This window comes from Corylus avellana, chromosome ca9, assembly GCF_901000735.1.
Source record: "Corylus avellana chromosome ca9, CavTom2PMs-1.0".
NCBI lineage: Eukaryota > Viridiplantae > Streptophyta > Magnoliopsida > Fagales > Betulaceae > Corylus > Corylus avellana.
In genome coordinates, this window is record NC_081549.1 from 4,877,477 (window position 1) to 4,949,565 (window position 72,089).

Here is a 72,089-nt window from a genome sequence, read left to right on the forward strand (position 1 = left end):
CTAACCCCGTCTTCTGTGTGTGTCTGAGAAAGGGAGAGGAGGGCTCTTCTGTTGTTTTCCCAAAATGTCCAAAACAAAATTCAAGTGCTTTTGCGGGTGTTTGAATAGGAATATACTTTGTACGAAACGGGTTGTTACTAAAAATACCTCGGCTTTCTGTGGAAATTGCAGGGTAATGCCATTTTCAATTTTCATCTGCTTTTTGTGGTCTGTTTCACATAAACGCCCTTTACCAGAATTTTTCAATCATGACAAGAGAGTATACAACTAACCGATTTTTTTTTTTTTTTTTTTAATTCTTTTTCAGTTTTTCCGACCAAAGACAAGTAGTAGGTCAATTTGACAATTTCATAAATAAGGCATTTTCATTTTATCAATAATGTTTTTTCTAACCAAAAAAAATGACTGGTCTTTTTTTTTTTTTTGGCAAAATGTGTTGGCAGGTTGAGTTTGGGTCAACCGATTGGATTATCTAACTCGATAGAGGTAAACCTGAATCCAAAGTTAAACGGGTCAAATCGTTAAACTCGAACAGACCCGCTTCACACATTTAATAAACGGGTTACAAACAAGCCGTTTGACCCACTTAGGCTTGAATGCGACATGTTTTACTCGTTTCAACATATATTTATTATATAAAAATATACATAATTTTATAAACGTGTCGATTTGGTCAACCCATATATGACATTTTTATTAAACGAGCCATGCAGGTCAATCCGTTTATGCCAAATTATAACCCAATAATTTTGTATTGAGTTTACGGGTTGTGTCAAAAATTACTAACCCTGGATAGGAGTGGCAATTCACGTGCTCATGTTGGATTCGGGTCGTATCGAGACACATGTATAAGACTATATAGGTCAATCTTAACTCGACTTATTTAATTAAACAAATCAAACCTTTTAGCACTAATCTTCTAATTTTGTATTGAGTTCTTATCCTGTTTGCAAGTCATATAAAAAGTTTTTTGCCAATTATTTCGAATCATGTCAAAGCACATATATAAAACTCTATAGGACAACACTAATTCGATCAATTTAATTAAATGGATTAAACTCTTCAATTCCAAATCTTTAATTTTATGTTAAAATCGTATCGAATTCATGAAACGCGTAAAAAACTGTCAGCCATATAAAGTACACAAAGGCCTTTTGAGTTACTTGATAAATCAGTTTTTTTTTTTTTTACTTTCTGATCATTTATTATATGCAAATTTCAACAAAAAATTAGAAAATGAATATATTATTCCTGAATTGAGAACTTTTGTGTACAATTTTCTTAAATAATCGGTTTTTATATTCCTGCATTACTATTTTATATTTGGCATTGTTGCATACGCATGAGTGTTGCCATTTCTTTTATTTTAGTTTGTATATGCTAAATTAGACATATAAAAATGATGTTTATCATTATATATATATATATATATTTTTAACATTCAAAGTTATTGATAGATTTAGGTTGGCCAGAAGAAAGTCTATGACCCCGCCAATACATAATAGGTGAAATTGCACTGTCATTGACGATCATTATCAACCCTCAACCTACTTGTTTGAAAAAGGAATTTCTTTTGGGCAATTCATGCATATTTGCTTAAAAACCACATTAATTTACTTCACAAGGAAGAAAACTATCATGATTCAGCTTATCAGGATTCTCTTCATTTCAAGTTTTATAGCATATATTAAATTTTATAAATTTAATATTATATATGTTGTTTTATTATTTTAAATTTTTAAATAACGTAATATCATTAAGTATATATAATAAAACAAAATCTAACTATGAAATACATTATTTTCATTTCACTTAAAATAAGAAGATTCTATAACTAGTGCAGCTAGATTACAATTTATAAGCATGGAAAAGACACACACACACATATATATATATAGCAGTGATTTATATAACAATAGTGTGTATGAACAGTCATACTCGTTAGTATTGTTTAATTATAAAATATTATTTAAACAGTATATATATATATATATTATAACACTAGTGTCTATGATTGTTCATGTATGCTAATATTATATATATTATATAAATCACTGCTCATAATCAATTAATTATGAGACAGCATTGAGGGTCGGGGAAGATAAAAGAATAATATAAGCTAAAAAAAAACTATAGGACCACTCCAGGGTGTGGTCAACGTCTGTGCCGATACATTGGTTCTTTCAGTTGGCAAAAGTGGCCTGAACGTTGTTGCAGGTTCTGTACACGTGTTAGAAATTTATTGGTCTATCCATGTCCACGGAGACCTTCTAGAAGCCAGCCAAAAACTTGGTAGAGTGAGTAAATAACACCCAACTATAAAGCTTAAAATTAAACCCCGGCCGGCGGCCACTATTAAAAAAAAAAAAAACCTGTAAGGGCAATTTGATCATTTAAGCAGATATTTTAGCCCAACTACTACGAAATATACTCTCTTAGCCAGTTGGAATGTTGGATGACGTCTGTATATCGCTAGCCGTTGGATCTTAATATACCCGTAAGGCGTATTTTATTCGTAAAGCACGATTTTGCCCTTGCCTAATCAATGCATGCACTAGAGCTTTATAAGGAGGGGCATTTGCGTCCAAAAAATTAAAGAAAGGAAAAAAAAGCTCGGCAAAGGGTTTCTTCGTCATTTAGTGTAGACGAAAAAGCTGCCTCAAAAGCGCCGCCTTCGCTCTGAGGTTCGCAGTCAAACTCGGCAATTTTGACTTCGAATGCAACGTTAAGGAATCTGAGATCGCCGGTTTGCTTCCAGTGTGGTTCACTTACACGCTTTTAAAAAGCAGGTACCCGATCTAGACTCTCCGTTATATTGCGTGCTTTTGGATGTTACCGTTAAAAGAAATAAACTTTATCCATATTTTGGTAAAAAAAAAATATATATACTTCAATCTTGATTCTTTGGATTAGTAGTGTGGGTTCCATTCATCTTATGATAGGCTCTCATGTCATAAAAAAATTTGTGGGTCTAACTCATCTCATAAAATTAGTTCTATAAGAGAGAGTTGTTCATTCATTATATACGTGCCTAAGATCTTGTCCACTGGCAATGTATGATTATTTTTCAACACCCTTCCTCACGTGCGCTCAAATTGATATTTTTTTTGGTCCTTGTCACGGGATAAGTAATGTGGGCCCCATTCGTTCTGTGGTAGGTTCTGATACCATGTTAAATTACAAATTATCTCAAAAGCTTAAGTTGATAGGAATAGATAAATTTAATCAGTTAATCAATACTTTAACATGCTCAAGTAAAAAAAAACAGAATTCTGACATATGATACAAATGAATATGGCAGGATATGATATCCTAAAACTCAAGTAGAAGTATGAGTTAGAAAAAGAAAATGATTGAGATATTTATTTTTAATGCTATCTTGAAGAAAGAGGATGGCTTATGACTTATGAAGTAATTTGGCCAATAAAAAACAGAAGAGAAAAGTCGATGAAGCAGAAGTGTAAGTAAGAGCAAAAGTATTGGGGTGGCCAATTTCCAAATACATTGTTTTTAGTCAAAATTTGGCCAAAATCCATAAAAATCACTCCCACTTTGTACTCTCCATTTACAACAGTAATTTTTTTTTTTTTTTTTTTTTGGATTTTTAAGAGTATTTAGCTCACACATGTAACGAAGTCGAATAATTTTCCCATTCTTTTATTTTCTCTCTCCTTTGCAACATGAGAATAGTGTCAGTAGGTGCAATGGTAGCGGCCGTTGAGCACACTAAGACAGGTTTCTTGACTTTGCACGACGGCCTGAATTATTTGTGTTTTTTTCTACGTGATTGAGAGAAAGATATCATAAAAATAGATTAGTTAAAATAAAAAATTATTTTAATAGAGCATAAAAAGATTTAGAGAGTAGCATATATGGTATTTTTGAAAAGTATGTAATTAAAATAAAATAAAATAAAAAAGTGAATTTTTAACTTGGTAAACTTCTCGTTAGTCTAATGTAACAAAAAAAAAAAAAAAAAAAAAAAGTAGTACTTGTCTTTTACTTTTGGAACGGTTATGCAAAATTTCTCAACATAGCAGCCCTTATTAATCTCCCAAAAATAACAGTTATTAAGAGGTGGGGCTTAAAAGAATTATAAACATAGGCGGCGTCTACTCTTATATTAATTAAAAATATTTGGGATACTATAATTTTTATTATAAATTCACGTAGCAGTTCACATGAGAGTTGCGTGGTGCCACACAAGTAAAAAAAATTGACAAATAAATTTAATTGTTTAGTAACTGACATGACATGTGTTAAATAGACTACCACGTCAATATATAAAAAACTTGTAATAGAATCGGTCATACTAAACCCTAATTATCTCATTCTTATGAAGATTCCATTGTCTGAACCCTAGAAAACATGGGTTGTTCTAAAAAATATTCAATGACTTTTAATGGTCTTTCTTTTTCGAAAAGTATTAAGTCCTCCTCAAAAAAAAAAAAAAAAAAAAATTCAATTTAAGAGGATTCCAGGAATAATAGAATGTTCTGAAATTCGTTAATTTTTCAAAAGCAACAAAAAGAGATGTGTGGAAATTATAATTAATAATTATAATTGTGCTACAAATAGTCATCCATGACAACAATCAATCACAATCTTCTAGTAGATGCATCTAGAATCTGTCACGTATACAAAACCCTCACTATATCCTAAAATGGACGACAAAGCGTGCATAAACAAAGCATATAAGGACGTGCTGACAATGGAGGTTCCTTCCATATGGAAGTCAATTGACTTTATCAAAATCCTCATGATTTGTTTGTTATATATTTTCCTATTTATTGAATTGGCTGCTCTCCCAATCGAGTCAGAGATTTTTTTTTTTTTCAATTTAATTTATAAAATATTCATGTGTTGTTTAGCATGTAAAAATAATGTTTTTTCAATATATATATATATTCTTTTAATTCTGTTAGTGCTATTAAAAAAGTATGTTCTCATTTGCTCAAATAATACGTGATTATTTTATAAACTGAATTGAATGAATTTTCTTAAACTTAATTTGGAAGAAAATTTTGTTGTTAGATAAAAGGGGGCCCGACCAAAGAAAAAGAAAATAAAGAAACAAGAATTTTTTAAAAACACGAAAGAGAATAGTCCTATTTTAAAAACTATTATAAGCCATGATTTTATTTTATTTTTCTTGGGGAGGTCGGAGTAATGAAAAACATACTACTAAAACTAAAGTTTAAACGTCATATGAAAGAAAAAAAAAATTGAAATCAGATTTTTTATTTATTTTTATTTTATATCTAACCAAGTTGGATATACATATATGCAAAAAAAAAAGCTTTGGGGGTAGTTGTCATAAGTAAATAACAATAGCCAATTCAAAAAAAAAAAAAAAAAATAAAGATAATTTAATAGTATTTTCTAAATTCATGCCATTTTATTAATCCATAATATATATATTAAAAAAAAAAAAAGAAAAAAAAGAAAGTTCCTCGTTGGCTGCATGAGTGCCAAGTCAAGAATGGTATGTAGAGAATTCTTTCTCCAAGTTGTACACAGCATCATGCGTGGCGCACTTATTGACATGTTTCTCACTAAAAGAGATTGTGAAGAATGCTCAAACGTCAACGATATCGATTTCATATTCAAGGTCTCCTAGAAGGTCAAAAGGAAAATAGAGGAGAAGAGGTCTATAATTGACTCGGTCTACATGGCCGTCCCACTCACCCCATCTAGATACATATACAGCCCTTCTCTTTCCATTTATTCAATAATTATGACAAACTTTAAATTGCAAAAAATGCATTTTAAAAAAAATCACTTTTCATTAACCGTGTTTTAAAAACATGCTTGCTTCTTTTTTTTTCTTTTTTTTTTTTTTAAATAATACATTTTGAAACCGCTAAACCAAACAGAAGATTAATCCATGTTTTGGACCCAATAGAGGGGCAATCCAACTTGCATATGTTGGATCTTAATGAGCTTGGGGGGCTCTAAACGAGGTACATCTATTGCTGGTTGAGAAAACTGGCGTACACGTTGGAATTGATGTCATTGGCTTTGGCACCTTCAACTCTTGGTCATCGAATCCTCAGACTTGGATTGATTTCCCACTCTGACTCTCACCTGCTTCAACGACTCAATAGAATTTAATCCTTGACCTCGGATTTTCCACCCTCAAATTCATTAAAATGCCAAACGCCCCACTAAGATTAGAGTTGGTCTTTAAATAGTTGCAGCTAGCAACAAAGAATAAATTAAGAAATGTAACCTCAATGTTCACAGCCAAATCATATTTTCTTGGGCCCATTTCCTAGCAGCAGTATAATTCACTATTGAACATCCTCATCTGTTATACAATTTTTTTTTTCATGTACCTCATCGTTCTATACAGCCATCATACAAGTAAGCAAAACTTCCTGTACCTTTTTATCTGGAAGATTCGAGTTAGCAACATTACTATAAAACCGGACGATTTTAGGATGTGGAGAGTGAGAGGAGATATCTAATTGCAAAAGTATGCGGCTTCGATGAATTGGGATGAATTTTCCAAGGATGTTATGTATACTTGATGTCTATCTTGTCCTCTTTGTGATCTTCGGGTTTTTGCACATTCGGATACTTGATGGGGTCACCTCCACCAATTCATCCTCTTGAATGTACTCAATGCAGTCGTCCAGGCTATAATCCAATGGAGTATCAAGAACCACTGCATACAGAGAAAAACATGGAGTATTAAAATGCAATAAACCAAGCCTTGTTTTGCTGCAGATGTATGAATTTATTTAAGGTTTAATGAAAAGGGCATTAAACGAAAAGACAATACCACCACATCGTGAAATAATGTTGATTTAAGTTGATTATTGAACTCAAAGCCATTTACAAAATTTTTTTCCTTGGTCTTAAAATTATTCATTACACATCCTCTATAAACCCTTATTCATGGATTATGACATAATATATCAGTTTTTCCTTTTCGAACAGGGGGACAAAAAACAAAACAAAAATTACCGAGTATATGGTTGACAAGCACCCAAAAAGTTCTTAACTGGGGTTGCTCCATGTTTTCTTCATCGAGTATTAATTATTAAATAGCAGCACTAAAAGAAGTAGATGGAAGACCTCTCTAAGAACAAAATGATATTATTTTACTGGGAAATCAAATAATGCAGTTTCTTAAAGTCGGGTTAAATATTTTGGATCTATATGACATAGGGTCAATATGGCAATAAAAACAGCAAAAGCGTGATCTTGCATTTCGTTTTCTAAAAACATACTTGACTCAAACTTCCCAGTAAAGATTAAATGTAAAACTTGATGGAAAAATAAAAGCATCCAAATTCATTTTTTAGTGCAACATAAGGGAGAAAATATAATGAACTACATATGCTTCTGACCTGTTTGCTCCTTATTGGAGCGTATGTTTGTTGCAGCCTTTTTCTTGCACACATTAAGGGACAAGTCCCCAGGCCGCTGATGAATGCCTACAATTTGACCTTTATAAACCTCTGACCCAGGACCAATAAACATCTGCCCCCTCTCCTGTGAACTAAAAAGGGCATAAGAAGTACTGGTTCCATCCTCAAAGGCAACCTGAAAATCAATTTCATGTGATTCAGTTTGGCATTATTGACATCAAACTTCCTAAAATTCATGGGAATTCCATTGCATCACAACAAATATAAACAACGATTTTTTTTTTTGGTGATGTCGGGGAACCTCTCCAAGGCAGAGCCCCTCGGACTCACCCTTGCAGAGTAAACCCCGGTCCCGTGCACCGTACCATCGGAAGTTTTTCTATATGGAACTAGTTAAATCGCTGGCTTTTCACTAGGTGGTGTGGCCCCAAGGGATTGTTTTCACCCATGAGATGTTGAACTTTGGACCTTGAAGGAAGCAAACCCTCAAGACCAAGGCCTTCACCACTTGGGCCAACCCCTTGGGGTTAAAAGAAAAATACAAGGCATGATTATGGTTGTAATGGTCTTTTATCTTTGGACGAATTAATAATATCTCAACACAACTGTTTTGATTATTTTTCCTCAATAAAGTGGTAACATAGGATAAGCTACTGCAATAAAGTAATTACTGTTATCACTTCTGTAACTATAGCAAAAGAAAGATAACCGGAGGCTTTCACCATTAAGACCATTTCCATAGATGCAATATAAGAAACAATCTAAATTTTTTATGAAATTACCAGTGACCCCTGATCCCTGGTAGAAATGTCACCAGCCCAAGGTCCATAGCTGTCAAATATTGTGTTGAGAATTGCTGTGCCACGAGAAGCTGTTAAAATTGCATTTCGCACTCCAAGAAGGCCACGAGTTGGAATTTTATATTTAAGTAGTGTTGTTCCTTCCGACCTAGTACACAATTTTGCAGATAATTAGATCATCGTCACAAATAATCAGGTGCAAATTCAAGGAAGAACTGCCATTATTCACCACTCTGGTGATACAAGTGAAATGGGCAGCAAATTAGTACACTCTGCAGACTGTTAAAAGAGGAAAAACTCTGCACCATCAAATTTATGCTCATATTAATGAACCATCAAAAGTTAAAATCTAACATAGCAGTAACAAATAATTGAATGCCATCAATTGTGTCCACAAATGAAGTGAGGATGCATGCCTTGTTTAATATAAATCTTGATAAGTGGATACAAGTCCAATACTCTCTATGGCACATTAAGAAATTATTGAAACTGTTCCGAACAATAGCCGCTAAGCAACAAAAAGATACCAATAGCAGAATTTGTTTTTTTTTTTTTTTATAACGTAGGCGAACTTTACTCAGATTAATTGCACGTCGCAAATACATACTGTACAACAATCATCACCGTTAATCAAACTCCTACGGGTAACTGACCCCACCCGCCAGAACCAGTTACCAAGTAACCCAGGAGCTTTCACCCCTGATGGGCTAAGCAGTTTATCCTCATGCCCAGGAAGCATCAATAGCAAGATCTATTAGGGGAAGGAGATAGATATTAATATCAGTAGAGTATGGTGCTAAGGGATCTCGCTTAAGATTTACATATTATGGGCTATTCTATCCCTTACTGGTAGAGGAAGAATATGAATTCATGAATACATACACCATGACTGTGACTGAGCATAGACATGCATTTACGAAGTTATATCTCAACAATCTATTCTGATGCTACAAAGTATAAACAATCTATTCTGATGCTACAAAGTATAAACAATCTATTCTGACGCTACAAAGTATAAGCTTTCTTTCTTTCACCTCAACCCCCTTGCATAGGGACACTGGTAGTGTCTTAAAAGACAATCATGAATGCACATTATTATTATCTTCGTTTATGCCATAGCTTATAAAACTTATCCACTGAAAGATGGAAAATTAAAAGAGAAAAAAGAGAAAAAAAGAAAGAAAGAGAATTTCACATACCCAACCCCTTCCATATCAAACATCTGCCCACGCCTTTTGCCGAGAAGTTCAACCACAGCCCCCATGTGTTCTTCTGGCACCTCCACAGTGGCAATCTGCAAGCAATCCACATGTTAGGAACAAACGCTTTCAGAAGAGTGGACATGATCTTTTATCAACAGAGATTGCAAAAGTGAAACACATTGCCTCATTAGTTACCAATTATATATAAATGCTAGTACTACATGCTTTTTTCTGATTGCTATTCTCTTAACCCATGTGCAAAATGCACAGGTAGTCACTGGTATCCAGGCCAATTTTAATCAAATTTTAATCTCAAGGAAAAAGAAAAAGAACAAAAAAGGAAATTCTTCACTTCTGTTTTCTAGCAAAGCCTTCGCATACCCAAATATCAAATTGTAGAAATTTCAGACCATTACATGAGCATCAATATTTTTAAGTAGTCTATGCACATCTCAATTATTTAAAGTGGATTACAAGAAAGAAAGCACAAGCATGTTGATAAAAGAAACATTGAGTCATATTATACCTATGTCAACTACAAAGTATACACATCAATGTGTTCTTTTCCTTTTATCCCCTTAAGCAGAAATAAAGGAAACCTCTATCAGAAATTCACCTCATATGGTTCCAACAGCTTGTCATCCACCTTTTTGTTAATAACTTTAGGGGGTCCCACCATGAATTCAAATCCTTCTCTTCGCCTGAAATGCATGATCATTCATAAATATGCACACAGAAGAAATGCATGAGCAACAAAATTGCCTATACTTACATGTTTTCTATCAATATCGTGATATGTAAAGTACCACGACCACTAACAATGAATGTATCCGCTGTTTCTCCATCATCAACTTTCATAGCCAAATTACGCTCAAGCTCACGGGAGAGCCGATCACGCAAGTTTCTGCTAGTAACATACTTTCCCTGAAAAGGAACAAAGAAACTTTGAGTTATAAGGCCATCCCAACACAAAACTTCTCTAACTACATATGCTAAGCAGATCCACAACACTAACTAGAAACAGATAAAATGCAAGATCTTTGCAAAGAGATAATTGATGCCTATCAAATATCAAAATAGGATTACTTAACCACTTACAAAGGCATGCATACTTAATGCAGACAAGAGCTACTAAAGGCATGCATACTTAGCCTTGTCTTGCCTACAAGGCTCATAAAAATGCTGAGGCACTAGGAAAGAAAGCCATGTACAGTGTTTCATAGAGAAATACCTCACGCCCAACAAAAGGAGAAGTATTTATAGAGAAAGCCATTTTGACAGTTGGTTCTTCCACCCTAATTGCAGGTAAAGGCTTCCCAGACGTTTTATCAGCAATCGTCTCGCCAATCTGAGTAAAGAATTTAGATCAGTCATAAAATTCTTACCAAGATAAGGAAATAATCTATAGATGAAAAATCTTCTAATTTTTAACTAAAAATTATCTTAGAAATCAGGTGTCTGATATTATTAATGAAAAAGAAGTAAGATCAATCTTAGGATGTCAGTTGATCCGAGCAAAACAATATCCACCTGTATATCACTAATCCCACAGACAGCACAAATGTCACCAGCTTCCACAATCTCTGCCGGAACCCTACTGAATTTTTCATACACAAAAAGCTCACTAACTCTTGCAAATCTACAGGAATCTTCTGAGGTGCATACCTAATAAAATAAAAATTAAACCGTAAGTTGCAAAAAATATCTTGATAAATTTCCTGTAAAAGTATCCAATGAATATATGCAAATAGCAATTCACTTCTGTAACGTGCATTTGATTACAAGAAAAAGGAAAAGCACCAAGCCAAAAACCCAAAGATTCATAGTTGCAAATATATTTTCAGAAAATTGTAGCAACGTCTGCTGAAATGGAATTAGCTATAAAATAAATATGCAATTTAGCAATCTTTGGAGAAAAATTAAAGATACTTCCCCCACCCTTCCCCCCAACCCACCCCCACCCCAATAGGTGTAGTCAATATAAATCTAGTTTAGCAATCTTTAGAGAAAAATACTGGAGTCCAAATATTTTTACACTTTCAAATCAAAACATGTAGCCAACGCCGATTAAATGTGAGTATTCATATCAATGACAATGTTTCAATCAGTACTCCAAATAATTAGAAATCTTTTGAGGACTAGCCCTTAGTAATACACAATAAATATAAAATGCACAACAAGGCATGGACCATGTTCCTGATTCAAAGCAAACTCACCCTCACATCCATTCCTCTGCGCAGAACTCCAGCATGCAATCGTCCAATGGCTATTCGTCCTTTATGTTCATCATACTCGATATTTGTAGCCTAAAATATTTGTTTGGCAGTGTAAATAAGTTATTTATGTTGAAAATAAAAAAAATATCTATATATAAAGAAAGCAAATTGAGCAAATATAAAACAAATACAAAGCTGAGCTCCATAAGTTGAATTTCTTTATTGCTCATATTAGAGAGCTAAGATGTCAACCGATAATATAAGAATCTAATCATCTGTAATCTCTCCCCAGTTTAGCAGGGTTGTTTAAGACCTATCAACATTATTCAATTATTTTAACATCTGTGCAAGGAATTCAATTATTTTAATCACCTTTACTTGGGTCAAGAGATTAATTTTGTTTGCTTGAACATAAAGGTTTTCATGGAGGAAGAGATGGTGAGGCAAGATTGGAAGTAAGTTTTGCAATCCATCTGCAAGAATTATGATTGACGGAGAGGCTGAAATGGCCAGAGTATATTTGAAAGAGTTTATAAAAGGACTCCAAACTTTCTACGCCATTATCAGATAATGTTCTGAGCTGAAGGGCTATATTATTTCCCTATGATAGATAGTTTTGTTCTTTCTTCTTCTTTTTCTTTGTCGTTTTATTCAAGTATACAGAGGTGGGTAAACACCTTGTACATATGCTCATTCTTCCTTTTGTTAATTAAATTCAGTCCACATGCCACTACTCCAGTGACTTAAGTGAGATAGACAGCGCAGACAACTGATGGAACAACAGAGGTAGAAATTGCTTAGCTCACTCTCCACCAACTATTCATCATTGCTGATCCCTGTTAAAAATTAGTAAAGACCACAATCGCTTTGACTTGTCTTTTCCCATACTGATATAGAGGTCTAGTATACTGCATGAAACATGCATAAGCCCGTAGTCTCAAAATAATGTTCAGCATTAATCCAACAAAGAGCTGTTATGTAGTTTTGAAGCATTATAAGGTGCCATGTCAAATCCAAACAGGTAACATCAGAGAAACTAAATAAAAAGCGATAGAAAGAATAACCACTAACAAGCATTTGCAGTGCACCATCTTCAATACGTGGTCCAGGTATGCATCTGATTATAGACTCAAAAAGTGGGCCAAGATCTTCTGCCAAATTTTCAGGTGACAATCCTGCCTTTCCCTTAATACCACTTGCATATATTGCTTGGAAATCACACTGCAAGCAAAATGAAAGAGCAATTTCATTAAACCTTAGATTTAATGATAACATGGGAGCATTCATGAGCTTTAATGACAAAAGATATAACTTATGAAGAGACATTGTCTAGAACCACAGTTTTTCTTTCCTATTCACCTCCAGATTTCCAATTGGGCAAGGAAAGACTTTCTTCACCCTCATTATCCACAATAACTACCCAATAATTCCTACTACAAAAATGGACCATTGTGGTTGAAAGACCATTTTGATGTCCCAAATTTATCCGTGCAGGCATAGATGGCGCCAAAGTATGGCTTCAGGTTTGAATAACAAAAAAGTTTGAACTTAATATGAATCACATATTTCACATTCTTCACAATATAATAAAGCATTTACCTGTTCATCCGTCGCATTTAATTCAATAAAGAGTTCAAAAGTCGAATTGATGACAAAATCAGGACGTGCAGAAGGTCTATCAATCTTATTGACCACAACAACAACAGCATGGCCAAATTCTAGGGCCTTCTTTAGAACAAATCTTGTTTGAGGCATTGGACCCTCAACAGAATCTACCTACAAAAAGGGAGAAGAAAAGATAACCCGGTAAGAATATCAAAAGGTGTAGCATAACAAGGCAAGCCGATTAAAAAAAGTAACAAGCATGGAGAAAATACTCCCAAGAGATCATTTGTAAGAAGAAAAATCTATTTTGGTGTGATAATCAGTATCCATCAGTTTGAGAATCGAGCACTTCTATTCTTGTAAAAGAGAGAAAAGTATGCTTCTCAAAAGAGATGTTCAATTTCCTATGAAGAAAAACCGTATCCAAATAAAGATAACTCTTATGACGTATAATCCACAAAACTATCCATTACAAACCCCATCTTGAAGCATTGACTAATTCCTAGATTCCAGCACTTGAACACAATGGGTAGAAAGTAATTCTTTAAAAAAATATAACACGGTATAAGCACTAATCTCAGACTCCTATTTTACGAGACTAAAGTAATTTCTGTGAGGATTTGTATGCCCTTGTCTATCACCACAATTTACACAATGACTTCTTCAAGACTGAAAACCAATAAAATTAAAAATGAAGAATACCTTTTAAACCAGTAAATCTTTCTAGAGTATTGGGATATTTATAAAAAAAAATCAAACAGAAGGAAAAAAATAAAAGGCCGGCTGAAGTGGACATATATCCATAGCACATGAGTATTTTTTTCTGCTTTTTTTTTTCAACTCCTCTTCATTAATTACTTCTCATCAAATTGTTGATGAGAAATGGCCAAAGGTGCAGATGAGTGGAAGGAAAAAAATGCAAATTCCAAAACATAAACAGCACAACAAGATCCATCTGGAAAGCATTAAGCTTGTCCTAACAAAATTGATATTTGCTCTTGGAGGGTTTTTATGATAGAAATTGAGAACTACTGAAGTCCTAAGGAGAGGGGTATGGACACTGTATGACTATGAGGCCAGCAATCACAAGAACTCTCTCTCTCTCTCTCTCTCTCTCGGAGGGTATTTATGATAGAAATTGAGAACTACTGAAGTCCTAAGAGAGGGGTATGGGCATTGTATGACTATGAGGCCAGCAATCACAAGAACTCTCTCTCTCTCTCGTACTATAGTATGCATCTGGATATTGGCATTTACGGGGAAACTCAAAAGGGTAAGCCTGAATTTGTTCAAGCATTTCAAAAAATTGTGGTTCTGTCATCCTGGAAATCCGTACACTGTCTATTACTTGATTTATTTTTTATTAGCCAATGACATATAACAACCACGATGAGACAAATGTCAATATCAATCACCAGAATCATTAGTACATAGTCACAAGGTTAGAATGCATATTATTCCCAAAAAAGAAAAAAGAACGTTAAAAGAAGTACCACTAGAAGAACCCCTTCCACCATATTGAGGATGCGTTCCACTTCCCCTCCAAAGTCAGAGTGCCCTGGAGTATCTATTATATTGATCTTTGTATCTTTAAAAGTGATAGACGTATTTTTGCTTAGTATTGTAATTCCTCTTTCACGCTCTAGATCATTTGAGTCCATTATCCTTTCCTGTACAAATTGGTTGTCACGGAAAACCTGCACAGAAGAATTAGAAATGTATTTTAGTAAGATTCATCATTTTCTCCTTAGTATTTGGGAAGCGAGGCGGGGAAGTTTGATTCTCCACTTCACAATTATAAGTTACAAGTGGCTAAGTGCACTCATATTGAGTCAGTCAAAAAGCTATTTTGATTAGCCCTATAGCAAAAATTCTCAGAAAAGCTCCACATCTAGCCAAACTAACTAAAATAGCTAAAGATTTGTTGAGCTGCTATAGTGCTCCGCAAATTTGCCAAGCATTGTAACTCAACAACATAATTTATATTAATAAAAAAAAGTCTTGTTCTCTCTCTTATTTTGGAATAGTGAAAAGTGATAAGAATATTTCAAATGGAATAGTGAAAGTGAATAGCGAAAATGTTGAGCTGGATGTAGGTGCTTTGAAAAAGTGTGTAGCTAAAATAGAAAAAAGTGTTCTTTAACTAAATATTTGCTGAGCTGGATGTGAATGTCTAATAACTACAACAGTCTTTACGCAATACCATCCTACTTAGACTTATGATAAATCCATATGATTCTACTTATGTCATTCTCTAAGGTAATGCCAAAATAATTTCAAGTGATGGATTCATGCATCTTTCTGCTCTCTCTGCAGATTCATTATTTATCATTTATATGCCAGCAAAATCAGCACCTCAGAAGCTAACTAGTTGGTACCAAGCATGATATCAGAAACCAAAGTCAATGGGTACATTTATTAACAAGTTTTTTGTAACATATATCACCTGCATGATCTTACCCTGGACCGTTATATATGGTTATTCAATAAGTCACAAGGATTGGTGAATGAATCTTGCTTTGCACATTAAGATTATAATTTAAAGCCAGTCTATTGATGTAAAATGAGAGTTTGAATCTGCAATGTTGGCCATATATGTCATAACCAACCATTTGGGGCTTGCAAGATGAACCATGTGCCAACATTCTAACATGTCAAAAATCACGCTATCATGTAAACTAATTAAATCCAACACAAGTTACACAACCCTCATCTCTCCATACATAAGTTCTAACTCATGCATCTACTTCCAAAAAGGTTATACAATTCAGTACCAGCATCAACTTGAGTTGCTTAAAGAATTTACATACTGGGTACTGGGACTTGAGCGCCAAGAAGCATACATGTTTTTAAAAAAGGACATGGAGTAAAAAAAAAAAAAAAAGCAACGAAATTATAACTACAATCAGCCAGGTTTTGTTTGATATATCAACTTTAGTTGACTCAGTGGCCAGACACTTAATTTGAGAAGGCAGCTTGTGGCATTCTTCATTTACACAAGGCATAGATTATTTGCTAGGGATTACCTTTGCTTGCCTCAACATAGAATCAACCAAAGTTGTCTTTCCATGATCTACATGAGCTACAATTGCTATATTCCTTATGTCACCTCTTCTCTTCAACTGGCTTTTCTTCTCTAAGGAAGCACAAGAGAATGAGATATAAGCTACAACATATACATGAACACATGACATGACACACAAAAATTCAAAATTGTTCGTAAATGCATGCTTGGCACATACAAACATACTAAATGAAAACCTACAAACTTCAAAGCATTCCCAGTATCGAGATAAGAAGTAGCTACACATACAGGAAAAAGAAGCAAAAAAAAAAAAAAAAAATTAAAGCGAAAATGGAAGGGCAAGTGAAGTACCGGAGGAGGCGGTCTCTGTAGCTTCGGAAACGGAGCATTTGATCGGTCCGTGACAGGGAATTTTGGAACGGAGCTTGAGAGATGGTTTGGAGGCTGGAGAAGGAGATAGGCCGAGCCCGAAGAGTTGGTTAGAGAGTGAAGAAGCAAAGGGGGCTCTTCTAGCAGTAGGAGTAGGAAAGTTAGGGCTCATCGAGCCGTGGAAGAAGCTGAGCGTCATCTCCATCACTCTCTCTCTCTCTCTCTCTCTCGGAGGTCGAAGCTGCTGAAAGAGAGGGAGAGAAGGGAAGGGATTTGGGAAGTGAGGCTGGTATTGTAGTTGGAATTCACACTCCCAAAGAAACGAATGGAGTGGCTATTGTTGTTATATGCTTCGAATATTTCATTTACCGGAAGGTCCGCTTTACTCCACGTCGTCCACAGAGGCCTACAATTTCCCAATTTGGTGGGTCCATGGAGCTTGACACACGTTTAAAAATACGTTTCGTTTACGCAAGAAAAAAATAAATAAATAAATATACAGAGACACAACTAGCACATCAATTCTCTAAAAGAAGATCTTGAAGATGGAAGGCAAGTGGAAATACAGTTAGCAAAGTTGGTGGCGGCTCCTGATGAAAATTTGGAGCGATAACAAGAGAACTTAAAACTTAGCTATCAACTAACTTTGGAGGTAACCCGAAAGATTAAAAAATATTATATTTATAATAGTTGAGGATCTTCTTATAGGGCGGTGAGCTTAGAGCTCAACTAGATTAAATTTTGTTAAAGCTCAAATCTATATATGAGAAATCTAAAGGACCAAAAGGGCTATTTGAAAAATAGACTCATGGTAGCGGATGCACATGTGGTACACCCGCTAGGACAATAGTCATAAGATGAAAGAGAGTAGACAGGTAAAAATTGAGAAGAGGTCCGCCCGCAGATGATAGAAGTGGATGGATAGATGTAAATTTAACCTTCAAAACCTGATAGTAAAAGTGAGTACCACCTTAAAAATGTATGAGAGTAAAAGTGAAATAGTAGAAATATGTGCAACATTATGTATAAACAAAGCCCTAACACTAATTTACACACACACACACACACACACACACACACACAAAAAAAAAAAAAAAGGCCCTAACACTTGAGATATTTGTCAACCAATCACCGGATAAGTTCGAACCTCGACCCAATAATATACGAAGCATACCATAGTTGCTTTGCTTAACTTGCTTGCCTATTGGGATGGCCCAAAGAACACGTGCCTTGAATTTCAAATGAGCAATATGATTAAAGACAAGTATTGGGCCAGCCCACTGTGAATCAAATACCTGGGCCTTGTCATGGCGTTTTTGATTCAATCAAGAGCTATGGGCCCTTAGTTTTTGTTTTTTTTTTTTTTGTTTTGGTCACTCAATGGAGTGAGTGTCATTGTGTCAACGGTGAATTAGTTGAGTGCATAAATGTTTTTGTAACAGTTTACAACGTGCGGTTTGAAAATAACAGAAATTTTAAAACCTAGTTCATGAAAATATGTTGTAAAATTATAATTTGATGTTTAAAATTATGCGTTTTTAAAAAATGCATTTTATTGTCAGCGATTTAAAAACATGATTTTTTAAAAAATGTACTCTCAAACGGACTGCGATTTTGTTTAAAATATACTTAAATCAATCATAGATAGAAATAGAATAGTAGGCCTCCTATTAAAATAAATAAATAAGCTTGTGCCAAACATTTTGAAGTTTAACTTTGGTCCAATTTCAATTGAAACTAAATTTGTTGGGATTAAGACATGTTCTCCATATTAGACTGCATGTACAAGGGACGTGTGTCCCACTTTTAAAGAATCAAATTTCAATTAGAATTAGACCCAAGTTGAATCCAAAAGTTTTGATCTTCCACGTAAAAGTGATAAACTTATCATGTAGATTAAATGGGTGGAAGTTTAAAAAAAAAGAAAAAGAAAAAAAAGAAGGTAATTATCTTTTGCCCACATGAACTACAGTGTTTTGGCACTTTTTCCCCATGAATTACCAACTCTGACACCTGACCCCATCAAACTACCATCTTATGATAAAAAACCCTATTTCCGTCGGTCAAAAGGGTTAAAATTGATGATCAACCGTCATGTGTAAGTCATGTGCTATTTTAATTTTTTTTTCTTCCACTTTTGCCCTCATTTTAAATTTTTTTCATGTTTTGGATTAGGGTTTAGGAAGGTATAAGTGTCATTTTCTCGATCTAAAGTGAGGTCAAAAATAGAAGAAAAAAAATTTTAAATGGCACATGACTTGCACATGACCATTGGCCGTCAATTTTAACTCATTTGACTGACGGAATTGGGGTTTTTTGTCATAATATGGTAGTTTGATGGGATAGGTGTCATAGTTGGTAGTTTATAAGGAAAAAAGTGCTAATGCGCTGTACTTCATATGGGCAAAAGTTAATTACTCAACCAAAAAAAAAAAAAAAATGAATGGAAAAACAAAGACAGACAAAAAGAAAAGAGAAGTGCTTCTTTAAAAGAATCAGAGGCCTAGAAGGAGGAGATCTTTGAATATCTTCTTTTTTGCCTAACCTTTTCACTACTAGACAATGAATACCTAAATATGTAGAATCCATTTGGGTGACAATATGCCCCCATTTCAGGCTCCACCCCTTTTCTTAATTGCTAATCATGGAAGATTGCCAACACTACTAGTGAGTCACGGTCCAATTTCTTTGTTCAAAGGTGAAAATAACCATGCATTTTACTATTTGTTTCTTCTTTTACCTTTGACTTTTCCTTTTACTTTCTTCATTTTTTTTTTTGTTTTTTGTCAAGTATAAAATAATCTAATAATAGCATTCACATTCCACTACTCAAATGTTATTTTGGCATGCCAGATTGTTAAAATGGGAAAAAAATTCGTTGCATTTGAAAATAAATAAATAAATTATAGAGACGTAAAAACCGGGATTCTGGCAGGCCATTAGTAACGTTTTTTGCCATTGACACGTCACCAATTGCCAATCACTTAAAACAGATTTTTTTTTTTTTTTTTTAAATTTTTTGTAGTGGTAACATTCTCTCTCCTTAATTTCAATAAAGTATAAAGAGTGAGATGTAAGTGTTTTAAAAATTTGATAACTAAAATAAAGAGAAAATTTGCTGAGCGGGATGTGAATGTTCTAATATGCTAGCTGAACAATTAATTATCAATTGTGCCTAATTGGAGGTGGGTTATTGCAAGCCACTTTTCATGGCTTTCGGTGATTCAATTTGACTGTAATGAAGCTTTATGGATGGATCTCTTTCTTTGCCATTAACATATTGAATTCAAGAACACAATCTCTAAAATATATATATATTAATAAATTCAGAATAAAGTTCTGAAAAATCTAAATTATTTGGGTTGATTAAAAGCAAGTTTTTGATGCCGCCGTTATTTACGGATTGTAATTAGGAATTGATTGGATTCCCCTCCACTAAAACCATAGACTCCAACTTTATGAACAAGTTTTTACCTTCATCACTAGCCACGGCATGGGCCGTGCTTATATCAGTTTCAGATAAGTTTTATTTTATTTTATAATAAGTTGATATTACTATAATTTATTCAAGTTTATACAAGAGTTGAACTTATACAAACTAAATTCAATTAATAAATGAGCCTAAATTTATAGTCAAACCCGATTCATTTGTAGCCTTAACTAGATTAGAAGAACTGGAAGATCATCTTGAGTATAATCTTCATTGTTTAGATTAGATTTTTTAGATTTTATAGATTTAATGGTGTATATGTTTTTTTTTTTACATGTCCACACAAGAGGGGAAAGGGAGATTCAAACTAGTAACCTCCGCTTCATAAGGCGTGGTTTCTAGCCGATTGAGCTATCCCTTAGGGACGTGTATATGTTATTACAATTGAGAAGTTGTTAAAGCGTGTAATTAAGAAGAGCAAATCTGACACCAAGAACGTACATGTGATTTGTCATTGGGGGCTTAGCCATGGAGGGCCTATTGAAGCAATGTATATATAGCTCCATCTTTGGGAAAATATATGCACAAATATGGATCAAAATACCATTCAATCAATAGCAGATAAATGCAAAATGGAGTTTAGACAAAGCATATGGCAATTAATTAAGCACCAACTCCCTATAGCTGCCATGAAAAAGAAAGCAAAATTACTGTACAAGACCCAGAAAGTTTGTTCACCACCATCACTAACAAGCCCCTCTCAAAAATTCTAGCACACTTCAAACACTCAAAAAGGAAAACACCCAAAATCAAATTATACTTCTTTACATTTTTGGGGGGGCACAATAACTGCCCCTTCTCATATAGGGTACCCTGTGGTTCAAAAGGTAAAGGGCCCTAATTAATTTTGGGGCAGCTATTGTGCATATAAATTTCCTTTTTCTTTTTCTTTTTTTTCGGATTTAAAGGGCTCAGCTGAAGAAGGAGCGTTTTACAGGAGGCCTTCCAACAGCTCTCATCAAGTTGGCTACGTCGAGAACTCCGGCCACCTTTGTTCCTCTCCTACCCTCAGCCGATGCCCTTCTCTCTTCTGCTTTTCTGCGTGCTTTCGCCACATCATTCTGCATCTTCTCCATAGCTCTTGCTCTTTTCTCCTCTAGTTTCCTCTACACAATATTGTGAAAGTTACTAGTTATGGTCAAGAATATATATATATATATATATATATATATATAATAAGTGCTTAAATATAGAAAGAAAAGTTGAATTATCAATTTGGATGGTACATATACTCAAATCAATGCAAACAACTATTTAAAGAAGAATATGAATAATTAACTCCAATTATTTATGAAAGGAAAGTGATTGTTGTTTGGAATGACCTTTTTTGTTCTTATTTGTAATTTAAAGTACTAGAGCAATATTATTTGCCAAAGTCACAGGAAGCTGAGCCAACCACTTTTGGGTATAATTATGAGGCCAAGAAATTAATTAAGGGCAAGGAAGAACTCAAAGGCTATTGCCTCCATCTCATATGAGTACTTCAAGCTCGAATTTAGATCCTCTCCGGTTCAAACGAACAGGAGAGGAGCCGGTTCTTTATAGTTGGGAGTACTTTTGTCCCCAAAAAAAAAAAGTAAAATGACAAAAATATCCTTTAACTATAAACAACTGACTTCTCTCCTGAATGAATACGAGGAGATCATGTTCTTTCAAGCTCTTTAATGTCAAAAAAAAATGTATCCATTGAAGATGAAGCAGTTCAACTTTTACTATATTTTGCTTATGACAACTGGTTAAAGAATGATCCATCAACAAAATAAAATAAAAAATAGGACAAAAATATAGTATATAACATTTCTCATGTTTTAAACGTTCTCTTGGGGACTATAATTATATACGAGGCTGAGTCATTAACTTAGGTAACTTATTATTGGGGATTTGGGGTGAAGTCTTAAAAAGTTAAACAAATATTTTTGACAGCATGCTCAAGAGTTGAGGATATGCATGAAAACGTGGACAACCTTTTCATCTAGTCTTCGGATGCATGATCATGATCATGATCTGAAAAGTAATTGCCGTGAAAAGAAATTAACCAGTTTGATGAACAAAATCTTTACCCTGTTAAATCTTTTTTTACTGACAAAAAAACATGCACAAACAAGAGTGAAAAATGAATGAATTAATTTACGTACCTCAACTTTCTTCATCCACGATGTTGCTTTCTGAACCTGCTCGCTCTCCCAGCCGTTGATGATCGCGTCCTCCCTCTTAAACCGATTGTTGATCTTCGCAATCTTCGCGTTCTGCCACGCCGATATCTTCGACTCCACCTCCTCTTTCTTCACCCTTTGCACCGAAATCTCACTGCCACCACTTGTCGCAGCCGCCGGAGCCCCGGGTCGAGGAGATGGAACCGGGTCGAACGGGTAATTATTATCCGGGACAATAGCCAATGGGTTGATCAACTCCTCCTCCGGCATCTCGTGACCTTCTCCAATCCTGGCCAGGTTGTTTCCGTTGCTGCTTGTGCCTTCATTAGAATTGGTATTATTATCTATACCCGACCCGGCAAGCACCAAGGCACTGAACTCCCTGCTCATGCTTGTGAAGTTTTCGGTTGATGCACCTTCAATACTAGCCATGGACATGGAAGATGATCTGTGGCTGCTTGTTTCCCAAACTTCTCTTCGACGGCCACGATTCACCGGTGGTGGGTGAGGTGGGGTCAGGGCGTGGATGTCCCGGATTTGTTCCTCTTGATCCTGATCGTCTTCTTCATGGCTGGTGCTTGTAATTAGTCTCTGATCATTCAACATAGCAACAGAGCTAGGTGGAAGTGAAGTGAAGAGAAGAGTTTTTTAAGCATAGTCTAAGGCTTTTGGTGTGGAGAATGTGAGGGGGAAATAGGAGCCACACACATGCATATGAAGGAGGATTCAATATGCAGATGGGAATTGTGTTATTGCAATCATTGCAATGAGATCAAAATAAACTTTAGATTTTGAATATATTTCTACCACTTTTTTTTAAAACCCCCTTGTCTCTCTTGCCTTTTTCTTCTAGTCCCCACTTTATGTACAACCTCTTCATCTGCCCCCTTGGCATATTTATTTTGTTTTTATTTTTATTTTTATTTTTTCGAATAAGGGTTGATTTCTCCTTATATCTGATTTCATGAACGATCTTTGGGGTGAAGGTTTTGTCCTAACCTTTGGATCGAGGAGGATTAGTTTCGGTGTGAGGGTTTTGCCTTATGGCCGAGAAAATAAAAGTTGATAATAGAAGCTGCTTATATATTAGATTGAGTCTGCCTGGAATAGATCTATTCTATAACTGAAGTTCGGACATGGGTTAACGGATGTTGAAGTCATAAATAAGACTTGATTATAAAATTTTTATATTTGTCTATATGACGTTGTAATCTCATATTTTTTGCTGTGATTTATCAGAACTTTATATTCTTTTATGTAAGAGCTTTATGCTCTTGATATTTTTTCAATCAATGAATATGAAAGATTCCTCTAAAAAAACAAAAAGAAAAAACACACATTTTTATCTCATCATACTACTGACATATGAGTCTTAATTAATTTTTGAATTTTTATTATTTATTTTTACAATTAATGATTGGTTCACACTCTCAGTTTAATATTGTAGGATAATTATGAGATAAAAATATGATTTTTAGCAATTCTTATTCATAGAGTAATGCATATATAATATTTTTATTTCACAACTATTTGACGTCACATGCCTAACTATTCCCCCAAAATATTGATGTATTGGATAGGGCGAGATCCTATGGTCAAGAATTAGGATGCGTAAGAGTTGGATAAATAAATAAAAAGAAAACATCCTCTTAAATTTCCTACCAACAAACAAAAGGACATTTTAACCATCGAACACCATCCTATTTATTGTGCTATAGCGAGGTTTCAATTAACACTTATCAAAGGGTACCGGAGCTAGATTTACTTTAGGGGAATTGCAATCAAATTTGGGCACTAGATCCTATTGACTTGTCATTTCAGCATGTTCAATAAATTATGGACATGACATTTTAACATGTCAATAATTATTGACATTTCATTTTGACACGTCAATAGTTACTAACGTGTTATTTCAACATGTTAGTAACTCTTGACGTGGCATAACTCGCTACGTTTGGAATGTAATATATTTTTTTAAAAAAATGAATTTAAATTTAGCAACGTGATAATATTGACACGTTGCTATTTATTGACGTGTGGAGTTTGGCACGTCAATAATTTCTAACGTGTTAGATTCAAAACGTCAACAAAGTGGTTATTTATGTGACACAAATTAACACGTCATAAAATATTGATGTGGCAAAAATATAATTACTGTAGACACGTTAAAAAATCTCTTTATTTTTGTAGTGGAAGATTAATTAAAAATTTTAGGGATTTTATTTAAATAGAATCTGTAAAAGTAAAAAGTAAATACAAAAAAGGATGTTACAAATACAAACTCTATCTGGCATAAACAGGATTGAAAAAGTAAATAGTTTATATACCAGGAAAAAAAAAAAAAAACTAAATCAAATCAAATGATATAAGTTCTTGGTTTAATTTTAATTTATCACATGGATTAGAAAAACCAAAAAAAAAAAATTATAATATTAAAATAATAAAATAAAATGGGTGAAGAGAATCTGAAAGTATTGGGCATGTATTAAAATACAGAACATTTTGAGCTGAAAAGTGGAAATAGGTTAATATTGAGAAGCAGAAATGCAAAAATCTTCCTATTTATTTTAATTCCTAAAATATTTTATCAAGTGTCGGCCAAAGGATTTTCGCAGGAGCCCACCAATGTTAGGTAGTGCGGGTGAACCAGTCACTTCACTGCACACGCGTCGCAACATAGCAAGCCAGTTCCTGTCGATGGACAACACGTGGCAGAGACCACCACGGTGATGGCCCCATTGGAGGAGCTACGTATGTTCCCTCCATGCAAGTGCTGACGAAATACCATTAGCTTGAGGCCACGTGTACGTGTACGGTGCCACCAAGGCATCGTAATTAGGTTTTCAAGATGCCCACGTCTCAAGGGAAAAAGAAATGAATTTCCACGTCTCACGTGATGAATTAATATAATCTGCCCCTATTAATCTACAATTATCTTTCCTAATATGCTTACTTTAATGCTTTATGGTATTTAATATCTGGGTTTTTTTATCTTATTTTTTTGATAGGATTTTGCAATCCAATCAAACATCGGCGTTTGGAGTATCATTGCTTCTTGGAGCGATGTTGTGATGTAATGGAAGTATAGGATAAGAAGGGGGAATGTGTAACTGGCACCAACATTAAGTGGCGAAGTCTAGGAACACGCGTGTGACACTTATTTGGAACATGGGTTTGTATTTGTAAGAATCACCTATTGATAAATAGATTTTTTTTTAAAAAAAAATTAACGATAATAATAGGTCAATAAATTATTCATATTTGACACGTATTTTCTTACAAATTCAATAGCATTGACAATGACATGGATAGCAAATCCCTATTGATAAAAAAAAAAAAAACAAACAAAAAAATGTTAGGGGTAATGGTTATTAAGTTCCTCAAATTTAACCCTGTAATTTCCTACAAATTTATTAGCATTGACAATGACATGGATAGCAAATCGCTAAGGACATATAAGTTCGGATTTGGCTTAGGGCCTATTTTGATGTGTGTTTAAGGGACTTAAAAGTGTGTTTAACACTTAAAAAGTCTGTTTTGAATAAAAAAATATCCGTTTAGTAAAAAAAATAAAATTTGAAAGCATTTTTAAGGGTCCAAAAAGCATAAGAACCTGTTTAGGATTGCGTTTGAGAAATAAAACTTTTAAGTTAAAAAAAAAAAAAAAAAAAAAGCTTTTAGACAAAAGTTTTATCTTTAAGCTTTTGTCAAAAGTGCATTTTTGCAATTTTTAGGCCTTTTGGATTGTTAAATGCGTTTTTAATTTTTTTACCAAACGAATACATTTTTCTTCAAACGGACTTTTTTAGTGTTAAAAACACTTTTAAGTCACTCAAACACAATCTCAAACAGGCCATAAAAATTGTCAAAATGCATTTTTGACAAAAGCTTAAAAATGAAACTTTTGTCAAAAAAACACTTTTTCACTTTAAAACTTTATCAAACACAATTTTAAACATACTCTTAGATACAGTAAAAGAATTATAGTATACGTGTTTTATTTTTTCAATGGTTCAGATTTAATTTAATTTTTTTTTTTTAAATAAAAGAGTTAGAAATTAAAAATAAACCCTTGAAAAAACTACAAAGCATATGTTGTGAAAAGCTTGCAACAAATCTTTTAACACATGCATATAACAGTTGATAGTGTTTGCTGTTGTAGCTTGTCTCCATCTTCCCCTGTTTCCTGTTTTTGCTTGGTTTTATCATTATTCTCCCTATTTTGTTATTTTGTATACGTCACATTGGATGAGGCTCCCTGTTACTCAGACATTCGGGCAATTTAATAGTCGGGATCTACCTGGACATCTCTTTCAAGCGGTCTAAAATGTAAGATCTATTTGTTTGTGGCAGATGAGCTCTATAATCTACCCTCTTAAACTGTTCAAATTTATTCGGGAAATCTGGATCCCAACTCGTTACCTTAGTAAAGATTTGATTTTATGAGATTTGCAATCCAATAGGTTTATAAAATTTTCATGCATTTCTTAGTATAATTATTAAAAAATTATATGTTTTTCAGACACTTGGACAATTTTTTAAAACTTAATTTAAAGGAGATTTATGTCCAAATGAATACATTACAGTAGCCAGTATCTGTGGCATATTGGACCAGGTTGGGTCCAGTGCCGTAGGTTGTCAGAGTTTGAGGACCCAATGGAGATTTCCAAAACGATGGATGATTAACTCAAGTGGGCCACATGCCGTCGTCTAGTTATATTATTGAGTTCCACCCAGAATCCAATGGGCCTCTTCAATCTGAATATTCCAGTCCTACATTTTGGGCTCTCAAGCGAGGCTTTACACTTTGATTTTTCTCAATACTTCATACCGAAAACCACAAAATTAACAGTAAGGCATAGACCCAAAAGAAATGTTTTTTTTTTTTTAATAAGTACAAATTTATGAAAAAATACTAAAAAAATTCACAAGTAACCCTTTAAAAATAAGACGACATAAAGTTATGGTAGAAAAAAGGCGGTTACAGTTAGTAATTATTGGCTAAAATCGCTAATTGAAACCGTTTAGGCGGTTAGTAAAATTCACTAACCGCTTCCACTCACCATTTAGGTAGTTAACCGTCAGTTAGAAGTTAATAACCCTAATAATTGCTAACCATTTTTTAAAAGAACAAATTTTAAAAATTTTAATTTTTTTTTTTTTAAAAAAAGACATTTTTTATATATAAGCAGTTAACGGTTAGTGATTTTTTTTCTAACCGCTTTTAAAAATGATTAGCGGATGATTAATAGCCATCCACCTTGTCACCCCTAGGTGTCACATACAAGCAAGCACCTACAATGAGACAAATACGAGCACCAAGGGGTTGGCTTAGTTGGTGGAAGCATGTTTGATTGCTAGCTCCTAATGGTCATAAGTTTAAAACTTACCGAGTGCAAATTGCCTCTTTAGACTAGGTTCGAGCAAAGCCCGCGAGTCAACCGATTTATGCTTTAGAGTCAGAGGAGTGCAGACATGGGTCCCAAATTTACCTAATTCCTATGAGTTTTAACTGACCAAAAGAAAATCCAGAGTAATCCATACCACCCAAAAAAAAACCAACGTGAATCCACAGCAATGTGTCGAAGAATCTACAAAATTCTGACTTTTTAAATTTCGATTCAATGAATTTGAGGAAAAAAAAAAAACCCAACGTGAATCCACAGCAATGTGTCGAAGAATTTACAAAATTCTGACTTTTTCAATTTCGATTCAATGAATTTGAGGTAATTAAATTGCCGTAGTGCGCCTATGCACTCTTCCTCAAATCCATTTATAATTGGTACATGCCATTCAAAGTCTCCTATTACTTTTCGGTGGACAATAATCATTATTATTCTTTTTCTTTTTTCTTTTTTTAAAAAAAAAAAAATTGGAACCTTTGAGATTCTCTCCTATTACTCAAAATTGGAGAATCTCATGTTACAAAATTGTGATTCTTCATTTTAAATTCAATGGTTTATAAAATACCAACTGCTTTTATATAACCGAGGCATTAAATTTTGATTTTAAACTGACTTTTGTTTTACTGAGGTTTAAATGATTTTATAGACCATTAATTTAAAATAAAGGACCACAATTTCATAATATGAGATACTCTAATTTTAAGTAATTGGAAGGGATCCGATCCGTAAAACTGTAGAAATATATAAAAAATATAATATAAGAGACTAGTTGAAGAATAGTACGACAAGACTATATTTATATAAAATTAACATTTTGAGTAATTGAGTACGACGAGAACAATATAATTTTGAGTAATTGAACTGACATTTTTTTTTTAAAAGAGAAAATCATCAAACTCTCATTAAAAGTACAGCTTGTTCTTAAGGCTATTTTTTTTTTTTGAATAAATATAAAATATTCTTCCATCTACATTTGACCTTGAAATTTGTTGAATGATTTGATTATATGATTATATTACATGCTCTATTTATGAGAAAAATATAATGGGTGAGGTAGCCAAGAAGGGCAAGAAAATCATGGAGATTTGATTAAAATGCCTATAAGAAAACATATATTAAGGTTAATATGAAAAAATTTTATATAATTTAATGTCCCTTCAAATTCAAGGTGGAAGCAGGAAAATAATTGACTACTTTATATATATTTGTTTTTTTTTTTTCTCTGATTGAGTCAACATGTGCAGAGTTCCCATGGTGAGTTGCCTTCCTTTATTTATTTAATTTTTGTAAACTTGGCAAACAAGTTGAGTTGACTCGGATGTGACTTGGTGAGTTGAATGCAGGCTGACTCGCCTTTACACAGCTTGAGACAGAACGAGTGAACGACAACAAATGGCAGCAAATATGATTGTCAAAGATGGCAGAGTGGTGGTGGGAGACAGCAAAGTGGGTGGCGGTGACGGTGGCCAAAAGTGTAAAAGCAAGAGTGAGTGTGTCACTGTGTGTGTAACATTTTTATTATTTTTATGACAAAACAAGATCCAACGTCCTTCTATGTTTGAGAAAAGTTGTACGGCGTCAGTTTCCTAACAATTCAGATAAATTCAAAGAAGAGTGACTCTAATATCATGGAGAAGTATGTAAGAAAATATAAAATATAGGCTAACAACATACATTGCTTTGTTTATAAATCATAGCAATTCAAAGAATCTCAAACTTTTTTTTGTTTTTTTAAGTAAAGAATCTCTCAAGCTTGATTGTTTATAAATTTGGTACTTTAATTGTAACCAGACATGGAGCAGAGTCACGATGAGAAACATGGCAAGAAGCACATGGGCATGGGGCGTAGGATTCTTTCAAGTTGTGTAATTCAATCAGCAAAAATGTCACCATCATTAATATGACAACAAAAACTTCAGTATTGAATTAAGAGTATCTACCACCTTATTATTGTCAAACCCACCAAACTTCCCATCATACTCAATCCAATTGCAGCCTGCTTTTCTACTTGATGAATATACCCTTTGGTGAGAAAGGTGTGGATCACGCCCACTCTGCCATTTTTTCTTTTGCATTCATTTTTTTTTTTTTTTTGAAGGTTCCTTTTCCTATTTGTCAAGTTGAGTTAACATGTTGATATTGTGGCATGGTTTCAAGCATGAACATTCTATTAATATTGTCCAGTGAATTTGGTACATTCCATTAAGAATAATGCTAGTTTTCTCAAGGGATTCTTTTCAAAATGTTTTCCAAATGATGTGGCAAGCATTTTTTTTTTCTTTAAAAAATTTTCATTCTCTCTCCTTTGAAAATATTTGAAGGAAAAATAGTGCTTGCCACATTATTTGGAAAAGATTTTGAGAAGAATCCTTGGGACACCTAGCAGCCATCTTCCATTAAAGATGTTGGTGAACCCTAGCCGCTAGAGAACTATTCTAGGAGGATGGAAGAAATTGGTTTCTTCCCTCCTCTCCCAACCCCCTTTTTGTTTTTTTTGAATAATATAGCGGTGAGTTTGATGATGCTCAAGTTTTGCAGAGGTTTTTGTTTGTCTTCTCTCTATATTTGCTTTTAGCAGCGATTTACAGAGTAAAGTTTTTTTTTTTTTTTGATTTTGATTCCCTTTAGTCGTTTTCTAAAATTTTGTTTACATGAAACCTTCAGAGTAGCAATTAGATCTCTGGTTTATCTTTCGTTTTCTCTCTGATTCATTTGAAAGAATTGTCACTAATGGTAAAGGCAGCGAAAGGAATTGAGTTTGAGACTGCGTTTGTAGAGGAAATAGAAATGCAAGGAAATCACAATCTAGTTGAGAAAGTTTTGATGGATTGGACAATGACCAGAGACTTGCTTCCCCGAAATATATTACAGATTTGAAAACTTATTGGGACGGTGACATTTAAAGAGTTAAACAAATAATAGATCATATTTGGATAGAAAAAGATTTCTTGTTGTATGTATGATGTTGTTTTGTTAGAGCAACATACTCTATTTTTATGAAATGAATTAAAAAAAAAAAAAAAAAGAATTGTTATAAAAGAATATAGATGTTGGTGCTCAAACTATGACTTGAGACTTTCAACCGCCTTCAGGGAGGAGCTCCATCTGCACACTATCTCTCTAATTCTTACCTTGTTCCAGAGAGTTTATTCTTACCTTGTTCGAGAGAGTTTTTACTAACTTGAGTGTCGGAGTTCTTCTGGTCGGTCTTTTAGAACTTACAAGCTTCTGACGACCTCAACCTTCTTGCAATTTTGCAAATAGAGCTCTTTCTTAGAAAGCCGCCGAAAGTCACTGTTAGTTTTGAGCACCGACAGAAGACATCTTTTGCCGACAATTGCAAATATGTACTTTTTTTCTTTCTTTGTAGTGTTGAAAGTCATGTGCCCTCGTCGATTTATTTAGAAGCAACTTTGTGGAAGACTCGGTACTGGGTAGGGTCATGCCTGTCCAGTTGCTCAGTGGAATGGGGGGCATCACTCAAAGTGGAGATCAGAATGCAATTCTCTCAAGTTGTAGATTTGTGAGAAGAAAACGATTTAGTTTGACCAAATTAAAGGCAGCTTCTTGGAAATATTTTATTAGAGGAATATCTTTTTTGTTTCTGCTTCATGACAACATTATATGTCATGATTAATGACTTTTCTTTGTTAATTTGCCATATTTGTATTGAGGTACAAATGTAATGTTGTTGTTAACTGTTATTGTTAATGGTATTCTCTATAAAACTGTCACACATAAGTGCTCAAAGTAGTGCACAACTTACTACAAAATGCTATGATGTCAAGCCACACATGTTACATTATATTTAACATCACTCATTTTCATTAAAAAAAGAAAGAAAAAGTAATGTTATTTAATAAATTATTATACTGACGGTTATACAACTGAGATGAAAATAGTTTTTGAATTTTTTTTTTTTTAAGTGCTAATCTAGTGGATGATTTTGTTAAAGTTAAGGATGAGATTGTATATGTTTAAGAGTGGATCGAAATGATCATATTAGGACCGACAATTTTTAACACAACCCACAAATTATACATACATATAATTTACCGCAATTTTTAACACAAACCGCAAATTAGCATAAAATTAAAAGGTTATGGTTAAAAAATGTAATCTGTTTAATTAAGTGTGTTGTGTTAGAATTAATCTATATACTCTAATACCCATACATTCACACGACTCACATCAATATGCGAACATCAATTATCTATTTATCTAAAACTTTGTATTAAATCTGAATAGAATTTCGAATATTTAAAAAACATGGGGGCCATGGTCTCCCAAGCAATAAGCCACTAAGTTTAAAGTCAAATGGCAAATGGCATGCCACTAAGGAGAAATCTATCCCTAGATTCTCCACTTACCTAAGCGGCTATGCCATTTATTTATTATTCTTTGCGTGAAATCCCCCACAGCCACCCTTATATTCAATTTACCTAAAATGCATTCCTTATGATTTCTCCAAAGCACTCTCTCCTTTATCGAGATACGGCTAGCCGTCGGATTTATCTCGACGATATGGTCACTCGGATGGAATTAAATTCTCTCTATTTCATTTGAAATAGAGAATATTCATTTAGTATAAAAATAGAGCTAATATTATAAATCTTATCATTTAATTTTAGTGTTAAGACAATATTACTCCTCATTTTATACTAAATAGATATTTTTTATTTCATTTAAAATGAAGATGATCATATTCTCGTCTAGATTAAGGTTGCGTAACTACTTTTTTATTATTTTATTATTTTTAATAAAAATCATTTATTCTTCATTTTATTTTTTATTTATCTTCTTTTAATAAGTGGGTGCATCTACTATTGAATTTGTGTGAGATTCACATGAGTCTATAAATTCAATACTAAATCCAATAAATTTGCAAAAAAAAAAAAAAATGATTGAGAAAATTATATATAACATGCCTCAGTCAAAAAAGTAAAAAATTAAATTTATGAAAATCATCTCGTCATTCCGGCATGTCATGAAAAAAGTTAACCTTCTAGAGAAAGTGTTTGGCAAACCCAATTTCTCTCATTTTTCATTTTTTTTTCAAAAAATAAAAATAGTTAAACTTATTTCATCACATTACTAAACAATTATATATATATAAACAAATATTTTTATAAATATATGTTGCATCAAAATACCTTTTAAAATTAAAAGCTAAAAGAAAAATATCTCTTAAAACACCTGCTAGATACGTTTCCAACAAGTAATTTGACTGGTTAATAAGCATAAGGTCATATTCAAATTTGGCATTTTTCAACATCTTGAATTTGTATATGGTCTCACTTATTTTGACAGTATGGCACACGCATGCTGCCCACTTGGGAAGCTTCCACTGCCCTGCAAAAATTGAAAGAAATTTGAATTTGAGAGGCCCAACCTACCCCACCTTCCAACCTTTATAATTACATTATATGAATTGTGCAACTAAAGCCTAATTAGGTTGTAGCCCAAAGATTCTTATGAATATTATTGAATATATAGCTTCTGTTATGTGTTTTGTGCACACAGAACAGAATGTAAGTTTATAAGTATCACGTCAATAATTAAGAAAAACGTGACATTCTCAATTTGTGTTTTGTAGTCACCGACACGCAACGCAAACCGAATTGATCGAATGTCATTTTAGCTCCTTAAAACTCTTTAATAAAAGAGGAATGGGGTCAAATTAAACATGGGATTGGCTCCGTACAAAAAAGAGTTGTCTGTTTTGCATTGTTTTATTTGAAAGTTGTAAAGTGTGATTGTGAACTACATTACAAGAAGCCAAAGTAGCAGTCTACTTTGCACAAACACTTGCTAACTCTTGGTATGGGTTAGGGTTACTACCTTCTATCTATTATTCTTCTCCCATGATTGTAAATAGAGAATAACTTATATAGGAATGTACAAAAAACCACTTTTGTGCCCACCAATCAGTGTATGACACATCAACATAGAGCATGATAAGAAAAAAAAAAACCAAAACACCTGATTATACACCAAATATTAGAAAGGAAACTAAAGAAAACTAATTAATTAATAAAAATAAGGGGAAACTTTACTTTGGCCCTCTGAATTTCCACTAGATTTTACAAACCCCCTATGAACTTCCAAATCTCTCATTTTGGACTCTTGAATTTTCAATTACTCTCAATGTGGACCCCTTTCGTCAGATTTTAAACGTTACATGACGTTTATACCCTTGACTTTTGTATAAAATTTCAACTTTCAAAACATTTTTTTATTTAAAAAAAAATGAAAATCAATGACATTTTGGTCTTTTTTTGTATTTTTAACAGCTAAAATTAACTGAAAAGTTCTAATTGAAAGTTCAGGAGTCTAAAATATGAAAATTTAAGGAGTCAAAATAAAGTTTCCCCTAAAAATAATAATAATTGAAGGGGTGGCTCGCTAGCCACCCCCTCCCCCCTAGGGGGAGGGGTGGCCGCGCGGCCACCCCAGCCCATCTGGGGTGGCTCACGGGCCACCCCAGGTCCTCCTCACAGTGGGCTTTTAATTTTGTTTAGAAAAAAAAAAAAAATCATTTTTTAACTTAAATTTGGTATAATCCAGTGTAGTTAAATGTTTTTCATAAGTGTAAGTTTGGGATGAGAGGTTGAGGTGTCACCTCCTGATTCGTTGCACAAAAACTACTTTTTGTGCAACCTCCCTACCCAAGATGCTCTAAATAAACCAAACTTAAAGACTACGGCAAGCCTAACAAGGCAAAAATAAGTCAAAAAAGAAAAGAAAGTGCTACACTTTTCAATTTTTTTTTTTTTTTTAAAAAGGTTGGTTTCAAAATGATGTGTCATAATTTATTATTTTAAAAAATATATTACTAAGTCATAAGATTGTGACACATCATTTAAAAAAATAATAATAAATAAAAGAAAAGCCATAGAATAATTCCTTCCAAAGCCATGTCAATCATACAGCTGGAATTTCTAGCTAGGGTAAGAAAAACTCTCCCTTGTGTTCCTTTTTGTATTTTTTGGTTTTCTTTTAATAAAGCTGATTTGTCCCCCCCCAAAAAAAAAAGAAGTGTTTTTAATGACATAAATATGAAATTTAATTTTAAAAGTGTTTTTTGTTTGGATTGATTGCTAATACTTTTATTTTGGAAAAAAATAAAATAAAAGACAGATTTTTAAAATAACCTTTGTCCTTGCTTTTGTCACTTTTGCCCTTTTGGGCTAGGCAAGGCAAGGGCCAGGGCAGGGAGTAAACAAAACTTCGTCTGGATCATGGTACGTTATATCACACGTGTCAGCTCCCTATCAAGTGTAATCACAGGTGTCATTCTTCCAGCCAATTAGAACATATTCATTCACAAAAGCATAGCCCTAGAAGAATTCTAATTCCCAAGGTTGTCAGCATTGGCGGGGTTTTTGGTTTGAGAAGAACCAAAAACTTTGTAAAACCTAAAAAATAAAATAAGTAAATAAATAAATAAAAGCCCAATTGGCTCCAGCCTCCAGATTATTGAATAAGAGAAAAACCAGAAAAACAAAAATAAAAATAAATAAATAAATAGAAAGGAAGAAGCTTCGTAAGCACCTCACAAGAAAGGGAAAGCCGGTCTTCTTGTTTCGTGAATTGAATGCGACCAAAGAGCCACCCCCCCTCTCTCCCTCTCTCTCTCTCTCTGTCGCTCATTAGGACTTCTCTCCTACAAATATGAGAATGCTTCCCAAATTTTCTTGCAACTTCATCTACCAGTCTCGTGATTTTTTCCTCCCTAAGTTTGTTCTGCTTTGATTCTTGGGACCTTAAGGTTGAAAAAGAACACACGCGCACATAAAAAGTTGGGCTTTTGTTGATCCTATATCATAAATATCATCAGCTCAAAGAAATAAGCTTTGATTTTTGGCCAGAGTTATTGCTGCTTATTTAGAGGTAAATGGGTCTCAACGTGTTTGGTGTATTCCAGTTCCTTTTTTCTTTCCGGCCCAATGCATTATTCACTGCGTTTAGCTGCAATCAATTGTTTGATTCATATTTTTTTGCTGGATTGGTTTCTCTCTCTCTCTCTCTGCCATTTTTTTTTTAAATTTTAATTTTTTAAATTTCAGAAAGAAATAACATGGGTGTATTTCAATGGCATGTATTCGATTTTGTAGTTTTTTTGGCGTTTATATTTGTATCTTGCATTAGAAACGTTGAATGGGCATCTGGGTCTTGATTTCTGAAGTCTGTTCTTGTCTTTATGCGGTTCAAGTTTGGATTTTGGCTTTTATTTTATTGGGATATCCATAGTGTTTAACTGCTTCAATGGTGGGTTTCTGCCTTTTGTGCACCGTCAAGATAGAATTTTTCATATGCTGCTAGATCCAGAAAATATGGATGTATTCTCATATCTTTCCATTATGTTGATCAGGGCGAATCCAGAGTTGGAGGCATAAATTTCTCAATGGTAAGCTTTCAATATTATTTTCAGCTGTCATTTTGGATTAAATTTACTGGAAAAATGTAAACTTTCATAATGAATGCTATCAAACAATGATGTTTGAATATGGATCACAGAGATTGCTTTCTTGGAATTTGATCTGTATTTTCTTTTGGTCATTAGGGTGAAGCCCCAGCTTTCTTTGTTGATGATCTGCAGAAGGGATTCCCAAATGGGTTTGATTTAAAATCTAAGGGCAGTGCTACAGCCACTGTCATCGGCAATAAAGCAGTATGCTGATCCAATTTATGATATGATCTGCTACAGCGTTACTCTTTCTGCTTTAGTGATTTACCGGGTGAATTATATTTCTGATTGAAAATTGTTCGTGTGTCTTTTTGACAGTATCTGATTGGTGGAGCTGATGATGAATCGACATTATCAATTGGAGTTCAGATTTTTGACCAAACTAGAGGCGAATTGTGAGTTCTCATAGTTTTAGCCTTAGAGTTGCTTCGTTCAGGTTTGGTTACTAATTTCTGGACGAATTTTCAGGGTGCATCCTATTGTGCTGGGAACAAAACCCAAGCCATGTAAAGGGCATTCAACATTGCTTTTAAACGAGGAACAAATTTTGATTATTAAGGGAGGTTCTACCCCGGATGATTGCATTTGGTTTCTTGAGGTAGGTATTCTGCAAACTTAAGAGATTTATGTAGGAGCCATTTGGAAGCCGAAATATTGAAGTTACTTCATTTTGCTTTCTTATAGCCTTTGATATTTGAACACCCCCTAATTTGGAAGTGGTAAATCTTATGTAATTGCCTTATTGACTTCTGTATCTGAAATTGTTTGATTTGTTCAATTATTGGTAGGTGGACACCCAATATGTTAGAGACCAGCGAAAAAAATGGGGGACTGAGGTTGTTGCTTGGAGTAAGGGTGTGAAGGGCTATGCTGGGAAGCCAGTCGTCATTAGTGGTCCTTCGGGAGTAGGTAAGGGTACACTGATATCCATGCTCATGAAGGAATTTCCATCTATGTTTGGATTCTCTGTGAGCCACACAACCCGGGCTCCAAGGGGCATGGAGAAGGATGGAGTTCATTACCATTTCGCTGAAAGAAGTGCTATGGAGAAAGATATGGAAGATGGAAAGTTTCTCGAGGTTGCTTCTGTTCATGGAAATCTTTATGGATCTAGTGTTGAAGCAGTTGAAGTGGTAGCAGATGCAGGAAAGGTAAATGTCTTAATATGTTTGTGTTTGGAAAATTGAGTATCTCATATAAAGAGAATGTTGGATATGTGAAGCATGTGTGCTTTCCCAATCCAATTCTCGTGCAAGAGCCTAAGTGGCACTAGATAATTGTTGAATTTCCACTTACAGCATGCATGTATATCCATTGTTTATTGTAGGAATAGCTTTGACTAGGATTTTGCTCTTTTCTTTTCTTTCATTTTCTTTTTGTTTCTTGAAACAATATAAGATGTTAAATGTTATTAGTTATATAATGTTTATTTTAAGAGGGATTGTTCTAGTTGAAGCGAAAAGCAATGTCATCTAGATTTGCCAGATTTGCCTTATCATGGATTTACACTAATTTTTGTTTTTGTTTTTGTTTTTTTTTTGGTCTATTGGATGATTCTAGGAACCCTGTAAATTGCACTCTCGAACGAGCTTCCCTAGTAAAATTAAAATGAATTTCTCTCTGCAAACTTGAAATGCTTTTGTTTGGTTTCAATGTAGAGATGCATTCTTGACATCGATGTTCAAGGGGCAAAGTCTGTGAGGGATAGCCCTCTTGAAGCTATATTCATCTTTGTCTGTCCACCATCAATGGACCAGCTTGAGAAGCGCCTCCGCGCAAGGTGAGTTAGGGATCCCCCGTTTATATCTTTTTCATTCTCAAATTCTACCATCCTGGTTCCAACCTGAATATTGTGAACAGGGCGACTGAGACCGAGGAACAGATCTTAAAACGACTCCAAAATGCTCAGGCAGAGATTAAGCAAGGCCAATCATCAAGCATCTTTGATCATATCTTGTATAATGATAATCTTGAGGACTGTTATGAGAGTCTTAAGGTAAGCATCTGATATGCTTTGACGTGTGCAGATATTTTTATGTTTTATGTTTTATTAACATTCTGATATAATAACTCTCATTTGGTGCAGAAACTCTTGGGACTTGATGGAAATGTCACTGCTTCCCCTAAATCATGTAAGAAGTCCCTCAAATACATCACTTTCATTTTCTTGTTGATTTTTTTTATATGCCATCAAAATTCAATTCAATTGTTTAAATGTCAATGCAGCAATAAAAGGGGTTGATCTTCCTATGGACCTATCAATATCAAAAATTGATCAGAAAGTCATCATTAACTGCGGAAATCCGGAACTAAAAACAGCATCAAAGAACTTGTAAGTTTAGCTCTCATTTTTTGTTTTGATTAATACCCCAAACTGAGTTTTCAATTTATTTACATATGTATATGTTGTGGGTTGTGAGCAGGATTGTGATGGATTTGTCCTCACTCAAAGGAGGGGCACCTGGGCGTACAAGAGGGCTAGATTTTTATGCCATTGACTCGTTTTCAGATGGGTTGAATGGATTCAACCAGCTGCGCTAACCATCAGCGGCTATACTAACTTGGGGGGGTCTCATTTTCAAAAATTCTCTTCAATCTTTTCTTATTTAACGTTAAAACGGGGGAAAAAAAAATAAAAGAAAGTGAAAAAGCTCTAGATGTTATGTAAGACCATGGCATTATTTGAATTTTTTTTTTTCCCTTGTCTATGTTCTTTTTCTCCCCCTATTCTTTGTTTGTTTTAGAATACTGGAACAATTAATGTTTCCTACATGAGCAATGAGAAATGATTTTATGATTTGTGCGGCAATGAAGGTACACTTTTGCAGCCAACTTGATCACACAATTCCCACCAGCTTATTATCACAAGTGTTTTCTGTTTATAGGGAATTTTTTTCAAAAATATTATCAAACAACTCGATGAAAAGACATTTTAAAAATACAAATTACTTTTCATGACTACCTTAATTAAGATACTTGTAAAAACACTACCATGTCATGTTAAAATTTATGTATCAGTTGTCCTCAATGTAATTCAATTAGTTGAAACAAATTATTTTTCATGACTACCTTAATTAAAATACTTGTAAAAACACTATCATATCATGTTAAAATATCTCTAACAGTTGTTTACAACACTATCATGTCATGTTAAAATATCATGTTAAAATATCTCTAACAGTTGTTTACAACACTATCATGTCATGTTAAAATATCTTTAACAATTGTTTTTAAGATGTAGTTTAATTGGTTGGAATTACGTCTAATAAAACAGAAATCACTAAATTTGAATTATCTTTTCCCTCTTGTACAGAGATGTTAAAGAAAAAATCTCTATTAGTTGAACCATAAGATACGTGTAAAAAGACTATTATGTCATGTTAAAATATCTCTCTGAGTTGAAGATTCTTTTATTCCATCTACTAGCAGAATATTCCCTTCTTCCTTCCTTCCCATTAAATTGTTTTTCAACTGTAAAAGAAATCGAAATTAATAGGGAGTTGGTCAATGGTGGCAAGTCTCCGAAGAAATAGTCAAATTTCTAGAAAGATGGTGGCAGCTGCTATAGTGTGGTGTGCAGTTGGTGGCTCTTGGAGTAGTTGAAACAAATCCATTTCATTATTATTATTATTATTACTATTATTATTTTTTTTTTTTTATGAGTTATTACTATTATTATTATTATTATTTTGATTTTTTGACTTTAATATACGAAAAAGTATTTGGGTATAATATTTAATATTTTCATAATGTAGCAATTTTATTCTACATTATGAATCCAATTGACAGCAATCTTGTAGCAATTCCCTTTTCTTTTTTCTTTTTTTCTTCCTTTTTTTAAAGCTTAAACTACTTTTATGAATTTAGTTTAATAATAATTCCTAGTTTTGAAACAAGTTATGGTTGAAGATTGTTATTCCTAGTTTTGAAAAAAGTTATGGTTGAAGATTTGTGTGAGCCGTTTGTTGCAAATTTAGTTGGATCATAGCTTTTACCGGAGAACAACCACCTTTCTTGCCCTTTATAGGGGCTTCTTTCTTACCCTTTACAATACTCCAATAATTTTATTATTATTATTATGGAAGAATTACATTTTACCCCCCCAAAATTTGGGGCGGCTTGCAATTCAATCTCTAAAATTTCAATTTTAGCAATCCCCTTCCTCAAAGTTTCAAATTTTTGCAATTCGACCAATATTATTCCAAAATTTTCATATTGTATCTAATTTTCATTTTTTATATAATAATTAAAAAAAAATTGGGAGTACAAAAATGGCCCGATGGCCTGTAGCCACTCCGATTTTTTTTGAAAATTTTTTATTAAAAAAAATTAGAGGCAATATGAGAAAATTTTAGATACAATTGGTCAAATTGCAAAAATTTGGAACTTTGGGGGTGAATTGCCAAAATTGGAACTTTAGAGGTCAAATTGCAAATCGCCTCAAACTTTGGAGAGGTAAAATATAATTTTTCCTATTATTATTATTAATTTTTTTTTAAAAAAAAAACGTTTATATAACTACAATTTCTACTATAAATTCTTTTACAAATTAATGTTATATTTTATGAAAATGTGTCAAGTGGATTTTCATATTAATTTATAACATTAATTTATATATGTGATAAGTGCTTCTATGAATTGACATAACAATTTGTAAAAAAATTGTAATAAAAATTATAATATACTAAATTAACAAATAACATTACGTTAGTTAAGGTAAAATAAGTGCGAAGAGTAAGTAACATTAATTATTTTTAATTATTTTGATATGACGCGAAATCATCCATACCATCATGGGCCATGGCACACTTATTGTAAAGATTGAATTTTTTGGTTAGAGATCTTTTCCTTTTATTGATATAACTTTCTAACAAAGATCAATCATCTTATGACTTGACCGTATCTTTTTCTTTTAATATGGAGGAGATCTGAGATCAGATTCAGCACGAGTACAGAATTTGTAATTTTTTTATATATATAAAAAGAAAAACAGACATTAAAGAGAAGATAAAATCAAAAGTACATGAAGGGTATACGCAAGCGTGAAAATGAAAGCAACCAGAAAAGAAAGTGAGAAGACATGACTAAAGATAGAAAAAAATAAGTAAAAAAAAGAAGAAGGGAGGATTGGATTTTGAATGGGCAGAATCGACAAATGAGAGGATTTGCCGACTTGGGGTTGCGCCACCACCATAAAGTTAATATTCATTCACAAATATCAGAATCAATGAATGAATATCTCATCCCACTACCCAACGTATTATATTCCTGGAACAATCAACTACTGCTATTCAATTGCATGAGGGGTCCAGCCTCCAGAGAGAATCACCCATCAAACAGGGACCACCATCAATATATATATCTTATTTTTGTTCCTTACCCTCATTTATTCATTAAATTAACACTTCAATTATAACATCATCAATGGGTGGCAACTCGTACCAAATTAAATATCATCGGCCAACAACAAGTGAATTAGATCTTATCATTCTTTTCATTTCAAATGAACTAGATAATATCCAGTTAGTTATGGTGGAAATAGATGAATATATTTGTCCCCTCAAAAAGTGAAAAGACAAAAATACCCCTTTACTATAATTAACTGGATATTATTCCGTTCATTTGAAATAAAAAAGATTCTGTTCCTAACAAGCGTAAACTCTCCTTGAAAAGGAAGCGATCCAATTGCACCTTCCATTATGGCTCCAAACACTAGCTCAGCGACACATAAACGTTATACAAGTAGGTTAGTTAATTAACCCAAAATATAATAACAGGTGGCATGCATCATGTCAAATGTACCTAGATTTAGAAGAGAGCTTAAACCTAACAATTGATGTCACCCATATTTAAGATTTTTTTTTTTTTTTTTTTTTTTTTCAAGATATATGTGATAGAATAGGTAAAATTTCTTGTTTGGTAAGTGATGTTAATGGCATAGTTCATAGATGGCCGTTAATGCAGTTTTCGGTTGTGAACCCAACAGGCTAGACTCAGACTCTTTCAAACTGGCACGCCATATAGGTAGGGCCTGGAGTGGGCGGTGGCACGCGGTCTTTTTGTCAGCTTTAAAGCTCACCCACCCAATGCTTTGCTAGGCTGGTCTGGTCTGGTCTGGTCTACTCTACAGGTTTATTCATTCAAAGGTTTGTATTTTTGTAAGGCCGATGCTTTCCCACGTCCCATCCAAGCAAGAACAGCCAAACATGGTGGCGTGGGGCAATTTTCAGGGTGTTAAAAAGCCAGAAGCTTCGCTATATATAACAGTGCATATATTGGAATCTTCCTCCACAATTTCCTATGGCAGGGGACCCCAGACTGCAAGTGGGCGAAAGCATGGTCCTTTTCCGGATCCCCTACACCCATTCACCTCACATGCTACCCTCTGCCTTTGATTTAATACCATTCACATGCTCAACAGAATGTGCTTTTCACTGCCTGCCGCCTTGTAAGCCCTTGTTGGGTAATGAGTGAGTCGCTATTCGTATTCGCGTGTCGGATTCGAATTATGTCGACTTATGAGTATAAGGTGGGTTAGAGTATCTCCAAGAGAATTTAGAATAGGCAAATCCTTCATAATAGTTAGATTTAACTATTATTAGTCTTTTTTCCTCTCCAGCAGAATAGCTATTTTGTAGTTTTTCCTTCTATTATGAATAGTTAGAACATCTCCAGCAGAAGTAGACAAAATATATACTGAAAAACGTACAATTTTTTACTTTAACTATTCATTTTTTAATACATATTCCAACAGATTCTCTATTCTATTATCTATTTTCTTTAAATATTATTTTGTGTGGGAAAGAATGTAAAAGAAAGAGGAGGAGAGAGAGTAAAAGGAAGACAAAGAGACAAAAATAATAATAAACAAAGTTTGAAGTGTGAATAGTGAATAGGATAATCAACCTATTTACTATTCATACTAAAAGAAAAAACTGAAAACTAGCTATTCTGCTTGAGAGAAAAAAAGGCTAATAATAGTTAAATCTAACTATTATGAAGGATTTGCCTATTCTCTTAGAGTATCTCCAGCAATGATAGGTATTTTAGCTACTCAAAATTCACATTTTTGTATTTTAACTACTAGTTTTTCAATACAAACTTCAACAGACTATCTATTCAATTCTCTACTTTCTTCAAATATTATTTTTTAACATTATTTTATTGTTTTTTAGTCATTGTTGTGTGGATGGGGGAGAGAGAGAGAGAGAGAGAGAGAGAGGGGGTAGAGGGAGAGGGAGAGAGAAAAAACAATAAATAAATGTTTCTAGTGTCTACCATGAGTAGGCTATTCATTGGAGCAAAATAGTTGAAAAAAAGTTAAAAAGCCTAATTTGCTGGAGATGAAAAATGGCTCATTATGCACCATTTGGCTATCATTTTGGAGATGCTGAGATGCTCAAATAGGCTGATTAATCTATTCACTATTCATACTATAAACTTTGTTTATTATTATTTTTTTCTCCTTTTTTTTTTCTTTTTTCTCTCTCTCGTCCTCTTATTCACTCTTTTCCACACAAAATAATATTTAAAGAAAATAGATAGTAGAATAGAGAATTTGTTGGAGTGTGTATGAAAAAATGAGTAGCTAAAGTAAAAAATTATATTTTTTTCAATAGCTATTTTGCCTACTTCTACTATAGATGCTCTTAGACCCATTAACCCTGACTCGATACTTTCGTGTTAAGTTCGCGAATAAGATAGTCTTTTAGAAGTGTAAAGGGATCGGATTCCTTGGATTTCCGTATCACAATTCTAAATAATTTAGGCAAGGAATGAGAGAGTGTGTGGGTCTTAAAGTACTCGAGCAAGTGGACCTTCTCGAATTCTAGCTCTACTTTTCTAAAATTCGGACAAAAAATTTTAGGAATTGGAATTGATTCAACCTTGAAACCCTTTTAAGAGTATTACCCTTCTTGCAACAAAGTTCTTAAAGTTTCCTTTGTATAGCTTATTGTTGAATTTTTCGAAAAAAAAAAAAAAAATGGCATATATGTAATATTTTGTTTTGAAGAAATAAAGTTTTTAACTTTGAGGAAAGTGCACAAGACCTCCCTGTTTGTGGGTTCTCCAAACAGCCCACAAAGGATGATTCGGCACGGTCAACTTCAACAGGCGTTTGGTGTATGGGCCGTGTTTTGCAAAAATAGGGCCCATCAGTAAGTGTAGAACGCAGTCCAATACACATGTTATGTGATTCATGTGATATACCAGACATTAGCATTCAAACAATTCAAGTACCGAAAGCACAATGCTACCTAAAATATTTTCTAGAAATACAAAAGCCCATAACACACTAACTGGCCCATTTTCAGTTCCGTTAAATCTATTTTTATATGAACAAGTATATTTTGGAGACTCACGTCTAAGTTTATTAGGTTTTTAGTTGGTCTTTTCGGTGCTCAAAAAATGTCTTATATTTTATCATTTTATGGCGTTGGGTAGTTTTATAATTAAGTTTTACGTTGAAGAGTTGAAGAATTCCCCAATAAAACATGTATAGAAACTCAAGTCCAAACTGTAAGAGCATTTCCAAGAGAGTAGGTAAATATTTTATAATAGTTAGATTTGACTATTATTAGCAGCTTTTTCTCTCTAGCAGAATAGTCATTTTGTAGTTTTTCATTCCTTCTAGTATGAATAGTAAATAGGCTGATTAGCCTATTTACTATTCGCACTATAAACTTTGTTTATTATTGTTGAAACAGTTGTCAACCTTGGTAACAACTTGATTCCAAAGCCTGCTAAGAGTAAAAAATTGATCAAATGGAAGGCTGCAAAGTGGGGGGTGTGGCGGCCATTCCACCTCCGATGCCTAAGGTTAGAATTATAGAGAATGAAAGTAAATAACAATAGAGTAATGATAATGAAATGAGAGTAGTAGAGATAGAATTCACTATGTCCTTAGTGTTGTGGTAAGCTACCCTTTTTATAGATGCAGCTAAGTGTGTAGGTCATTGTGGGACTCTTACTTGACTTCCTTGATCTTTGGAAACAGTTGCTCGGTGGATATTTCCTATGATAATCTCTGTAGATGTTATATGATAATGCATCTAGACTCCTTTTGGCAATATTGATTTGTTGAGCCCAAATTGAGTTTGTTGAGCCCTAATTGTTGGATTTGGCGGTAACTCCAAGTTTTATGGGCTCGTATCAATGTGCTTAAAAAGCCATGGGCTTTTTACTCACGGTGGGCCTTTTGCTTTTGGGCTTTGTAAGGGGAGAAATATTTTGTCTCGCCAATTATTATTTTTCTCGTCCTTTATTTCTTTTAATCTCTCTCCTCTTTCTTTCACATTCTTTTCCACACAAAAGAATATTTAACGAAAAATAGAGAGTAGAATTGAGAATCTGTTAGAGTGTGTATGAAATAAATGAGTAGATAAAATAAAACTTTACACTTTTTCAATAGCTATTTTGCTTACTTCTGCCAGAGATACTCTAAGCGCGTCCTTTCCATTTTTTATTTCTTTTTGACGGACTCTTAAGGCTTAATAAAATTTGCACCAATTGGCATGGTCAGGGACAATTAGTGGCAATTTCTCCAATGAAATTGAAAGAGAAAAGCAGAAACTGGCCTACACATTGGAAAACAATGTAGCAACCATTAAAAGTTGGTTAAATATAGGGAAACTAGTGCGCGTAAGTTTTATGGTTTTTTTTGAAATTTTTCCTAAACATAAGAAATGGAATGGCATATAGGATATCTGCTGCTAGTACTCTTAGTTTTGGGATAAGTGTGTTTTATTTAAATTTAGGGTAATGAGACGTACTTTATTTATTATTTTTTTAATCCAATTTTTTTTTTTTTTTGGATATGTCCACACAAAAGGAGGGAGGGTGATTCGAACAAGTAAATTTCGCTTCTTTAGGCGTGGTCCCAACCGATTGAACTATCTCTTAGGGACTTTTAATCCAATTTTTATGGCTTGTTTGAGAAGAAGCAAGTCCTCAAAATCAAAGAAGATGGATAAGAAAAAATAAATAATAATAACTTTTACATGCACTTTTTAGAAAAATATGTCAATTTAGTAAATTGAGTTAAAGAACAAGTTTCAAAAAAAGAAAGGTTTGTACCTAAATTTTTGTATCATTTGTTTAAGGAACACAAACACACACTATTGGGCTTAGAAAGCCCACACATGTTGTCCAGTTTCTCCATTACAATTAAAGAGAGCCCAAGAACCCAACACATAAAAGAATCGCCCAATGATACCTTTTGTCCCTGACACCTAAAATAGAAACATATTATGATTCATGTCTTACATCCAATATTCCCTCAGGGATACACAAACATTGCTAAAATTCACCAAAATGAAATAAAAATCAGCAGAATCACATCATACCTTCACCAATTAAATAATCATATCATACCGTCTTTACCCTGAAGGGCCGGCTCTACCACGACTAAATCTGCCACCAGAAATGCCAGCATTACTAGGGGAACCCTCCCGACTATCACGACTAGCTCTGCCATGAGAAACGCCAGCATTACTAGGCGAACTCTCGGACTATCACCAGCTCTGCGACTAGAAACGCCAGCATTACTCGACAAACTCTTTGAACTTTTACCAACACTACTACCCATGCCCCGTGCTAAAACAGCAACCTCATGAGGATTCCTATAACAAATTAAGATTACAATTATCAAATATATACCATAAATATTATCTAACTCTAACTCATGAAAATAGATTCAACCCATCAGATAATACAACGTAAAAAATGACTTACTAAAATAAATTATGGGAAACTAACAAGAACTTCCTCGATTCAAATCCATTTGGCAGCCTCTCGAAGTAATCTATAAAATAATGTTCATAGCCACGTTCATAGCCTTCTACCATTGTCATTACACACAAGTATCGGATAATTCCGTCTAAAATCTTAGAACATGCTCCTGGGAACAATTTGTCGAGTTTCAAGTCAAATTGATTAAAAAGCCCACTGTTTTTAAATAACAAAGAAAAAAAAAATGCATTAGTATAAGTGGGTAGTCAATTAAATTATTTCTACAAAATTAAAAACACGTGCCTGGTCATGTTCATTGAAGTGGACATGAACATTCCTCATAAAAAGGAGAAGGGCGGCATATTGGGTCTTTTCCGTAAAAGTTTTAAATACCTTGGTCAGAGGTTTATAAAGATGAGGGTCGGTGACAGTGTCCCGCCAAGACTTGAATCCATATTTTTCATCCTTTAGCAACAGCTTCTGTCAAACTTCCATGTCATTTTGTCCCTATACTCATTTGCCAAAGTAATAAAACCTACACGGTCCTTTCCATTATAAAAAGCGGGGTGAAAAAGTTGATAACAACCTATTTAAAGCAGTTCATGCCTATTTTTCTATACCTTCAATAAATATTTTAGAGAAAAAAAACTTCAAGTCAGGGCAAAGATTCTTAAGTTCTATGTAGGTTTTAACTAGCATGCCTTCAGCATTACTGGACGAACCCCTGAACTTTTACCAACACTGCTACCCCTGCCCCTTGCTAAAACAACAACCTCATGAGGATTCTTGTAACAAATTAAGATTACTATTATCAAATATATACCATAAATATTATCTAACTCTAACTCATGAAAATAGATTCAACCCGTCAAAAATGACTTACTAAAATAAATTATGGGAAACTAACAAGAACTTCCTAGATTCAAATCCATTTGGTAGAGTCTTGAAGTAATCTATAAAATAATGTTCATAGCCACATTCATAGGCTTCTACCACTGTCATTACACGCAAGTATTGGATAATTCCGTCTAAAATCATACAACAAGCTCCTGGGAACAATTTGTTGAGTTTCAAGTCAAATTGACTATGAAAAACCCACTGTTTGTTAATAAGAAAGAAAGAAAAAATGCATTAATATAAGTGAGTTGTCAATTAAATTATTTCTACAAAATTAAAAATACATGCCTGGTAATGTTCATTGAAGTGGACATGAACATTCCTCATAAAATGGAGAAGGGCGGCATATTGGGTCTTTTCCGTAAAAGATTTAAATACCTTGGTTAGAGGTTTAAAAAGATGAGGGTCGGTGACAGTGTCCCACCAAGACTTGAGTCCATATTTTTCATCCTTTAGCTGCAACTTCTCGTTGAACTTCCATGTCATTTTGTCCCTATACTCATTTGCCAAAGTAATAAAACCTACACAGCCCTTTCCATTATAAAAAGCGGGGTGAAAAAGTTGATAACAACATATTTCAAGCAGTTCATGCCTATTTTTCTTTGCATTCAAACAAAATTTTAGAGAAAAAAAACTTCAGGTCAGGACAAAGATTCTTAGGTTCAATGTAAGTTTTAACTAGCATGCCTATCAGCTGCCAGTAGAAACGCCTGCATTACTGGACGAACCCCCTAAGCTTTTACCAACACTGCTACCCCTGCCCCTTGCTAAAACAGCAACCTCATGAGGATTCCTGTAACAAAGTAAGATTACTATTATCAAATATATACCATAAATATTATCTAACTCTAACTCTTGAAATAGATTTAACCCGTAAAAAATGACTTACTAAAATAAATTATGGGAAACTAACAAGAACTTCCTCGATTCAAATCCATTTGGTAGCGTCTCGAAGAATCTATAAAATAATGGTCATAGCCATGTTCATAGCTTTCTACCACTGTCATTACACGCAAGTATCGGATAATTCCGTCTAAAATCTTAGAACATGCGCTTGGGAACAATTTGTTGAGTTTCAAGTCAAATTGACTATGAAAAGCCCACTGTTTTTAAATAACAAAGAAAAAAAATGCATTAATATAAGTGAGTAGTCAATTAAATTATTCCTACAAAATTAAAAATACATGCCTGGTCATATTCATTGAAGTGCTCATCAACATTCCTCATAAAATGGAGAAGGGCGGCATATTGGGTCTTTTGCGTAAAAGTTTTGAATACCTTTGTCAGTTGTTTATAAAGATGAGGGTCGGTGACAGTGTCCCGCCAAGACATGAGTCCATATTTTTCATCCTTTAGCTGCAACTTCTCGTCGAACTTCCATGTCATTTTGTCTCTTTACTCATTTGCCAAAGTAATAAAACCTACATGGTCCTTTCCATTATAAAAAGTGGGGTGAAAAAGTTGATAGCAACCTATTTCAAGCAGTTCATGGCTATTTTTCTATGCCTTCAATAAATATTTTAGAGAAAAAAAACTTCAAGTCAGGGCAAAGAATCTTAGGTTCAATGTAGGTTTTAACTAGCATGCACATCAGCTGCCAGTAGAAACGCCAGTATTACTGGACGAACCCCCTGAACTTTTACCAACACTGCTACCCATGCCCCTTGCTAAAACAACAACCTCATGAGGATTCCTGTAACAAATTAAGATTACGATTATCAAATATATACCATAAATATTATCTAACTGTAACTTGTGAAAATAGATTCAACCCTCCAAAAATGACTTACTAAAATAAATTATGGGAAACTAACCAGAACTTCCTCGATTCAATTCCATTTGGTAGCGTCTCGAAGTAATCTTTAAAATAATGTTCATAGCCACGTTCATAGCCTTCTACCACTGTCATTACACGCAAGTATCGGATAATTCCGTCTAAAATCTTAGAACATGCTCATGGGAACAATTTGTCGAGTTTCAAGTCAAATTGACTATGAAAAGCCCACTGTTTTTAAATAACAAAAAAAAAAAAAATGCATTAATATAAGTGGGTAGTCAATTAAATTATTTCTACAAAATTAAAAAAACATGCCTGGTTATGTTCATTGAAGTGGATATGAACATTCCTCATAAAACGGAGAAGGGCGGCATATTAGGTCTTTTCTGTAAAAGTTTTAAATACCTTGGTCAGAGGTTTATAAAGATGATGGTTGGTGACAATGTCCCTCCAAGACTTGAGTCCATATTTTTCATCCTTTACCTGCAGCTTCTTGTCGAACTTCCATGTCATTTTGTCCCTATACTCATTTGCCAAAGTAATAAAACCTACACAGTCCTTTCTATTATAAAAAGCTGGGTGAAAAAATTGATAACAACCTATTTCAAGTAGTTCGTGCCTGTTTTTCTATGCCATCAATAAATATTTTAGAGAAAAAAAACTTCAGGTCAGAGCAAAGATTCTTAGGTTCAATGTAAGTTTTAACTAGCATGCCTATCAGCTTCCACTAGAAATGCCAGCATTACTAGATGAACCCCCTAAACTTTTACCAACACTGCTACCCTTGCCCCTGGCTAAAACAGCAACCTCATGAGGATTCCTGTAACAAATTAAGATTACTATTATCAAATATATACCATAAATATTATTTAACTCTAAATCATGAAAATAGATTCAACCTGTCAAAAATGACTTACTACAATAAATTATGGGAAACGAATAAGAACTTCCTCGATTCAAATCCATTTGGTAGCGTCTCGAAGAATCTATAAAATAATGGTCGTAGCCATGTTCATAGCTTTCTACCACTGTCATTACACGCAAGTATCGGATAATTCCGTCTAAAATCTTAGAACATGCGCTTGGGAACAATTTGTTGAGTTTCAAGTCAAATTGACTATGAAAAGCCCACTGTTTTTAAATAACAAAGAAAAAAAAAAGAGTATTAATATAAGTGGGTAGTCAATTAAATTATTTCTACAAAATTAAAAATACATGCCTGGTCATGTTCATTGAAGTGGACATGAACATTCCTCATAAAACGGAGAAGGGTGGTATATTGGGTCTTTTCCGTAAAAGTTTTAAATACCTTGGTCAGAGGTTTATAAAGATGAGGGTCGGTGACAGTGTCCCACCAAGACTTGAGTCCATATTTTTCATCCTTTAGCTGCAGCTTCTGGTCGAACTTCCATGACATTTTGTCCCTATACTCATTTGTCAAAATAATAAAACCTACACGGTCCTTTCCAATATAAAAAGCGGGGTGAAAAAGTTGATAACAACTTATTTCAAGCCGTTCATGCCTTCAATAAACATTTTAGAGAAAAAAAAACTTCAGGTCAGGGCAAAGATTCTCAGGTTCAATGTAGGTTTTAACTAGCATGCCTACCATCCGGTGAAAGTCAACAATGTCGGCTTTAATCCCTTCGAAAAGTGAAATCTGGTCGGATCCCTTTTCTTTGGATGGATCTATCACGTTAGCCATCAACCGGGCACATGGAAACGTAACGTCTAGTGATGGTACACTTATTTGAATCCATCCAATTACATTATCACAAAACAAGTCAGCTTTGTTGAAATTACGCGGATTAATTGCAATTTCTCTAAATATTTTCCTTGCTCATATTCCGAGCCCACTGTACTCTTTTTTTTTTTTTTTTTTTTTTGTCTTTTGTGAAGATTTGTTGGGCAACTTTTGCATCTGGATGAGTTTCTAAATTATTTGATTGTATACAAGACTCTATTTATAGAGAAATGGTATGGATGTTACATGTTTCTTTTACTTTTATATTAAAAACCATAATTGTAACTCTTGATACTTGAGATCTTGTAACTATTGTTACGAGAGATCTTGTAACTCTTGTCACTTGAGATCTTGTAACTTTTGTCTCTTGAGATCTTATAACTATTGTCTCTTTGAACTCTTGTAACCATTGTCTCTTGAACTCTGGTAATTCTTATCTTAATAGAGCACCTATTCTGAAAGAGCCATTTATACTGCAAAAACCAATATTTCCCGAAATGAAGCACTTGTTCTGAATGAGTCGTTTGTGCATACTGCAGTCTTCGAGTACAGCTGCACACCGCAGTATAAACAAAGACTTTTTAGAGGTTTATAAAGATGAGGATCGGTGACAGTGTCCCGCCAAGACTTGAGTCCATATTTTTCATCCTTTAGCTACAGCTTCTCGTCGAACTTCCATGTCATTTTGTCCCTATACTCATTTGTCAAAGTAACAAAACCTACACGGTCATTTCCAATATAAAAAGCAGGGTGAAAAGGTTGATAACAACCTATTTCAAACAGTTCATGCCTATTTTTCTATGCCTTCAATAAATATTTTAGAGAAAAAAAACTTCAAGTCAGGGCAAAGATTCTCAGGTTCAATGTAGGTTTTAACTAGCATGCCTACCATCCGGTGAAAGTCAACAATGTCGCCTTTAATCCCTTCGAAAAGTGAAATCTGGTCGGATCCCTTTTCTTTGGATGGATATATCACGTTAGCCATCAACGGGGCACATGGAAACGTAACATCCAGTGATGGTACACTTATTTGAATCCGTCCAATTACATCACCGGAAAACAAGTCAGCTTTCAATAAATATTTTAGAGAATAAAAACTTCAAGTCAGGGCAAAGATTCTCAGGTTCAATGTGGGTTTTAACTAGCATGCCTACCATCCAGTGAAAGTCAACAATGTCGCCTTTAATCCCTTCGAAAAGTGAAATATGGTCGGATCCCTTTTCTTTGGATGGATATATCATGTTAGCCATCAACAGGGCACATGGAAACGTAACATCCAGTGATGGTACACTTATTTGAATCCGTCCAATTACATTACTGGAAAACAAGTCAGCTTTGTTGAAATTTCGCAGATTAATTGCAATTTCTCTAAATATTTTCTTTGCTCCTATTTCGAGCCCACCGTAACACCTTTTTTTTTCTTTTTTTTTTTTTTTTTTTTTTCATCTTTTGTGAAGATTTGTTGGGCAGCTTTTGCATCTGGATGAGTTTCTAATAATTCCAGCCAAATGTAGGAGTGTTAAGGTGGTTACGGTTAGCGGTTATTGCCAATAACCGCTAACCATAACCGCCTTAGCGATTAGTAGATTTTACTAACCGCAACCGTTAACCACCTAGCGGTTAATGGTTAGTGGTTAACCGCCGGTTAGCAGTTAGTGAAATAGATAACCGCCTGCTAACCACGTTTTCAAAATTAGGCTTTTTTCGGGCTTTTTGAGCATTTTTGGGCTTTCTTTAAGGCTTTTTGGGCCTTTTTGGGCTTCTTTTTTTGGGCCTTTTGGGCATCTTTTTTTTTTTAGTGTCTTCTTGGGGCCCAATTGCTATAAAAAAAGCCCATATTGAAAAATCAAAAATATTTGACTCAAAATTTACATTTACTTGTACTTAAAAAAAAAATTCCTTAAATATTAAATCATAACCGGTTAACTTTATAAAAAAAAAAATTCAACACAACATATAAAAAAAAGTTCAGAATTCAGACAACTCTCATAACATATAATGATAATACATTAATACTTAAATTGTGTTTATAAGTAACACATTGGTCATTGTTTAATCCAATGTCAATTACTTAATTTGATATTATACGAATCATATCATCATTGTACATTAATAATATGATTCACTTGAAGCCTTGAATAAAGTATTTGAATTGTCATTTAATCATATGATTAAGTATTAATATTATACATTTATAATATTATTCATATGCATATGTAGACTTATATAGACTTATAAGTTTATAACATACATTGGAAATAAGTCTCTAGATATTTAATTGTTGTATTAGTATGAATTGGTATACTTATGAGTTATGTCATATTATATATGTATAATTTGTTATTATATAATCAAATAATTTAATGATCAATTGATCATGTGATATAATTATATAAATTATAGTGATAATATATTAATACTCAAATTGTGATTTAATTATTTTAAAAAAAATTGTGATTTTAATGATCAAGTGATTATATGATATAATCATATAAATTATAGTGATAATATATTAATACTCAAATTGTGATTTAATTATTTTTTTAAAAAAATTGTGATTTAATGATCAAGTGATTATGTTATATGTATAAATATTTTTATAATTATAATTATACAAATATATTATATAAAAAGGCGGTTAGCGGTTACGGTTAGCGGTTAATACGGTTAAACGGTTAAGCGGTTAGCGGTTATAGCGGTTAACGGTTAGCGGACGGTTTTTAACCGTCCGCATTGACACCTCTAGCAGAAAGCAAGGAAACTGAGCAAAAAGATGATAGCCGAAAGGCCCAAAAAACACACACTTCAAAAACAGCAGATTTGGACAGACCATTGTGGACGTCAGGGACTAGAAGCCAAATCCTTGCAGAAAATCCATGTTACTCCAACCATAGTATTTCATAAATGGGCCTAATAAACACTAGGCCCAGTAGGACATTTTTTAGTGAGAGCTTCAAATAAAAAGGTAAATATTTTTTAAAAAAAATTTACTTTTTTTTTAAAAAAAAAAATTTTTAAATTACTTTTTTAAAAACAAATCAAACATCAAATAGTTTAATAATGTGTAGGACTAATGAGGTGATTTTCATGCATCAACCATAGTCATTAAGCGGGAAATGATACGTGTTCTTTTAGTGTTCTCTTAGTGTCATTCCAACTGTAATATGACTTTTAAAATCAACAATAGATTAAAAGTCAATAATAATAATCTCAAATTTAACGGTGATTTTAAAAGTCACATTACAGTTGAAAAGACACCAAAAGAACATTAAAAGAATTCCTAACATTTCTCATATTAAATTAACCTCTATATAATGATTTCAAGACAACCTATTATTAACCACCTAGATTTTGTAAATGTAACTTTACACTATATTATCTATTGGATTTCTAGAAAAAAACATATACCAATCTTTAACCATCGGATTTGAAGACATAACCTACTTTTAACCTACCAAAGTATTTTACTACGGTAGACTCTGCAAACCAACATCAATTTGGCTGTATTCATCTGACCACACTTTCTCCTTCACGTGAAAATTTGATTAGTACTTTATTTTATCGCCTTCATGTGCATTTGGGTAAAAAGAAAAGCGTTGGTAAAATGCTCAGCTTTTTACTCAGCTTCCTATCTATATTTTACTCGGATTCCACCCAAAACACAAACACAAACACAAAGTGAGAGATAGGAGAGACACAGAGATCCTTCTTCCTCTCCAACCCCATCTTCCTCAGGTCCTACTCCTTAGCCGATTTCGACTGCTGCAAACAATGGCGGCAAACAGTTTTGCTAATATAGATATTCTACCGGACCTTCCCGGACAGAAAATAGAATTTCAAGCTAAACCTCTGACGAATATTCCTACACCACAATAAGTTGGCCATAGTCTCGAAATTTCTTTCAAGCTGAATTAGATTACATGTTCCATTAAAACACAAACAAACTATGCTAAGATGAAACAAGAAAATAATCTCATTACTCATTCAAACAAAATGCCTGCTGTAATCACTTTCTTTGTACATGGGAGAAAGGCAAGGATAAATGCAATAGCACACATTAATATAGCAGCGAAAAACAAGAAAGATTTGCCGCCTTTATCATCCCCATCCCAAGAACACAAATGCAAGCCAAGCCAAGAATGATTTGCCGGTGAACACAAGACAAGCAGGGTTTTACCCCTCTCTAAGTCAGTAGGGTAATAAAGCCTCCAGCTTTTGCCAGTAGACCAATGAGGAACAGCAGAGTGAAACTATAGAAAGATGGCTCACTCACGCCTTTGACGGCTTGAGAGATGAATATCTCTTCAACTTCTTAGGGAATAGATTATAGAACACTCTCAAAGCTATAATGGGCTTTCTTTACTATAACTCATTATAGAGATGGTTCATTTGATGATGGTCAGGGCTCACCGCAAGTCTTTGATGCTGCTGCCCTGAGCTATCACCTTCTTCTGTACCAGCCGTTGCCATTGGCATTGGAGTATGTCTGTGGTTGGTGCATTTCCTGCACATGTATTCCTGTAACTTCCATATGACCAGAGGATGAATGCACACTCCCGGAAAAGCTGGAAAAGTTGGACAGTTCGGAGTGCAATGAATTGAAGGGATGCGTCGAAACAGGTTCACCGGGACTGATGGCGCCTTTGTCCGGTTCAATGTTGGTATTGATACTGTCAAGCTTCTTCGTGTTCAGGAAACGGCCACCGGAGCCTCTTGCCCTCCTCATCGCATGCAAGTGCCGAGACTCATGAAGATAGGGCTGTAGAACATGAGAACAGCAGACAGACATACACCTCATAAGCAAAACTAGAGTCCAAAATACTGCAAACACATTCTTGAACATATTATGAACTCTCAGAACTGAAAAGTCTGCAAAATCTTAAACCGGGGATTAAAAAATGCTACAAGGCATTGAATTCTGGTAACAATCTCCCAAAAATATTTTGCAATGCGATAGTGAATTTTGCCAAGGTTAAATGTAAAGATCATATCGACTTCATTCACAGCATTGACTGGTGCTTTTGGGGTTTACATCTATCCTTATAGCACGTGAAAGATCTTCATTCCACAGCACCAAACTATCTTACAACTTTTTTGAATCTTGTCCTCCATTGTTGCTAGCTCTAGCTTTCACATGCACCCAATCCTTATTCCATCTTTGTAGAATGCATCGCTATCACAAGTTGATGATGATGTAAGTGTTAGACCATAAGATGTCCATCAGCAGATATTGGCAGAAGCAGGTTTGGAGTAGGATTTGTCTATAAAAGTCTTTGCAGGAGTAGCTTTGATGAGCAATACTTCAATTGGTTTCCAATTAGTTGATTAGAAGAGTTCTTATAACACTAAATAAGCTCTTATGAGCAATAGTTCAATTGCAGTAGGATTAGGATTAGGAAATTTTTTTGGAGTAGGGAGTTTGGTTTCATTTGCTATAAAGAGTAAACGGTTGAGGTAAAATAGGCAGAGAGAATATTTTGTAATCAACCTATGGTATTCTTCCAGCCTAAGTAGATAGTTCAGTTATTTTAATTTAGTGTGCAAAATTTCAGTTGTCTATTAATAAGCAAAAGAAAATGAGAGGTTATCAAACCCATAAAGGAGGTGAAGTACCAAACAGCAAGCGTTGTCATGAAATTTCCTACCACACAACATAACTTGTCCAAATACAAAAGAAAATATAGATTCCTCAGGTTTTATCAATTTTTAATCAATCACAAATTAGTTCTGCAAATGACCCAAAACAGGCAGAAAAATAGAAGGAAATTGTCATTAGTACTTCATAAAAACACCAATAAATCTTAGTTCTGCGGACTTATCCATGAAAGAAAGATGGTCATGCAGGGGCAGAACCACCATAGCCCTTCCAAAGGACCCCCCCTCAAGGCCTAAGGAAAATTATTTTTTCAAAAAGAAAAATATTTTTTATAAAATAGACATTAAAAATTATTTCCGCCCCCCCCCCCAAAACTAAAACTTCTAGTTCCGCCCTTGTGGTCATGTGATTTCAATTACCAACTTCTAACATTAGTTGTACCTTTTCAAATAATTTCTAATGAGGGGAGATAGTACCCACTCTTTGCATGCTCTTTACATACCATCCTGTCTTCTGAGTTTTCCTTCTTGTATCCCTTAATTAAAAAGTTAATGCGGAGAAATTAGATGGACGGTGGTGGGTTGATCTGAGAGAGTGATGGACATGTTGACAAAGTTCAAAAAGTTTTTTAAGACCAGAATTTGGCTTCAATATCTTCAATTAAAGAAAAGTTGTTAGGGCATCCTTGAGGAATATCAATTACACTAAAAAACGTACTTGCTTATAGAAAATAAGTGGATTATTCTTTTAGTTCATAACGCATAAAGAAAATTGCTCCTTCCAAATTTATCAAACTATGCGATCTTAAAGTAAATGAAACTAATGACCAGTAGCAATATTGTCCACATTTTCTTAGATGCATCATCTTTTACCTTTTTTCACTCTATCTAACTGAAGTATATCAGCTACTGACCTTCACAAAATGAACAAAACACCACTTGAAAAATGTAAATGTGTGGCAAGATTACATAGACAACTTTTATCACATTCAAGCAAATTGACCCACTTATTCATCGAGCATTAACATAATGAAGGTACTTTGATGCCATCACAAACTTCCAAACACAACGGAAATTTAAGCACTATAACATGGAACTTGCAGCCACTCTACCAACCAAACAAGTATCTGGTTGTTGACAATAAATAATATTGAAGTGCTGTTAACATTACAATTGATAAAATGTTAAAATAAATGGAGAAGGTGGAGATAGACCTCTCTTGAGGTAAGTGTTCCTTTCCTCTTTTGTTTTCATTGTTCTTTTTGGTTGCTAGAATGTGGGGGGTCTCAATGACCCGATGAAACAGAGTGAAGTTAAGAAATTCATCCAAGAGCAACAGTTATCTTTTTGTGGGTTAATCGAAACCAAAGTCAAGGAATGCTATAGGAAGATCATGGAATGTACTTAGCAATTATGGTTCGGTCAACCACATAATTACTATCTACTAACAAAAAGGTTTTCTCTAGTACTTCCTTAAGCATTTCATAATCATTTCTAAGTTTTAACGCTCCTCTCTTCTCAGCCACTTAGAATAATTTTCTCCTACTGATCCTAAAACAATAACATCTGTGAACCATAATACGATCAACTTATATCTACTCTTACAACTCCAAAGTGTACCTACACTAGGCTATATCAAATAGTCTGCGTTATGTGGCATGTAATACTCAAGGCTCCACAAGACCTTTCTAAGCTTGAAAAGCATCATGCATGATCTCTAAAAATTTATTTTCTGAAAAACTATTCTTGTTTCTCATTTCAGTGAATAAAAGAAAAAACCTTATGATTCTGTTGTACTAAATGTCATTTAAAAACTGAATATCATCAATCACCACCACTGGGCGTGTTCGATTCTTTCTTGTCTACCAAACCATGTATTTCTAAAATGAAAATTGTGGAACCTTTTCATTATTTTCCCTCTCATTTATTCTAAAATCTGGAGAGCCAAAAAGAAGTTCTACCATGAAAAAAAAGCAAATGCATCCCACCCCCCTGAAAATATATATATCAGAAATGCAACCAACTGCTATTTACATTTTCCCAAGAATAGAACTAGTTAAGAAGTGACACCATGGAGATAGATATGAACCTTTTCTATATTGCATATCTCCATTCATAAACCTACTATCTTAAGACCAATTATGAAGAGACTACAAGAAAAACATATTTACAAGAAACCAAAATGATGATGTCATGTACTGTATATATGACAATCCAAGATCTGCATGAGCACATACAGCGGATTTACCTTCCTCAACTTTATTAGTTTCTTTTCCAACTCAGCCTTAGCACGTGACTGTCTTCGCCTCAGAATTCCATGGTACTGCTTGGCATTCACATAAACAGGTTCCTCTGCCATTTCAAGTGGCAAGGCCATTCTAGCGGGAAGCACTCCAAGACAATGAGAATGTGCCTAAGTCAATTTCCAACACTTGTTATCCCATTTCAGGCCATAATGCATCTACTTAACGAACATAATCTGTTTACTGTACACACAATTTCTAAAATTTATTAAAAGCATAAATAAGTATAGAGCCTGGAGAGCCTTTTTTTCTTTTAAAATTTCTTTTGGCAGGGTTAAACATATGGCATCCAGTCAAAACATATAATGCTAGAGCCCCATCAAAATTGGTTAACAATTAAATTTTGGAGAAAAAAAAGAAAAGAAAAGAAAGAAATTGTCCACAAAAATCTTAAACAGCTGTACTTTAATCCTCACAAACCTAGAATGAATAGCTACTCTAGGTGAGTGCAGTTAGACAGCCAATGCAAAATAAATCCTCATAGACCGAGTGAAGAACTACTGAAAAACTTTAGCAAGAAACTCTTGGCAACTACACCTATCTGCTATTTGACTCCCTTAAGCATTCTCCAAGATGTTGGTGGGGGCTGCAAATGTTATTTGAACCTAATTGAAGCTAAGCTTGCAATATGGTAAATGAAGTCTGTTGCACATACTTAGAACTAGAGTCTCAGATTTGCCACTCCAAGAACAGAACAGCGATACAAACTTTACTTCTGTTAAAGTCAGATTCGGTTACTTTATATTCATCAAATACTGCTTCGGGTGGTTTATGTATTTGTTTTAGGTCAGTAAAAAAGATGACCTACTTCCTTTCTTACCTACCAGTAGCAAAGTCCATAATATTTGCAAATGCTTTCACACATTTGTCATAAGATTAGAGAACTGAACTATTCAACTAATTGATAACAAAGGTAACACCATGAGCACAAGAATGTAAACATTAAACAAAAGCATCTAAGAAGTCTGAAAAAGTAAAACATGAAGACTACTTTCTGACCTGAACTTGTTGCATTGCCAGGTGAAAAACTAGCACTTGATTTTTCCTTTGAATACGATTAAGAGAAAAATGCTTAATAAGTCCATGATGTTTTAACCTTTTATCAAATTGCTGCTTTAAAATTTATCAAATCACTCCTTAAGGCATGCTTCGTTATCAAATCACTCCCTCTGAGCTCCTTCCATTTAGGTTTTTTAACAGTGAACAATGACACGTAAATTGATGGCCACGTCATATTTAGTAAAAGTTTGACATGTTTATATATCATTGAGTCAGTACTAATTAACTTCACTCCTATCATCTAAAAATATGTCACATAAAAAACAAAAAGAAAGTCTACAGAGAGAGAGAGAGAAAAAAAAAAAAAAAAAGAAAGAAAAAGAAGAAAGGTGTGGTTTGGCCACCCCCAAATGCTAGGGCCGGGGTGGCTGAACCACCCCATGTGGCCAAAGGCCAAGTGGGGGGTGGTTCGACCACCTCCAACCACCTCTTCTTTCTTTAATCTTTTTTTTTTTTTTTTTTTTGTTCTTGTGGATTGTTCTGATGTGACATTTTTGAATGATGACAAAGTTAATTGGTGTTGACTCAACAATATGCACATGTGTTGAAAGTAATGGATAAGATATGGCCATCAGCCTACATGCCACTGTTCACCATCAAAAAGGCTAACATAAGGAATACAGAGGGGGTGATTCAATACATTTTAAACCCTCGGGAACGATTTGATAAAATTTTAACTCCAGAGACCTCTAGAGTATTTTTCCAAGAGATTAAACTTTTGCATTTAGCTTATATCTGGAGCATCTACTGATGTCCGAGATATACAGTGTTGGTGCATATATGAAATAAGTGCCCAAAAAAAAAAAAAAATTGTAACACAAATACAAGTCCCAAGGGAAAAGGCTATTTGCATTAATTATTTAAAAGCAATAGACGTTAATTAATTGAGAAACCGTATACATATTAAACCAAGCAAGCATAGTCATATCAAATTAAACATGCAGAAGACACAACAGGTTGCATACCAAAGCCTGGGGTCCATAAGCAGGCATAACTCCCCCATAATATGGATCAGAATATTGATATGATGTACATGCCTGTCATAAAAAAAACTCTACTTAGTAATCAAGAAACTACTAATGTATACAACCAGATAAGCAATTGGGCAAGGAATACATTCGTGAGAGAGAGAGAGAGAGAGAGAGAGAGAGAGGGAATTTACGATTGAGTGGCCAAGCAGTTCTAGCTGGGTAGGTGGAGTGAGGTATTCACCCATTGTTTGAGGCATAAAGGATGCGGCATGCTGCTGCTCTTTTCCACATTTTCCATCTGCACATCAAAGGAAAATTCCATACAATCATGTAAGGAAATATTTTATCAGATATGTAAATTTTATGGTTCAGAATGTTGTAACAAATATTTTATCATATAAGCAACTATGTTTTATGGTTTAAAATGTTAGGCAATCAAGAAATAACATAACCACAAATGAGTGCACATAGATGAGGATGTGAAGGTTGGTGTCTATCATAATAAGAAGGATAGGATAAGGAATGAACTTATTTGCGAGAAAGAGGGAGTGCCACCAATTAAGGATAAAATTAGACAGATTCATAGGAGATGATTTGAACATATGCAAAGATGGCGTATGGACACACTGTTACAAGAGTGATTATATTATTATGGAAAGAGCAGAAATGGCAAAACGTAAGAATAACATGGATAAAAGTTACAAGCAAATACATGATTGGTAGTGGTAGAAACAAAACGGGGGACATGATCCCAAATAAGACCAAATCATGTTAAAGGCTTATATAACTGATCTCAATCAGTTAGGATTAAAGCTTAATTGAGTTAAGTTGAGGTAAAACAAAATGCACCAATATGAATTTGATCCATGAATAACTTAATTCATAAATAATTAAAAAAATATCTAAAGTTCGCCGACAAATTCATCAAACAATGCAAACACAAATAGGAAATCATTTAAAGGGAATACTATTGTAGGCAGCAAACAGAGCATAAAACAATCAAAAGCAATAACTATAATAAAATAGAGTCCCAAATTAACTGTTGAGACCGAAATGAATAAGATGTCACAACCGTTTGGGTAAATATTTCAAGGTTTCAGTCAAACATGACATGCCAGCATATCAGTGAGTTTTGACTTGCCTTTCTCAGCATTCTTCCTTTAGCAGTGCATTCAATTATATCATCAGATGTATTTCATGTATGTAAGCAAATTATCAAGCAGAATTTTTTACAACTTTTATTGCATAAAAATTAATCAAAACAATATTATACATCAAAAGTTGTGGATGATAATCTCTAACATATGTAATTTATGCCCAAAAAAACATGTATTGCATGGTTCTGGTTAAGGGGCTTGTTCAGCATGTAAGAGCATCCACAATGGATCAATGGATCCTTTAAATTTTGTTTTTTCAAATTTTGAAGAATAACCCTACTTTTTCTATTTTGAAGAACCACATTTGAAAAGTGCTCTACATCCCATTCTTTATATTGGAGAATGACTCTTTTATTTTATTTTGTTTTGGAGAATGGATTCCGCAGAATGGGGAATCATAGAGAGATGAGAGGAAGTTTAGTTTTTTTAATAGGTTAAAAGAAGAGAGAAATGAATAAAACAGGGGATAAAGGATGAACAGTGATCCTTCGTAAGGATCACTGTAGCATACCATTTAAAATAAAGGATGGAATGTGAATTTAAGATGCAAATCCTTTAAAATTTGAAGAAAATGGCTCTTTAAAGCATTCATTGTGGATGCTCTAATATGAACTTGTTAAAAATTTTAAATGGTTTATATTGTAACCTGGTATAAAAATACATGGATAACCAATCTCAGATACTGGAAATCTCTACTAGATGAGAATGCTCACGTTCTCTCTAGATCATTTTCTAGCATAATAAGTTCCATACAGAAGTTACGCATAATTCATTACTAAATTCCACTTTTCACATGATTATTTAAAAATTAGTTAAAAAACTTGAAGAACAAGCTATTGTGTGCAAGATTAGTAATACAATGTACCATGAATAACTTACCTGATTGTGACACAAGAGTGATTTCTATCTTTTTGTTGACATCATTTCCCTCATCCAGCCCATCCTTCACATGTAATTTTCGGGTTTCGGTTCCTAAACTGTCACTTGAATTGTTAGATGGTGATAAACTTCTTGTGGTTTCCCCTAAGACATCTGCAGATATGGGATCATGCCCAACACCCCGCCACCAAGGTTTGGAGCAGACTGTGTGTTGATGGCTTATGTCATCCTGTTTTTGATGCATGGTTCCTAGCTAACTCACTCCAGAAATATATATATGATCCCCTGATATGCTGCTTCTCAATGTAAACAAAAGAATTCCAAATTCAGTTCATGTATATTTCAATTAGAATTATATAGTTCATCACTGGTTCGAATTCAAATGGAATCACCATTTATTCTAAAAGTTTAAACCCATAGAATTTGAATTATTTAATCATTTAATTACCGTATTATACAATATTATGATTAAACTCCCATGAACTTGAGTTTTTTTTAAGACAAATCATTAAAAAAGATATATATATATATATATATATATATATATTACAGAGAAAGAGCAACATAAAGTTAATTAATGCATTACAGAAAAAATAAAATAAAGCGTGGAGTTTCTATGCTGAAGTGTCATGCCATTAAATTTTATTTTATTTTTTTTTCATGAAAACATTTAAAAAGAAAGGGGAAAGAAAAGGAAGGAAGAATAGTTCTTACTAAACATGAATCTCACTAAAAGTGACCCAGATCAATCCAGAACAAGGCCAAGAAATCGAAAACCATGGCCACCATCGTCATCAGTCATATATATATATATACATGCACATATACAAAAAAGCATGCATGCATACATTTGATACGACTGACTAAAGTTCCTTTTTCCTTTTTGTACAAATGATACAAGAAATTATCCTCAATTTGATGACTAATCGTGAAGCTTTCGACCATTCTTGAATTTTGGTAGCCAAAACTAGGGAAAAATCCAAAACAAACAAATAAAAAAACCCAAAAACAAAAACCAGAAACAAACAAAGAACAGGAGAATCTAATCCAAAAGCTGAGATTGAAAACTTCTAAATCAATAGCAGGAGATACATACACACATAGACACGTATGTACATATATATATATATATATATATATAGAGAGAGAGAGAGAGAGAGAGAGAAGCAGTTACTATGACAGTTGAGAGAGGAGCTGAAACCTGGAAATCTGTATTGCAGAGGCGAGAATCGATTTGTCTGTGATAATTCAGAACGACAACAGTGTGGTAGTAGATGATAGAGCTATGCAAAACAGATCTTTTTTTTCTTCTTTTGGTATAAAAAGAAAAATAAACTGTTTAAAAATATATTTTAAAATAAGGGTAAGGGCAAACGTCGTTTTCTTTCTCCCGCTTAAAAAACGTTTCCCATATTTGGAGTGATAATCCCGTCACTTAAAGTTAACGGACTGAGGGTGCCTTCTTATCTTTCCAATGGACGTCAATGTCCTTGTCTTTTGGATTAACTCTGCTCCCATTTTATTAAAATAATAGGGTTAAATCCCTTCCACCCAAGTATTGGATTACCACATATTCAAATCGATCCTTCGGTTTTAACAAGTAGTGAATACAGTAAATGAACATCGAATAAATAAAATTGGTATTTTGGTTTATCTTTTATCTGTCATATCAAACTAATTCGTGACTGCCACAAGAGTCGTTCGAGACATCCTATGATCAGTTAGGGATTGCTCGGAAGTGATAAGTACTAAATAAATTATCATGTTTTTGACATATTCATACAAGGAAATTTGATTTAATGGCTTTCGTTTCATGACATGCAAATTTCAGTTGATTGAACTACTCTTTTAAGACAAATAAATTGTTATGTTAATTTGTAATAAAAATTATAGTATCTCTAGCTATATATACTCTTTACTGTAATATAATGAGATATCAATATTCAAATGACTTGAATTAGTTCATAGCATTCAAATTCTACCGAGCAAATATTTAGTTAAATAATTACTTTTTTAAAAATAAAAAAGACTTATATTGAACTTTATTTTAGTTATCTATTTTTACTATTCTATATAAATATTTTTTCCCTAACAACCATCATATTTTTGAAATTCCATGATCATTGTAGCATTTGATATCATTTCTTTCATCTGCTACCAGTAAAATTAAAACAGAAAAAAGGAAATAAAATAAAAAAAATTGACCCAAATACGAACTTTGGAAGGAATTGCTTACCGAGACAAGGAAGAGAGTTTTCTCTTACTTGATATTTGTATTTCTTTCATTTTGTGATAATGAAATTTAAAAAAGAAAAAGAAAAAACTTGAAATTGTAAGTGGGGGTAAATTCGTCCAGAAAGATTTTAAAGCAGTTACCCCCCAGTAAATTAATCCATTAGATTACCTCTTTAACGCATCGAGACGTCGGATTTTAAGTACTTTATTAACCTGCATGTGCTGACACTCGACTTGACGCCACAACGTGTCCGACCCGCATTCACAAACAACGACCTGTGGGCCCCCACGACCCCCCCACAACCACGACCTACGGGCCACGTGGTACTTAAGTCCACGCCACAGTGGGCCGGGCGAAGACAAAGGTGGGATTAACGACGCTGCGCCGTTAGGCTGTCCTGGCGGTAGGTAGCAGCCGTGGTCCTGGACAAGGTCGGGGACGACACGCACGGATCTCGTGACGGCGACCGTCAAGTCCGCCACCACGTGTAAGGACTAAATTAGAAGCCGCCTTGAGAGCCAGTAGTAGTGTCACACGTGTTGGTGCCTGTGGAAACCTTGGGAAGTTGAGAGGACAGGTGAGACGCTAGAATCAGGACCAGAAAATCAGAGATTGAGATCTCCTCAGGACCAGTCTCAGGTTTTGCGCTTTACTTTCCCGTCAAAATACGAGTAATAATCACACAAAGAGTCCTAAAATTCTGAATTTTTTCGAATGTGATTTAATTTTTATAATTATTATTAAAATTTAGATGATTATTATAGAATTTTAATTTAATTTTACTTATATCATTACTTCTTCTCAAAATATATACTGAATTGGACAATATAATTTATTTGACTAAACAGTAAACACCCATTTCTCTACACTCATAAAAAAGAAAATGAGAAGAATGATTTGAACTGGTAACATTTATTTTATGAGACGTAGTCTCTAATCAATTAAATTACTTTAGTGAATATGCTGCCACATCAAAAAAAAAAAAAAATTAAATAACATAACATTATACATGCTTTTAGATGCAACAAAACAAAAGCTTGACACTAAAATTGAATCCTTCGCATTGCACTTAAAATAAAATAAAATATCTTATTTTGTACTTGCAAAGAAAATGTTACGTATAAAAATAAAAAAATAAAGAAATACACGCATGTATGAGGTTGAGTGTCGAGACGTGGGAGAGAAGCATTAAAGATTCTTTGCTTACTCCAAGGATAGAGTGATGAATGATGATAGATAAAATTCCTAAAAAACTATTACTATGCATGAGTGATCAAATATATATATATATATATATTTTGAAAATCCATATTGGTAGATGTCATAAATGGATCACTGTTAATAAAAGGTCTCTGATACAAAAAGAAACATCTTCTGACCATACAATATCATTGGCCTATTTAAGAGTCATTTTGACTAGTCTATGGGCCGCCCTACTTGCCTCATGATACACATGATTTACTTGCTACTTTGAGAAAACATTTAGACCAAGCCTAACATCATCTACCGTATAATTTTATTTTTAAAAAAAATTAAGTTATAATATTCTTTAGGAGATAGTTATTCATCTTAAAGATAAGAAGAGAGACTAATAAATTCTAATTCCAAATAATCAATTTTCTTTTTCCTTTTCTTTTTGGGCACAATAAAACTCTCCTATTGATCAGCACATCATATTCCAAATTAATTATCCATTTTATATATTGAGAAGTTCACAATTTTATTTATTTTTTGATTGAGAAGTTCACATTGAAGACACATAGACTTGTATAGAATTTTTTTTTTTTTTTTTTTTTTTTTTTTAAAAGATACAAGACCTTGTATATGTAGGTGACTTTAGACTTTCCTTTTTCCTTTTCACTTTTGATCTTTAGTTTGCGTTTCTTTCATTTTTGGGGTGGCGGCTTGGAGGCAACCAAATGCGGTTATTCTATATGGGTGTGACCATGATAGCATTTACTTGTTAAGAATTACTTAGGACGGGCCTAGACAGGCCTTCCCTCAAAACCAATTGAACCATTAGCCATCACTTGACTCAGCTTTATTAGGACATCAGTAAAACTTAAGAAGACTAATTCTAATCAAGCTTGTGTGAGTGATTCTCCAATACAGAAAGTTGAAACTACACCATAGTACATGCCCAACCTTATTGAAATTTTCTTGAAACCATTACATAATTACATCACAATCACTGATGGTAAAACAAATATAAAAAAACATGTGTTTAATAATGCAAAATCGCGAGACCAAATGCATGTTGCATAACCTCTTTGAACCCAATTGTGGTTCAAAACTCATGGTCTAGGCCTGAAATTGATGTCTGACTGAAGCCCATCTTGATGAGGGTCTCGCCAATGGGCCATGGCCTGGCCCATTCCAGTAGGAGCTCATTCACCAGCCGACAGTAATTCTTTTTACCCCAACCAGTAAAGGTAATGTTCTTTTTTTAAAAAAAAAAAAAATTCTTTTGCTTTTATAGGTAAAATAAAAATAAAAATAAAGCAGGAGAAAATTCATGGAGATTCCGCTTACGTGTGTATTTGAATTGTGAAAGGACTGAAATGATGAGCAGCCGCACGATCCCCTTTTCATTGGATTCTCTTATCCATAAAGTACGCACAATGATGAGTTCCTTCTCTTAACAAAAAGAAAAGAAATAATTCAAAATACCCGACACCATTATCTAACCCGCACCAACAAAACAACTGGATACTTCTCTTCTCTTCACTTTCTTTTTTTTTTTTAATCATTAATTTTCATACTTATCCAAATTAGCTTCTTATCTTCTGCAGTGAATTTTATATATATATTAGTTTAATAAATTGAATTGAAAATAGTTTTTACAATTTAGTTTTTTTTTTTTTTAAAAGCAAACTTTATTTAATACATATAAATTTTGGAGTAATGCTAGAAAAATAATGTGATTTCTAAAATTACAATTAGTCTTGTAATTTTTTCAACTTAGGGTCTGTTTTAGATTGCGCTTGAGAGGTTTAAAAGTGCTTTTAACACTCAAAAAGTCTGTTTAGAAAAAAAAATTACTCGTTTGGTAAAAAAATTAAAAGCGTTTTTAAGAGTCCAAAAAACATAAAAATGACTAAAAACGTATTTTTGGCAAAAGCTTAAAAATGAAGTTTTTGCCCAAAAGCGTTTTTTGACTTAAAAGTTCTATTTCTCAAACGCAGTCTCAAACATGCTCTTAGTCTCCAAAAGTGTCGTGTCTCTTAACTTTTTTTTTTTTTTTTTGGTATCAATACTGTTAAAAAAGCAAGTGAGAGACACATACTATTAAAAAAACATATACTCACTCAAGTTTGTAAGAAATTTCTGTCTCTAACATAAAATGAATAGAGAGGTGCTATGGGTCGGGTACCAAATCTTTTACCAAAAGATCAGTATCAAAATAATGTGAAGTTTATTCTTTGGTACCCGTAGCATTTTTTCTTTATTAATTGTTTTAATCCTTTATACTGAACAAGTTTTGCATCATCTTTTTATTAACAAATTTAATAACCCTAGCATTTCTCAAATGGATATATAGAGCTCAACCTCGGTCTAGTACATATATAGAACACATATAACAATATACAAGAACTGGCCCTAACTCCTAAGTATAAGTTGTTATACACACATATATAAATAAATGATTTGTTTAAGTTTGTTAATGAAGTCATCATATGATTTTCCAAAAAATAAAATTGAAGTTACATGACATTTAATTTATTCACTTGATAACTTAAAGAATCTATATCACATATATAATTTTGATGATGCTATTTCATATTCTCTTGTTCTTCTCTCATCCTTCTCCATTGATGTGACATTGTCAATTCACCATGGAAGAAAGACAAGAGAATACATAAATAGCACAGAATTCATAAATGAAATTTATTCTATGTACTCTTCCACAATTTTTCCATTAATGTAATGTAAGTAGTTAAATACTAGCATGACTCTTATATCCTCATTCATGTTATAATTCTTTCTCTATCTTCTTATTTTTGTATGATTAAAGTGTCTTCAAATGCAAAAGATGAAAACCTAGAATTATTTTGTTTCAAAAGCAAGGACTAAGGAGTATATTTATGTGACATCAACATTGTAATGATTATGCAAATATACAAAGCTCTCTTATTAATACAAATTTTTTTTTGAAGCTCTTGAAATGATGTTGATGGCCATGATATGTCTACAATAGATCTAGGAGGACATGCATGGTGACGATGAAATAAATCAGGATCATCACAATTTTATTTCACTTTTTTTTTTTTAATTAAATGTCACAATCAATGGGAAAAAGGTAAGAGGGAAGTGCAAAAGAAGAACATTCAATCAACAGCTCACATTCGAAAGTAGCTTTTCTTCCACTAGTTTGTTAAATTTTTTGTTTTCTTTTTCTGGGGTTGACCCAAAACAAAGTTTACATTCAAAACAGAGAGCAAAAAAATTTACCAAATTGATCGAATGAAAAAGTTCATTCTCATAATCTTAATATTATACTTAAGAAATTACATTGTATACATCTCCAAGATCACAGCTAGCTGTTAGTATAACAAGTTAGAAATATATATAATATATAATGCAGAAAGAAACACAGACAATCAACTGATGTGACTAGCAAGAAATGAAAACAAAGAGCTAATTAATTAAAAACTACTGCATTTGCCATTAATTATTCAAAGGATCATGAGCAACTCAGGCCGGGATATTCTGAAATGCTAAGAAGAAGAAAAGCTCTATATCCGGGGGAGCAAAGAAGGCTATGGGGGATGATCTATTTGATATGCAGCTTGAAGAAGAAGTTACTCTTCTCTTCTTTGGAGCAGGGGGGCAAGATGAAATCTCAGGTATTCTGAATCTCTGAGCCTTTGGTGTCGAACACCCAGATACTAGAATGTCTTGTTGATCACCATTAATATTGTTATCCTCCTGCTGCTGCTGCTGCAAGCTGCTGATATTGTTCCATGATTCTTTGAAGCTTCTTGGCAACTCCATTAATGTTCCCGCCTGTTGGTGGCGCTTAGATGGTTGCAGATTTTATCCAAGGAAAAGTTGAAAAGTTGCACCAGCTATTATTGTAAAGTAGATATAGAAAATGACCCTTTTTTGGCTTCTACTAAAACTCAGCTAGTGTTTAGCAATTAGCATACACACTTCAAAGCTGTCGACAGAGTCATGAGCAACAGAGATCCTCCAAAACACCCATTTGACTATTTTATCTCATCTTTCATGGAAAACTATTTGAGGGATTCAGAAGTTTCTGCCAAATACCAAGAAAAATCCAAAATCTAGCTAGGTGAGGTGAGGTGAGGGAGAACAACTGCTACCACTAGAAGAAAATTTTTATTCAAAAACCCCCTACCAAATCCTGATAAGATTGAAGCCTTCTTGGATAAATTAGAAAAAATCCTAAACATGATAAAACCAACTACTTCCCTTCTAGTACTCCTTGGAAGCACCACCATTTGCTAGCTCCAGCCAATACCTACAATAGCACTTTATACATGATGAAAAAAAAGAGAGAGCTTGCCTTTTAACTAGATAATATCTTTTTTAATATATAACTTTAAATCAAATATACATATATAGTCTATATGGATATAGGAATTGCCAATCAGAATAGGTGGAATCTGCCAAAAGAAAAGTTTCTGCTTTACAACATGTCATAATTATGGTGTAGGGAGAAGCTTTTTTCAATTATACCTATTGAACTCTGAAAGGCACAATCATAAGCGGGGAAAAAAGTGAAACAATATATATTGCAGAGCCCACTGGGAGGATATATGCCACAAACCTATGTCAGAATGACAATCATATCAATTACATTAGTATTCTTTATTAAAAGCTAAATCTTTTTTCCATTCTATTAATTTATTTTTTAGAACAACTGGGATAATCATGAAAGAATATTATGAGAATTTAAGATGCCTATTAGTATATGATGCAATCATTGTTTGTTCATATTAAATGCCTTCAAGATGCCGGTGGAATTATATATATACTTGTTCTTCCTAATTTGAATTTCTTGGTATCAAACTAAAGGTAAAAGAAGAAGATTTGTTCATCCGCACTATTGAACAAGAGCAAAGTTCCGCCGCACTATTGAGTTCATCTTTGAAATCATTTACCCTTGACTCCTTGAGGTCATAGGTTTTGAACTATTCCAGGCACTTGTGTGCCAATTGTGGAAATTCTACGCGGATGTCTCCCCACAATCATGCAAGCTGCAGAGGATCCAAAGTAATGCAATTGTGACGGCAACATGTGAATATTGTATAACTTAATCCCGTATTAGAAGAAGAGTGTTAAAATATTAATTATGTGATTAAATTTATTATTTTTACTTAAAAGTAACAAATTATTATTACTATTCAAGATTTTCACAAACATAGTTGTAGGACCTAGGAATCGCCTAAAGCCCATGGCATAGAAATTATCCGAATAGACTTATTTTTAATCTACCGAAGAAGTTCAAGACCCAACGAACTTAGAGCCACGACTCCAGAAGACTCTAGAATGCTCTACATGCTTATATATAAGGCTTAAAGTACACAATTTCAATACTCTACATACAATCACCGATACTCTCCTTAATAAAAAGAGGTTTCCCTTTCGCTCCTTACTTT

At 33.7% G+C, this 72,089-nt stretch overlaps 5 protein-coding genes across 9 annotated transcripts in view; 1 reads left to right on the forward strand and 4 right to left on the reverse strand.

The window, feature by feature from the left end:
* LOC132191427 (calcium-dependent protein kinase 32) overlaps positions 1-61 on the reverse strand; it is a 4,688-nt gene extending 4,627 nt beyond the window's left edge. Inside the window, exon 1 of the mRNA XM_059606440.1 lies at positions 1-61. This exon is cut by the window's left edge and continues 924 nt beyond it. The gene's annotated coding sequence lies outside the window, so the exon portion shown is untranslated.
* Positions 62-6,147: 6,086 nt separating this feature from the next.
* Positions 6,148-16,921, reverse strand: LOC132191832 (putative elongation factor TypA-like SVR3, chloroplastic). Of its 2 annotated transcripts, XM_059606943.1 has the most exons (14): positions 16,579-16,921; positions 16,229-16,338; positions 14,696-14,899; positions 13,197-13,373; positions 12,669-12,818; positions 11,598-11,687; positions 10,912-11,046; positions 10,613-10,729; positions 10,154-10,305; positions 9,998-10,082; positions 9,379-9,473; positions 8,162-8,327; positions 7,359-7,554; positions 6,148-6,670 (listed from the first exon to the last, which is right to left on the reverse strand). In XM_059606943.1, exons 1-14 carry the CDS (start codon positions 16,799-16,801, stop codon positions 6,537-6,539), a joined length of 2,034 nt encoding a protein of 677 aa, XP_059462926.1. In that variant the 5' UTR covers positions 16,802-16,921; the 3' UTR covers positions 6,148-6,536. The 2 variants fall into 2 exon arrangements, with proteins under 2 accessions (XP_059462926.1, XP_059462927.1); XM_059606944.1 differs by lacking the exon at positions 16,229-16,338 and having other exon boundaries at positions 16,579-16,661.
* A 3,686-nt stretch (positions 16,922-20,607) lies between these two features.
* LOC132192043 (remorin 4.1) lies at positions 20,608-22,991 on the reverse strand. The gene is made up of 2 exons (XM_059607231.1): positions 22,222-22,991; positions 20,608-21,192 (listed from the first exon to the last, which is right to left on the reverse strand). The coding sequence occupies exons 1-2, from the start codon at positions 22,843-22,845 to the stop codon at positions 20,998-21,000; spliced, it is 819 nt and encodes a 272-aa protein (XP_059463214.1). The 5' UTR covers positions 22,846-22,991; the 3' UTR covers positions 20,608-20,997.
* A 12,201-nt stretch (positions 22,992-35,192) lies between these two features.
* LOC132191566 (guanylate kinase 2) lies at positions 35,193-38,820 on the forward strand. Its single transcript, XM_059606659.1, has 11 exons — positions 35,193-35,537; positions 36,019-36,054; positions 36,211-36,318; positions 36,433-36,509; positions 36,583-36,712; positions 36,903-37,265; positions 37,773-37,894; positions 37,975-38,110; positions 38,201-38,246; positions 38,341-38,446; positions 38,538-38,820. The coding sequence occupies exons 2-11, from the start codon at positions 36,052-36,054 to the stop codon at positions 38,653-38,655; spliced, it is 1,209 nt and encodes a 402-aa protein (XP_059462642.1). The 5' UTR covers positions 35,193-35,537; positions 36,019-36,051; the 3' UTR covers positions 38,656-38,820.
* Positions 38,821-55,218: 16,398 nt separating this feature from the next.
* On the reverse strand, positions 55,219-64,518 carry LOC132162148 (nuclear transcription factor Y subunit A-7-like). 4 transcript variants are annotated; one of them, XM_059572407.1, is made up of 6 exons: positions 64,429-64,518; positions 63,228-63,520; positions 61,383-61,489; positions 61,186-61,257; positions 59,107-59,271; positions 55,219-56,022 (listed from the first exon to the last, which is right to left on the reverse strand). In XM_059572407.1, the coding sequence occupies exons 2-6, from the start codon at positions 63,469-63,471 to the stop codon at positions 55,705-55,707; spliced, it is 906 nt and encodes a 301-aa protein (XP_059428390.1). In that variant the 5' UTR covers positions 63,472-63,520; positions 64,429-64,518; the 3' UTR covers positions 55,219-55,704. The 4 variants fall into 4 exon arrangements, with proteins under 4 accessions (XP_059428390.1, XP_059428391.1, XP_059428393.1 ...); XM_059572408.1 differs by having other exon boundaries at positions 63,228-63,523; XM_059572410.1 differs by lacking the exon at positions 64,429-64,518 and adding an exon at positions 64,402-64,416.
* Between the last annotated feature and the right edge of the window lie 7,571 nt (positions 64,519-72,089).

Bases quoted from the DNA above. Each gene is read 5' to 3' on its own strand.
- LOC132191832 (XM_059606943.1), bottom strand. From the start codon at position 16,801: ATGGAGATGACGCTCAGCTTCTTCCACGGCTCGATGAGCCCTAACTTT. The intron at 14,900-16,228 runs GTAATCCCTAGC...TCTTCTGTGCAG, and splicing joins CTATGTTGAGGCAAGCAAAG to GTTTTCCGTGACAACCAATT. The intron at 9,474-9,997 runs GTGAATTTCTGA...GATTGCTTGCAG, and splicing joins AGCTGTTGGAACCATATGAG to ATTGCCACTGTGGAGGTGCC.
- LOC132191566 (XM_059606659.1), top strand. The intron at 36,510-36,582 runs GTGAGTTCTCAT...ACGAATTTTCAG, and splicing joins GACCAAACTAGAGGCGAATT to GGTGCATCCTATTGTGCTGG. The intron at 38,247-38,340 runs GTAAGAAGTCCC...ATGTCAATGCAG, and splicing joins CACTGCTTCCCCTAAATCAT to CAATAAAAGGGGTTGATCTT.
- LOC132162148 (XM_059572407.1), bottom strand. From the start codon at position 63,471: ATGCATCAAAAACAGGATGACATAAGCCATCAACACACAGTCTGCTCC. The intron at 61,258-61,382 runs GTAAATTCCCTC...TTTTTATGACAG, and splicing joins AACTGCTTGGCCACTCAATC to GCATGTACATCATATCAATA. The intron at 59,272-61,185 runs GTATGCAACCTG...AAATTGACTTAG, and splicing joins CTTATGGACCCCAGGCTTTG to GCACATTCTCATTGTCTTGG.
- LOC132192043 (XM_059607231.1), bottom strand. From the start codon at position 22,845: ATGTTGAATGATCAGAGACTAATTACAAGCACCAGCCATGAAGAAGAC. The intron at 21,193-22,221 runs GTACGTAAATTA...AATATTGTGTAG, and splicing joins CGTGGATGAAGAAAGTTGAG to AGGAAACTAGAGGAGAAAAG.